Consider the following 70683-nt stretch of genomic DNA (forward strand, 5'->3'; position numbering starts at 1 on the left):
GTTACATAAAATTTCCAACACATAGTTGTTTTTATATCTCTACAAGAGTCAAGCTTTACCTTTTTGTTTTTTGAAAATAACCTTTTAATACCATCATCCAGCTTTGAGGTGAAGGAACCGCACCATGGACCCTGGAAGATGCTGGCCATGGCACCGAAGGCAGGGGCCCGACTTCAGCATGAGCTGCGGAAGGCAGGGGTTGCCTGCTGTGATGGCTAAACCCACGTGTCAACTTGGCCAGGTTGTGGTGTCCAGTTGTCCAGTCAAGCAAGATCGGGCCTGATGTTTTTTGTGGGGATATTCTGTGGACCTAAATCATTAGTAAATTGATTACATCTATGGATGATTACCACACAAACAGTGAGAGAAGCCTCACCCAATCAGCTGAAGGCCTTAAGAGAAGAAGTGATGATTTCAGCAGTCAGAGGGGAGAGTTTCCATCTCTACTTCAGCCAGCTGGCTTCTCCTGGGGAATTCATCAAAAACCTTCATTGGAGTTCTCAGCTTGCACTATGGAATTTGGACTAGCCATTCCCATAGCTGCATGAGTCAATTCCTATTAAAAATCTCATGTAATTTCGACTATACACACTCAAATATATATACACATGCACACACATACACACATATGTATCTCCTGTCAGTTCGGTTTCCCTAGAGACCCCTGACTAAATCACCACTGCTGTATTTCTGGTGCCTAGAGGAGCATCCAGCACATAGTAAATGTTGCAAAAATATCTGTTGCATAAATATGTGAGGCATCCAAATGAAAACCTTCTGCTTTGGCTGGGTAGATTGAGAAGAAAAAGAGAGAAGACAGTTGTTCTTTATGGGAACAAAAAAGTGATTTCTTTAAAGGAAGAGAAAAATTGAATTAATGGGGTAAATTTTTGCGTTAAATTTCGTGGGGCAACTGCAAATTTTGAGCCCCTTACATTGTTGGTAGCTGTATTGTTTGCATTTTCCTGTTATCTGGTATATATTGTATGATCTAGTCTAGACAGTAGAGTATAAATTAAGAAGAAATGGTGACTTCTCTCTTTAATTGATTGTGTGGCTTCGGGATAAACTTTGGGATAAAATTATTTCAAATAATTCTAAGCTAAGTATTAAAGGCATTCATAAACTATGTAAGGTGCAGAACTGCCCGTATGTTTGGTGCCTGGTAGATATATAAAGGGACAACACAAGGTAATCTCAGGCATATTGGAATGATAGGAACATATAAAAAGTAGAAAACACTTATTTAAGAAATCCATTAGCCCTTTATTCCATTCCTGAGAAGTGGAAGCTCTGAATTCCAAAGAAGCCTGAGCACAGACTTTTGTGGTCTACTAGCAAGAAGTATGCCTGTTAAGCAGAGGAGTAAACAGAGGTTTCTGGGATCCTGACCTCTTAGGGAATTTGTCACAGAGACCCACGTCCAAAAAGCATTAAACAAAATAATGAAAGGAATCTTCAATTGCAGTTTTCTTAAAATGCAGAGGCTTTCTCTGTATGACTATTTCTTATATGAAAACTCGTTAAAAAGCAAAAGCCTTTTCCTTTCTCTCATATTCTTCGACAGTTTTCCTTCTGAGACATCCACATAAGTCTGATAAGTTATGTGATGCTGCAGTAACAAGTCGCCCCCAAAACCTCAGTAGCTCAAACCCCAGAGGCTGACTGCTTAGTCACGTCATTGCAGGTAGGTACGGGTTCTGCTCTTGCAGTCACTCAGGAACCCAGGCTCACAGAGCGGCCACTGCCCAGGGCACTGAGGGCCACGGCCAGCAGTCAAAGGGGCCAGTGTGAAAGCACCACTCTCCACTCAACTCACCGGCTAGCCCTAGCCACTCCGCCCCGCTCACCACCTGGGGAAGGAAGCGCAAAGCATCATCGCCTGCAAGGAGGGAGAGTGGAGGAGATGTGGGAACATCACTGTGGTAGGATGAATACCAGCTCCCCCCAGATCCAGCCCTCATCCCTGGAACCTGTGAATGCTACCTTCCATGGGAAAAAGGGTCCTTGCAGATGTGACTGAGTTAGGGATCTTGAGATGAGGAGATGATCTGCATAATCTGGGAGGGCCCTAAATGCAGTCACAAGTGTCCTCATAAGAGGGAGGCAAAAGGAGATTTGGCTACGGAGGAGAAGGTGATGTGAAGATGGCACAGACAGAGATTTGAAGGTGCTAGGCTGCTGGCCTTGAAAGTGGAGAAAGAGCTACTGAACAAAAGGATGCCAGGAATTGCAGCTCTAGAACCTGGAAAAGGAACCAGATTCTCCTGAGTCTCAGGAGGCAGCAACACCTGCCCAGCTCACGTCCTGATTTTGGCCCAGTGAAGCTGATTTTGGACTTCTAACTGTAGGACAAGAAAAACCCAGTATAGCTTAAATATTAAGATATTGTACTGTACCTTCTTAATACTAGAAAAATTCAATGCGACTCTTGCTCACAAGCACACAGAGCAACAGATTTAACATTAATCAAATCTAATTCCACAAAAATGTGTAACTATGTACTTCCTCACTCATTTTCTTTACTTCAATCAGTCAGTCCTTTATCTGTACCTTCACATCAGTACTATCCTACCCATCCTTATCACCCCAAGATTGCCAGACCCCAGGTACCATGCATATTTTAAGATTAACTGAGAAAAGCAAAACCTAATTTTTTCTAGATCCTTTTAGAAATGATGACCATAATGATTAACTTTGTTTCAACCAGTATAAAAGCTATGAGAAAAACCTTAATGGGAAGGCAGATGTGAGGCACCCCAATCTCCTGTTCTTCTGCCGGTGTTAGTAAACCTGCTTTCTCTCATGACCATCCTGCTGTGGACTCCGATTCGTCTGCTCTGGGCAAGAATCCAGAGGGACCCTTGCAGGGTTTCCCTCATAACATCAAGGACTGTTAGAGAATGTGTGTTGTTTTAAGGCACTAGATCTGTCATAATGTGTTACAGTGACAGTTTAAGCATTAACAAGTCCCACAGCTGCTAAGTTCCAATCTGAATGTAAGAATCTGAAGTGGGTATGGTGGAAAGCAGACACCATGGATGACCTGTGTCTTTGTCTCCCTGTTTCTATAGTCATCGTCTCCTGTTCTCCTTTTCCTTCCTTTCCTCCTGGTGGGGTTTGCTGAAGTAGCACTCTGAACTTGTAGCCATACCCTTACACAGCCCTTTCCTGCAGGCCAAGTTGGTGGTTAGGTGGAGGGAAGTAGGCTGACTTCAAATCAACTTAGTCTGAGTACTATGAAGGTAAACTTGCTGGAAAAAAAAATCACTATACCTGGCAGTTAATGCAAATGTAAGGGGATTGTGAGAAGATGGAGTCAGTCCTTCCATCAAAACAAATTTTAAACAGGCAGGAACTGCCTGAAACAACTATTTTGAAGCTCTGGAGGCCAGAAGAAGCCCGTACAGCATCCAGTGGAGACTGGGAGGAAGAGACTGATAAATTATGGTAAAGAACAATAAGTTGTTCTCTCTGCACATAGGCTACTGGTGCCCATCCCCTGGCTAACTCACTGGTGACAGAAAGGGACATAAAAATCCTCTACCCCAAGATCAGGGGCGGGCAGGGTGGATCACTGATCACAGATTTTGATTAGCAAATTTGGATTGCTGGGGGATGGCTCTGAGGGCAGTCATCGTTTCAGACCACTTTGGACAAGGGCCATGGATGTGGAGACTTAAAGGCACTTTGTTTCCTTAGGGCTGCAGGGGACAGTAAGTTGCAGAGCTGCATCTTCTGGGCAGGCTTTGGGGAGCCACTGGAGAAGCTCTGGGTGCCCTTGGTGATCTCCTCCGCAGGGCACTTTGGAGCCAGTCTGCACCCCCTTCATGGATCCTGGCTCTGCTTCAGTTGGGGAAGACTGACTTGGAAAATTCCACTCCGGAATGTCCCTCCAGGAAAAAGCAGCATGAGACAATGAAAGGAGTGTTAAGAAACTAGAGAAACCTGCAATCTGGGGCAAAGGCTTGTTGGCTACCAACACCAGAGAGGGAGGCTGTCTCTTGGAAAATAGAAAAGGAGACATCAACCTCATATAAACAGGGGAACTCCAAAACAACTAACAAGCAAAAAAGCCCAGGACAAGACACAGACCACAAAAGACAAGGAAAACCCTGCATCCTATATTCAGCTTGGGCAGACCTTCCTGATAGGAGCGTCTGAAGTTCAAGAAAATTTCTATCACAAGTTGGTGATAAAATCAAGAATCAATCAATCAATCAATAAATCCCAGAGTTAACATTTTTATATTTAAATGTATGGTATAAAAAAAAAGTGTACAAGACAAAGAAACAGGAAATGAAGGCCCATCCAAAGGAAGAGAATAAAAATCCAGAAAAACAACAACAACAAAAAACAATGAAGACCAGAATGTGGACATACCATACAAAGACATGTAAATAAATGATGATAAAAATTCTCAAGGAGATGAAGGAAAATATAGGGAAAGAACTAAATGCTATCTGGAAAACAAGGAATGAGCAATATGAGAATCTTGATAAACAGAAATTTTTAAAAAGAACCACTAGAGTTGAAGACTACAAGAACTGAAATGAAAAATGCCCAGGAGGGTTTCAAAAACAGATTGGAATGGGCAAAAGAAAGAATCACTGAACTCAAAGACAAGATACTTAAAATGTGTCAGGCTGAGAAGCAGAAGGAAAAACATGCATAAAAAGTGAAAATAGCCTAGACATCTCTGGGACACAATTAAGTGTGTCAATATACACATTATGGGAGATCCAGAGGGAGAAGAAAGATATAAAGGGGCAGAAGGAATATTCAAAGAAATAATGACAGAGAACCTCTGAAACTTGGCAAAAGACATGCATATGCACATCCAAAATCCAAGAAAACAGCAAACAGGATAAACATGAAGAAGAATACACCTAGTCATATACTGATCACACTGTTGAATGCAAAGGACAAGGAAAGAGTTCTGAAAGCTGCAAGAGTAAAGCAATGTGCTATGTAGAAGGAGTCCCAATTAGACTGAGCACCAATTCTCATAAAAACCAAGGAGGTGAGATGGCAGTGGGTTGAAATACTTAAAGTACTGAAAGAAAATAGCTACCAATGAATAATTTTGTATCTGATGAGCCTTTCTTTAAAAAATGAGAGGGAGTAAGACATTCCCAGATAAACAAGATGAGGGAGCTCATTACTAGACCTGACCTACATGCAATGCTAAAGGGAGCTCTTCAGACTGAAAAAGGATGCTAGACAGTTGTTCTAAGTGGAATAAAGAAATAAAAATCTGTGGTAAAGGGAACCACTTGGGTAATTATATATATGCCATTATTATTGTAATGTATTGTTTGGTATATAACTCCACTTCTTCCTACAGGTGCTAAAATCCAAATACATAAAAAAGTAATGATAAAGCTATGCTTGTGGGCATACACTGTACAAAGATATAAGTGGTTATGAGTACCAAAAAAAGGTAAGGGGATGAAAGGGTATAAGAAAATTATATGTGAATGCTATTGAAGTTAGGTTGATATCAAACTGAATATGATTGTTATATATTTAATATGTTAAATTATATCTCCATATTAGCCACAAGGAAAACAGATGAAAAAATACTGTGATGGAAAAGAGAAAGCACTCAATATGGTATAACACAAAAAATCAAATAATAGAAAAGTAGACACTAAGAAGAATTGAGGCACAAAAAAGGTTTAAGATTTACAAAGGCTAAATAGCAAAATGACAGAAGAAAGTCCTGTATTATCAGTAGTGACTTTATTTTTTAATTTTTTTTGAAATTTAAAAATTTGAAAAAATTTATTCATTGTCTTTCATCACTGTGTGATCTGTTATCTTGTATGTACAGTGACAATTCTGATTCTGATACATTCTTTTTTTTTAATTAAATATTTACTTATTTATTTATAATTGTCTTTTTTAAAAAAGATACATAGATCACAAAAAAGTTACATTAAAAAATATAAGAGGGGAAGCAGATTTGGCCCAACGGATAGGGCGTCTGCCTACCACATCGGAGGTCCAAGGTTCAAACCCAGGGCTTCCTGACCTGTGTGATGAGCTGGCCTATGCACAGTGCTGATGTGCGTGAGGAGTGCTGTGCCACACAGGGGTGTCCCCCACATAGGGGAGCCCCATGCACAAGGATGAGCCCCATAAGGAGAGCTGCCCAGCACAAAAAAAGTGTGGCCTGCCCAGAAATGGTGCCACACACACACAGAGCTGATGCAGCAAGATGACACAACAAAAAGAGACACAGATTCTGGGTGCTGCTGACAAGAATACAGGTGGACACAGAAGAAAACACAGTGAATGGACACAGAGAGCAGACAACGGGGGGGGGGGGAGGGCAGGGAAGGAGAGAGAAATAAATAAAAAATAAATCTTAAAAAAAAAATCTATAAAAAATTTTTATATGAGGTTGCCATATACCCCCCACCCCCCTGACTCCTCCCACATCAACAACCTCTTTCATTATTGTAGCACATTCATTGCATTTGGTGAATATGTTTTGGAGCACTGCTGCACCACATGGATTATAGTTTATATTGCAGTTTACACTTTCCCCCAGTTCATTCAGTGGGTTATGGCAGGATATATAACATCCAGCATCTGTCCCTGCAATATCATTCAGGACAACATCAAGTCCCATAAATGTCCCCACATCACATCTCTTCTTCCCTCTCTCTGCCCTCAGCAACTACTGTGGTCACTGTCTCCACATCAATAATACAATTTCTTCCATTGCTAGAGTCACAATAGTTCTTTAGTAGAATACCAGTAACACTCTAATCCATATTTTATTCCTCCAGCCTGTGGACCCTGGGATGGTGATGTCCACTTCACCTCTAAATCAAGAGGGGGCTTAGATCCCACATGGCTGGTGGATGCAATTCTTCTGCTTGCAGCTGTAGGCACTCTCAGTTCCCTGGGGGGGGGGGGTGGTTGGCCATCTTCACCTCCATGTTAGCTGATCTGGGTAAGCCCAATGAACTGGAAAGTAGGAGTTGCAATTCTGCTGAGGCTCAGGGCCCAACTGGTACATGGCCCGACCAGAGATTCAAGTCTCCTGAGTATACACCAACCCCAGGGCCAACCATGGGTTCAGTAAAAGTGACAGAAAAGGCATGTGTAGAAAGGTCACATTTGAGTCCAACTTCATCACACTCAGGAGCACAAATTCCAAAGTAGGGCCCACTGACTAAGGCACTGAACTCCAGAGCCATCAGTCATTACCGTAGAACCTGTGTGTCTCTGCAGTCCTCAGGAGCACCAGTACCTGGGGTTGTGTCTACTTTGGCTGTCTCTGGGATCCTTCTGAGATGTGCATTAGGGCAGCCCCTCTGATGACCTCCCAACTCATCTTGAAGTATCTTAGCCATGTAAATTCATTTGTCTTTACCATTTACCCCTTTCATTCAAGGTCTTTTTCTAGTCACATCACCACCTGGCAATTGGTAATAATCCCTTAGTGCCCGGGAGGCTCATCCCCAGGAGTCATGTCCCACACTGGGGGGAAAGGTAATGCATTTACATGCTGAGCTTGGCTTAGAGAGTGGCTGCATTTGAGCAACATGGAGGCTCTCAGGAGGTAACTCTTAGGCACCCTGCAGCTCTAGGCCTAGTTGAAATTTCAGACACACAGGCTGATAAGCATAGTCACCACTATCAAGGGCTCATCATTGGACCATCCTTCTTCACTGGTTTTTGCCCTTGCACTTGGGGTCGGTAGTGGGCAAAACAATTAAACCAGCCCAGAAAAAAAAAAAATCTCATAAATGGGTTGAAATAAATCCTGTAACAAAGGCATGGGCTTTTCTTCCCCCTTTCTCGGAGCTTCCCCCTTTCTTGGAGCTGCAGTCATTCAGTGAGTACCTGCCAAGTGCCAGGCAACCCCAGGCACCTTGGACAAATCACTGAACAAAATGAGCATCCTGGTCTTGGGGGAGCTCATGTTCTTGCGGAGATAACATCCTTCTCCAGCTGTTTTCTCCCTCATCAGCATAACCCAAGCATTAAGAAGTACAGAACATTTGATGAAAATCGACTTGTGCTGTGCGACTTCCAGTTTGTAGTCTGCCGTCCTAGCAGTCATGGTTCTGGGCATGGCCTAGAGCACGTTCTCAGAGACAGCAGCCTGGGTCCACGTCACAGTCTCATTACTTTTTAGCTGCATGACCTTGGCCAAGTTCCTCATGGTTAAAACAAAAATAACCGCCCTAACTACCCCACTGGATTGCATAAGGACATGTGGAAAGTGTTACCGGATTTTGTCTAGGTTCTTGACTATGCTGCAGAAATGAATGTCAAGAGCAGGTCAGTTAGGCCAGTAATTTACACAGGCAGGGAGGGAAGAGAAATGGAAGAAAATAACAGATGAGGGGTTCCAGGTCGAGAGGAAGGGGCTGAAAAATGATAAAGAGGGTTGATTTACAGCCTACAATTCCCCATTATAGGTTGTAAATGCCCAGGTTTTACTTGTGAGGCCACATGGCAGAGGAAAAACGGTGAGAGCAGCGTGTAGAGGGCAGGAATGGCGTCCACAGGTGGGAGAGAGTGAGAGCGAGGGCTCAAGCCTGGTGTCTGCCTTTTTGAACTGTTAATCATCCCACCCCCTTGCTAATGGCAGGGGAGGAGCTCCAGCTGTTTACCATTTGATTGGTTATCTCTCCCATCAGTCACCCAGGAGGGCCCAATGATAAAGTCCTTGGGGAACATCTGGGGCTTCTCCTGGCTTCTGAAGGAATCTTGTTCTGAGTGGCAGAATCTTGTGTGTGTGTGTGGGGGTCTTCCAGCAGCTCCCTTGGGGTTCTTGATGTCCACGTGGAGTCTCTGCCAGGTTCCAGATCCATCTATTGATTCCCTATCTTAGTAGCCAGCTTCAGAAAGTACTTAGAACAGTGCTGGCACATAGAAGACACTAAAGTATTAGCTATTAACTATTTTAATCCAGCAAACCAGAGATTACAAGGGCAATGATAGGGAACAGTCACTTTTTAAACATGTTTTATCTGGCCCATTTATTCCTTTCATTCCTACTTAGTCCAAAAGTTCTCTGCTCTAGGCTGAATTTACATGATGTCCTGTTAGCTTTTTGAAAAACTACCGTATACATGATCTCCATGTATCCCATGTAAAACATCAGTTCGGCTTGGGGTTTGTATATGCACATGGTTAAGAGGCTTTTGATCTATTGAGATTTTTTTTTTAAGTTAAAATTAGATTTAGACTCATTTTCCCTAAAACTAAAACAGCAATTATCTTACAAAACTTTCACATCAACACCACCAGCACCAGCCCACATGCCCGATGTAACGGCTTAGTCCTAATGCCTGATGTGCAGGTAACATCTTCAGGCTCTAGCACCCATAGCTTTGTAGTTGTCAGTATTCATTAACTGTAGCTAATTCTCAACCGAGCTCTCACTGCATCTAGTGAAAAATATGGGCAATCATCTGAAATTGACGGCTCATCACCTTTGTTAAAGATGGGCCGCATTCTTGGTTCATAGTTTTAAGGGGCCAACGACCTCCAAAAGGCCAATGTTCACACACCCTTACAGAGGGGAAGTATTGAGACACATCAGCGTTAATAAGCACAGAGACGAATAACCTTAATCCACAGGTTCCGCCCTCTCGCAAGCGCCTCTAGACTTAGCCTCACCCTTGCGTGTGCTTTCTAGTGGGATGGTAGCCACTCCACCCTCCTGTCTACTCTATGTGGGTAATAAAGGACCTCTACTCTGCACTTCCTGTCTCAGAACTTTGATCTCTGAAAATGATGGTTACTCTGTAACTCCCCTTGGTTTGGGGTCCACCTTCAGTTTGTCCATCCCTTAATGTTTATTAATTAAGAAACCTCTGTCCAGCTCCCCCTAATTATTCATTAGCACCCTGGTGTTAATTGAATTTCTATAGGTTGGGAAGACATTCTTGGGCCAGAAGGCCACTGTGCACCGGTGCTTATGCAACCAGCAAAACTTTCTGCAACCCGGGTGTCTCAGGAACTGGCTTTACAGACTCATCAGGAGAAGAGAGCCCCTTTTGCCCGCATCAGACTCTCCAGTGGCAGGATGGGGGCATGGGCGGGTAAAGTCTGTGACCCGCCACTCCCCCACCCCCGGGGCAGCCACGCTAACACCCTCAGGCGTTTCCCTGGAGCGGCTAGACCTGCCCCTTTCCCTGGCCTGACACGCGGCCATGGCTGTCCTTGGTGGGAGTGACCGCTGGCCTCCCAAACACAGTGGTGGGGAATGACATGCCACCCTCGGGAGAAGTCACTTTCCCTCATTTTCAAAACCATCTCCTAGCGCAGGAGCTTCAGGCCCTTCCCCTCTGGGAGGAAGGGAGGGGCAAAGGGTGAGGGGGACAGCTCAGAGGCTGGACAACCCTGCCAAGGACACTGGCGCGGCAGAGCAGGGCGCTGCGACCCCCCGGGCCCTCGCGGGTATCCTCTCCTGTCCTGTGGCCCTCGGAAGAGCGGCCGGGCGGTTGGCAGCCCCCCGCCCTCTCCTGCCCCGGGGGCCGCCGGCGCACTCTGGGACCCTCCCGCGGCCCCTCGCAGGCCTGGGCCAGCCCGGCCACCTCAGCGGACCCCGGGCTGCGCAGGCGGGTGGACAGCGGAGTATCTTCAGCACCTTCTACCCCCACCTCCTGCAGGACCGGCACGGGGGGGCTGTAAGCCACAGCCTGGGGGCTCGGCACCTGCTAGCCCTCCACACCCTGCCCCACCTGCTGGGCCCACCCCTTTTTTTTTTTAAACTAAATTGCAATCTTTATTTTTTTTCTTCCCCCTCCTTGCTGTCTGTGTCCATTTGCTGTGTGATCTTTTGTATATATTTCTCTTTTTGTCTTCTCTTCTTTCTCCTCTAGGATTCACTGGGATTTGATCTTGGAGACCTCTGATGTGGAGAGAGGTTCCCTGTCACCTGCGCCACCTCAGTTCCTGGTCTCTGCTGCGCTTCCCCTTGACTCTCCCCTTCCTCTCTCTTCTGTTGTGTCATCATCTTGCTGCGTGACTCACTTGCACGGGCACTGGCTTGACGCGCAACCACTCCTGTGGGCACTCAGCTCGCCACATGGGCACTTGCGTGGGCACTGGATCACTGCGTGGGCACTGGATCACTACGTGGGCACTGGATCGCCACGTGGCCACTTGGCATACCATGTGGGCCCTCACCTGGGCACTTGGCTCACTGTGTGGGCCCTGGATCACCACGTGGGCATTCATGTGGGCACTTGGCTCACCACGTGGGCACTTGGTTGCCACCTGGGCACCTACATGGGCACTCGACTTGCCACACTTTCTCTTCTTCTTCACCAGGAGGCCCCAGGGATTGAACCGGGGTTCTCCCGTATAGTAGGCGGAGGCCTTATCACTTGAGCCACATCCACTTTTTTTCAGTGCCCTTTCTTGATAAAAACATAATAATACTAGGAATATAAGGAAATTTCCTCAACATGATAAAGGGTTTATATAAAAACCCACAGCTAGCATCCTACGTAACAGTGAAAGGTTGAAGGCTTTCCCTCTAAGACAAGGGTTTTTAAGTCTTTTTTTTTTTTTTTTTTTTTTTTAGCCCTATGAACTCCTTTGCCAGTCAGGTGAAAACCACAGACCCCATTTCAGAAAGTAGTGGCAGATAGATTTATGACACTCACCATTGGAGGTCAGAGAAATAAAGATAATAAGTTGATTTTTTTTTTCATTTCAAGCTCACAGACCCCCTGAAATCTTTCCACGGACCCCTTGGGGGTCAGTGGACCTGTGGTTAAAAGCCCCTGCTCTAAGATCATGAACAAGACAAGGATGCCCACTGTCAACTCTATTATTCAGGATTGTATGAAGTTCTTGCCACAGCAATTAGGCAAGAAAAAGAGATAAAATGCATCCAAATTGAAAAGGAAGAAGTAAAAATTTGCCTTTTCGCAGATGACATGATCCTATATACAGAAAATCCCGAAAGACCCACAACAAAGCTCCTATAGCTAATAAGTGAATTCTGCAAAGTTACTGGGTGCAAGATCAACACACAGAAATGTGTCATGTTTCTATGTACAAGCAATGAATTATTGCAAGAAGAAATCAAGAAAAAATTCCATTCACAATAGCAAATAAAAGCATATATCTAGGAATAAATCTAACCAAGAATGCACATAGAAACTTACAACATGTTACTAAAAGATTTCAAAGAAGACCTAAATAAATGGAAGGACACTCTGTGTTTATGAATTGAAAGGTTAAATATTAAAACGTCCATCCTATTCAAAGCAATTTATAGTCAATGCAATCCCAATAAAAATTCCAACAATCTTCTTTGCAGAAATGGAAAAACCAATGGTCAAATTTATATGGAAGGGTAATGGACCCCAAATAGCTAAAGCCATCTTGAATAAGAATAATGAAGTAGGAGGACTCATACTTTCCGATCTTAAGACTTATAATGATACAGTTGTGAGAACAGCATGTGACTGGCACAAGAATAGACATATAGACAAATGGAATTGAATTGAGAATTCAGAAGTCAATCCTCACATTTACGGTCAACTGATTTTTGACAAGGTGGCAAAGGCCACTCATTTAGGAAAGAATAGTCTCTTCAACAAATGGTGCTGGGAAAACTGGATCACTGTTTGCAAAAACAAAAACAAGTCAAAAACTGAAGGAAAAAAAAAAAAAGGAGGACCACAACCTCACAGCTTATACAAAAATTAACTCAAAATGGATCAAACACTTAAATTTAAGAGCCAGAACTATCCAACTCCTAAAAGAAAATGCAGGGAAATGTTTGACTCCAAAATAAGTCTGTTTTATACCATTAAATGAAAATGGCTCAAAACCATATACAAAGAGGATACACATGTACACGTACTGGACACTGATAACATTGGCTACCTCTGGGGAAAACTGTGAGGCTGGTGGACAGGACAGAGAGCAACTTCCTGTTCACTGTGTGTGGCGGCTTGCTCGGTCGGTAAAGGTGGGGTCTGGCTGCGGACGAGGGGTCGGTCCAGCTTAGGACGAGGGGTCGGTCCCACTTGGGACGAGGGGTCGGTCCGGCAGCAGACGAGGGGTCGGTCTCACAGGGGTTGCGTGGTTCGGCTGACGGGGTCGCCCGGAGAAGCAGGCGACGAACTGGGGACAAGGGAGGCCAGGCCCTTGTCGGGGGCTCTCAGGACTGGAGGGCGTACGGCAGAAGAACTACCGCGGAGACAAGGTAAACACACAAGTCCAACTTTATTGAGGGAGAGGCAACAGTTTTATAGGGGCTGGGGAAGGCTGATTGGTCGAAGCCACGCCCCGTTCTGATTGGTTGCCGGCGAAAGGTCAGTGGGAGGTACTGGACGGGGGAGGGGTGGTGGTTAGGGATTGGCTGTTGCTGTTGCTGGGGGAAGTGGCAGGGTTTAGGGATTGGTGGCTGCTGTTGCTGAGGTAGAGGGCAGACTTGAGTTTCCTGCCCACGCCTGGCTGTTGCTGCTGTCGGGGGGAGGGGAAAAGGTGGACTGGAATTTTCTGCCCTGCGCCTGCGCAGGGAAAAAGAAGGTATCGTGTGGCACTATCCGGGAGGAGGGGCGGCCGCGGAAGCATGGCTGCCGAGAAGGGGAGACCCGAGGGCACTCTGCGCCCATGCCGAGCTTCCTTCAGGGGTGGCGGTGGGCCCGACCAACCACCCTATTATGGGGGCAGCGGTTTGGAATAGGCCTACCGTGGCCGCTCCCCTGCCAGGTCAGCAAACCACACTTCAGCCCGAGGGGTGACCGCAACTGTGCACTTTTTTTTTTTTTTAGATACCGGGCCCAGGGATTGAACCTGGGACCTCACATGTGTGAAGCCGGTGCTCAACCCTGAGCCACATCGGCTCCCACATTGAATTTCTCATTTGTTGACTTGTTCTTTGTTTTGTTTTGTTGACTTTTTTTTTTTTTTTTTTTTTTTTTAGGAAGCAGGCATTCAACTGCTTGAGCCACATCCCTTTCCTGTGTACCTTTTTTTTTTCTTTTAAAATTTATTCCCACCCCCCTTGCTGGTTGTGCTCACTGTCTGTTGTGTCCATTTGCTATGCGTTCTTCTGCATCTGCTGGTCTCCCGTTGTTGCATCATCTTGCTGGGCCAGTTTTCTGCAGAGCAGGCCACCAGCTCTCCATGGCACAGTCCAGCTCACCTTCACCAGGAGGCCCCAGGAATCATACCAAGGGCCTCCCATATGGTAGACGGGAGTGCAATCACTTGAGCCATAGCTGCTTCCCATGTGTACCTTATTATTTTTTCCCACTGTTTCTTTTTTCTCTTTCTTTTTCCTTCCTTCCTTCCTCCCTCTTTCCCTCTCCTTTTCTATGTGTCATTCAAACCTATTTCAAAAAACTAAATAAAGACAAGTTGATGGATAAGGTGGCTCCAGTGGGGCACTCCAGGAGATGCCTGGGTTCCTGAGGATGCTGCAGGGGGCATGTGCCCTGCGGATGCAATTCCATCCATGCATGGGCCAGAATCAATACCTTTCATGGCTAACATAATTTAGTTTTTCCCGGTTGACCGAATCCCTGGCAGGTACAAAATGGTGGCTGTGCACCTCCCTGGTGGAGGCCACCATCCCACCAGTAAGTGACACAGTGCTCTGCTGCCTGTTTCCTCTCAGCCCGGATCACCCGGAACCATCAGGGAAGTGAGGCACCCAGGGGCCTCCCTCTCCCCACGAGCAATAGGGCTAGACTGTGGACTCTGCACACACCCCCATCCTTCATTCTGGCCCTGAACTTTCCCAAGGATATAAGAGTCCATGAAAGAGGGAAGAATGAACCCTATGTGGTGGTAATTCTCAGTGTTGGCACATCTAGAAAATAACCCAGTCTTTTTGAAGGATTATTGACATGGCAAAGTAGATTAATCACACCTTTGTGAGACCCTGGAAGTAGTCTGGCATCCAAAATGAAGTACAGTGTGCTTTTCTTTATTTAGTACTTTCTCATTGTAGTCGGTTGAATGGTGGTCCCCCAAAAGATAGGCCCATGTGCTAATTCTCAGACCCTGTGAATGTTTCCTTACTTGGAAAAAGGGTCTTTGCAGTCATAACTAAGGCTCTTGAGAGGAAGAGATCATCTTGGATTATCTGGGTGGGCTTCAAAGTCAATGACAAGTGTCCTTACAAGGGAAAGGCAGAGGGAGATTTGAGACAGAAGACACAGCCAAGAAGATGAAACAAGGCACACCTGGGGCCACCAGAGGCTGGAAGAGGCAGGAGCAGAATCTCTCCAGTCTTCAGAGGAAGCACAGCCCCGCTGCCTTCTTGATTTCACACGTGGCCTCCAGAACTGTAAGAATACATTTTGTTGATTTAAGCCATCCAGTTTGTGTCGCAGCCACAGGAAACATACTCATCTGTATTTATAGTTTTTCTCTTCTTTCCCTCTCCCGTATTAACCATTTTGTCTCATGTTTTATTAGATCAAAGTTTGGTCCTAGGGTCACTGAAGATTTGCGTCTGAGCTTCGCTTACAAGCAGAGTGACTTCCTTTGGGTGAGTCAGGACTTCTTCTGTGCCTCATCTGTATGATGGAGAAAATCGTACCCATGTCTGAGAGCTTTCAAGAAGATTAAATGTGATAATATATCTGCAAAGCATTTAGCATGGTCCTGGTATTATTAATTAAATATGCAGATGAAAAGTGTCACAGGAACATGATGCTCACATTGCTCCAAGGATCAGCAGAGTCTTTGGCCCCAATCACTGCCAGTGGGATTTCAGAATGGCCACAAGAGTCAGTGGGCGTCACTGGCAGATGTGAGGAATAGAAGGGTTCAAAGAGGGCAGGGATGAAGACGTGAATGTGGATGGAGACAAGAGGGACAGGGAGGAATGAGAAAATAAGAGAGACCCAGCCAGTGGAGCTTTGTAGGACACCAGTCACTGGTGACGTTGTGAGCCATGCACCGTGATTCTATGGGGAATGGACAAGTCTCTGACTCCAGGGACTGTCGTTCTTTGAGACACTCAAGTGAACAGAGCAAGATAATGACAGAAGAGGGTTCAAGGTGCTGCTACTAGATTTTGTCTAGGTTTTTGACTATGCTACAGAAACAAATTTCAAGAGGCATTAGGCCAGTTAGGCCAGTAATTTATTAAAGTAGGAAGGGAAGAGAAATGGGAGAAAATAACAGCTCAGGGGTCTGAGGTAGAGAGGAAGGGGCTGAAAAGTGATAAAGCGGGCTGATTTACAGACTACAATTCCCCATCATAGATGATAATTGCCCAGGTTTTACTAGCATGGCCATTGTGGCAGAGGAAAAACAGCAAGAGCAGGGTGCAGAAGGCAGGGACAGGGGTCCAAAGGCAAGAGAGCACAAGTTCAGGCCTTTGCCTACTTTTGAACCATTTATTATTCCACCCCTTTGCTAAAGGCAGGGGAGGAGTTCCAGCTGTTTACTGTTTTGATGGATTACCCCACCCCTCAGTCCCATAAGGGCCAATGATAAAGTCGCTGGGGAATACCCGGGGCTTCTCCTGGCTTCAGGAGGAAGTCTTCTTCTGAGTGGCAGGATCTTGGGGTCTTCCAGCAGCTGTCTCGGGGCTATTGGTGTCCACGTGGACTTCTTGCCAGGTTCCAGATCCATCTATTGATTGCCCAGCTTACTAGCCGGCTTCATTTCCCCTCCTCAGAGAATTCACACCTTTATTCTTAAAGGGCTGCTGAAGGGAGATGATCTTTCTTCTGTAGCTTCTTCCTGCTTGTTAGGGGCAGTAGGCCCTACCTTACAAGGTGTAAAACCCTCCTGCTATTCTATCTCGGCTGGAGGAGATGGATCTGGCATCCTGGGTGAAGCTGGATGAAGTCCCCATATGGCTAACAAGATGTTGATTCCGGAAGAAATACACTTGATTAGAATCTTAAGGATATATGATTCCACTAAGAAGATATCAGACCAAAAAAGTAGAAAAGGCCAGGTGCTGCAAAGTCTGAAATTTCCCAAAGTTGGTGGGAAACAGTGTTCTTCCTTCACTTATTTCATAGTATTTGCTAACTCTAGGGAGAGACTGCAATGGGCAATGGGTTTCTGTATAAATTGCCAATCACAGTTCCTATGGTAGAGGAGAGGAATGGGAGGAGTCATTGCCCTTTTTAGTTAAGCTACAGGAGATGAAAACAGACAAGGTTTTTAAAAGGGGTGTCTGGTTTGTCCTCCCTGTAGCAATAAGCATTTGGGCTACAGTTGGAACAGCTGACTTTGACACAGACATTACTTAGCTTTTGCTCTCAAAGAGGTATTTCAGGTCATCCAATGACTGGAATTCATGCATCCTGTCAGGTGCTTCTGGTAAGCTGGTACTTTTTTGGGTACCAACTGGCTTCACTCAGGATTAGTGCACCAAGCTGGCAATTCCTTTAACTTTGATAGCTATAGGAGTGATTAAAACTACAGGATAAGGTCCCTTCCATTTAGGCTCTAATTGAGAGTCAGGCCTATTTTTTTGCCAAGTTTTGATTAGAACCTGGTTTCCAGGTCCTGAGTGACAAAGGGTTACCCATGGACTATCTCAAAGGGGATACGCTTAGGTGGGTCCTAGTCACCTCATTTGCCATGTCCCTTCTGGTGGGAAATGCTTAGCCCTGGTAGGATGGCATGTGGATCTGCAAGTCTTCCCCAGGTATGAGTGGGGCAGGTTCAGGAATAAGGGCTAGGAGGGAGATATGGGCTAAGAATGTCTTCCATCTGCTGTGGGGTGAAGATGGAGAGGTCACCCCCATTAATTTGGTGGCTTTTTAAGTTGAAAGGGCTGTTATCCCCACTGTTCTTAGGCATGGTGGCTATTCTTTTATCTTACAGATATGTTCATTAACTACTTAGAAAATGAAGTTTACCAGGACTTTTAACATGTTTAATATTTCTCTGTACATGGTCTAGAATAGAAAGAAGATATCACCATAATCATCAGACATATATCTAGAATAGGATATAGATATAGTACTTAATACTAATTAATGCACTACTCAATGCATACATTTCTCTTTGAGCTGCAACAGACTCAAGTTCCAAGTTTGCAATACCTTACATGTTATCTGTCCATGAGAGTAGGCCATAATGCCAATTGCGTTTAAGTTCCACTCACAGTACTCTGGTAATCATTGCATCACTTGGTATGCCCTTCACACAGCCATCAAGTTGCAGCACCATTAACCTTAGAGAAGCTAGGAAGGTAGCTTCCAGTATTTCACTGGCCTGGTGCATAGCACCCCTTGGCACTATGAAACAGTGCCAGTCTGGAGGCAATATCCATTGCACATTTGGCTATATCAAGCCATTGTTGGCTGCTGCAGGAGTTTGACACTGCAATATAGTCTCCACTGAGTTCAGGAGCACAACCAGAAATGTAGTAGATATCTTTATTGTTTTAGGGGTCAGTGACCAACCTAGCCAATAACTCAGATGGAGGCAACCTGCAGTGTATTGAAGGCCTGGTTTGAATGCACAAGATAGTTTGACAATGCTAAAGTCTATCTCTTGAACAACTTTGAAAAGTTTCTCTACTTTTTTTTTAGCAGTTGAATTAATTCCACTTGTGATTTATACATTAAATCCACTAGCAAGACAGTATTGACAGTTAAAGACTCATTTTTAGGTAACCTTTCACTGTTATCCAATTTGTAACAGGTGAACACAGAATCTGATTTCCTAGGTGCAAGCAAACTGACAAAGTTAAACACAGATTTCAAAGTTGAACACAAAGTTAAGCACAGATTAAAACATAAGAATTTTATATCTTTAGCATTTCTAGGAACTCTTTATTTTAATTGATAGCACATGAGATTTCTTATTTTTCAGGAGAGGTTTAGTAACCGGTTTGGATCTTGATCTCTATTCACACCTTTTATACACACAACTGAGGTTAAACTAATGGAAGTTTGAGGTTTACTTCCTCCTTTCCTTAAGGAGACATGGCATAAGGCTTCTGGGCCTCAGATCTACCTGTCCTCTTTTCTTACACTGGTTTAGCTGAAATTCAGGGTTTCATACAGAGGGTGCTCTCGGCTCTCCTGGGGCCACGTAGACCAGCAGTAGCAGGGTTTCCTGATTCTTGAGAAGACACTCCTGTGGGGGTTTGCTGCTATGTAGAGGCTGCACCCGTTATTCTGGGAGGAATGAAGAAGCCCTTTTTAGCCGACCGATCTGGCACCCCAGAGTCCTCGTCTGACTAGAATGTTCACCACCCGCATAACCTGGAGCTGATGCTCTGTTCTCAGGGTCCCAAGAATTTTAAACTTCAGAGCCTGGCCTGCAGGCGTCCCTGTGGGTGGCCCAGGTCCTGGAGCACGTGTGATAATTCCAGAGATCAGACCGATGAGCCAAGCCAAGTTGGTGGAGAGGTTCTGAGCAGTTACCCAAAATCGAAGCACCTGAGAAGCCTCAGGGGCTATTTGGCTGCCCTCTGAATGGAAGGGCCCTCTGAATGGGGGCCACTCAGGGCTCACTGCTCTGGTTCTCGGCACCCCTGACATTTCAGGGTCCAAGACTGACTGCACAGTTATTCAAACAGAAGTTCCTGAGTTAAATATCAGGGAAATTTTGGCTGCTTTCTTATTCCTGCCACCCCACGGAATCACAGAGTCCCTGCCGCCAGGCATTTCTGGGGCCATTCTGGACTTGGGAGACAGGCCAAGTAGATCTTGGGGTTGAATAGATTTCAACCTGGAGTTGCCAAGCCGACTATTGCTCCTCCTTGGAGAAGGGGCAAAAACTTCTTCCTCCTATCCTTCCAGAGGTCTTAGACGCAGTCCTGGTTTTCTGACTTTACTGTCTAGGAGTTTCCCAGTTAGACCAGCCATCAAAAGGCCATTAAATGACTTGAGATCAATTGTTCTAGCTTAGAGGCCTTGGGGCCCTGAGGCGATCACTTCCTCGCTAGCACAGGCATTTTCAGTTTTACAGTTTTTAAGACATTCCAAAGCATTTTAACACAAACATGTAATAAGAGATTCAGTAGCAAGAAGCAGGAAGGTAAAAACATGGGTAAAGGTTAATGTTGCAAGAGCGTCCTGGCCTTGGGGAAGGGAACTCCCACGGCATCCATCTTTGGCTCTTCCTGCTGCCTTTCCACTGCATCACTTCATTCCCTCCCCCCAGCTGTGGTCAGATAGAAAGGCTGCTTTGCAAAGGTATGGACCCGCTGGGAGGGACAAGCACCCAGCTCTCACCATTGCTGTGCTGCTGCTAAGGGGAGAAGGCAGGAGAAGGCAATGGAAGGGCAGGCCCAATGGCTACTGAAAGGGCTGGAAAAAGAAGCTTCCTAGCACCCAGCAGTCTGCTGGGGAATCTGTCTTGGCAGGGCTGTGATTTGAGTCACTGCCCTATGCCCCAAGCCGACCTGGCTGGGGTCAGATCTAACAAGCCTGGGCACACAGCGGAGACATCGAGAATTCCTGTGCCCCAGCCTCTTCCCTCCCAGGATTACATCCTATGGGGTTCGTAGGTGAACCCGTTTAAAATGGAGAACCAACGGAAGGCATTAAAAAGGCTGTAGGCCATGGTTCCCTTCACAAATAACTTCCTAGCTGTGGCTCACCAAATATGTTACCAGATTTTGTCTAGGTTCTTGACTATGCTGCAGAAATGAATTTCAAGAGCAGGTTGGGTCAGTTAGGCCAGTAATTTATTAAAGTAGGGAGGGAAGAAAAATGGGAGAAAATAACAGATCAGGGGTCCCAGGTAGAGAAGAAGGGGCTGCAAAATGATAAAGCGGGCTGATTCACAGACTATAATTCCCCATTATAGATTATAAATGCAAGGTTTTACTTGTGTGGCCATGATTGCGGAGGAAAAACAGGGAGAGCGGGATGTAGAAGGCAGGAACAGGGGTCCCAAGGCGAGAGAGCACAGGTTCAGGACTTGTACCTGCTTTTTGAACCATTATTCTACCCCTTTGCTATTGGTAGGGGAGAGTTCCAGCTGTTTACTGTTTGATTGATACCCCACCCATCAATTCTGTGAGGCCCAATGATAAAGTCCTTGGGGAGTATCTTGGCCTCTCCTGGCTTCTGGAGGAAGTCTTCTTCTGAGTGGCAGGACCTTGGGGAGGGTCTTCCAGCAGCCGTCTTGGAGCTATTGACGTCCACGTGGACTTCTTGCCAGGTTCCAGATCCATCTGTTGATTCCCTATCTTACTAGGCTGCTTCAGTTCTTGGGAGACAGAAGAGCAACCATCTCAACTAGGAGTAGGATTCCGTGGAGTAACGTAGCAAGAAACTGAGTGGAGCAGATGAACCCTGGAACTTATTATAGAAAGGTAGATGGTGTGTGCAAAGACAGGGAAATAAAAGCATGTGTGTAAAGACTGGAGTTCTGTATGGCTGAAGGCGGAGCATGGGGTTAAGGCATGAAATTGATTCGTTATTGGGTCATGCCTTAGGCATTTGTTGAGTGCCATCTACATGCCAGACTGTGTTCAAAGGGAATGAACGATGCTGTAGAGAAAAAAGCAAAGCCCCTCTCCTTAAAAATACCTTTTACAAAGGAGGATAGATGACGAACAAGTACAAAACCAAATAACCGAGCAGGAAAAGTTCTATGATGGGTGAAGTGACAGAGGCTGGGTGGGGACTCTCATTTGTATGGGGTGGTCAGGAAGATCTCTCTGAGGAGGTAGCATTTTGGTCTGAAGGACAGACAGAAGCTGCCAGTGCAGATGGGGAGTGGGCGGGTACACAGAGGGGTTCAGGTGGTGGCCAGCCGCAGGCAAAGGCCCTGAGGCGAGCGGGGTAAAGCAGAGCCTGGCCACTTACGCTTGCTCTACCAACCTTTTGGTAGTGGGTGTTGAGGATCCAGGGAGCCTGAGTCGTGGGAAAGTCTGCCCCCAAGAATTTGCAGAAAGGCCACAAGTTTGCCTAAGGCTGTACTTCCACAGTGCAGAGACCCACATAAATGGAGGCTCGCTATTAATCAAGCTAATTGCAGAATTCTGCCTAAAACCTAGATTCAAGCATCACCTCAAAGACCTTTTCCTTCTGCAGACCAACATCGACGACCCAGGGCGGGCGGCAGAGTAAAGAAAACCCAAGTGATGAGGGCGGCAGCAACGGGGGGCTTTGCACACCCGAGAGGAAGGCGCGGAGAAGAAGGAGAGGTCGGATTCCAACATGGGCGAGGGGTACAAACGCAGAGTCACACGCTTTTACGGACCTCCCAGTGGTGGGTGTGGATGGGGAAAGGTCAATTTCCTCACCCATAAACGAGGACAGTTAGAATCTCTGTCCCCTACTATTCCGTAAGCATCTTAAAGGTAGAGAAGACAAGGGGAAAAGAAAGCTGTTAAATTCACTCAGCCCGCTAGTGTCCAAGGACCGCAGGTGCACCTGTACGCACGGGGGCGGGGTCAGCCTCCCTCAGGACCGAGCCCGCCATCCAACAAGGCCAAAGGCAGCACAGCGCCTGGGGTAGAGGACTGGACACGTGATCCCGGCCCGCGGGTGGGAGGAAGGACTCCAGCGGGCGCCAGGGCCGTGGGAGCACGAGCCTACAAGGAGGTCTTTCTTGTCCACGACCAAGTCCTCCCGCGGGGAAAACGACCGTGCCCGCTCCGACGCGCCCTTCTCCGGCGCGAGGACGGACAGAACTGACACCCGGCTTCTCCCACGACGGCGTGAACGCAGCGACTCCAGGCAGGAGCCCCTAGCGCCCCCCGCGGGACCCGGGGCCTCGGCGCCCCTCTCGGAGCCCGTCGCCGGCGAGCTGCGTCGGGCCGCGGAGCACCATGGGGCGGGTAGTTCAGGGGCCAGCGCGGCCTCGGGCCGCGGGGGCCGCGGAACTCCATTTCCCGGGAGCCCCCGCGGCGGTGATGCGGCCCGTGCGCATGGGCGGGCCGGGCTCCGGGGCGACGGGGGCGGGAGCGCGCGCGAGGCGGGAGCGCGGCGTCGGGATGCAGCGCCCCGGGCCCTTCAGCACCCTCTACGGGCGGGTCCTGGCCCCGCTGCCCGGGCGGGCCGGGGGCGCGGCCTCGGGCGGAGGCGGCGGCAGCTGGGGCGCCCCGGGCTCCCACGTACAGCCGCCCGGACGCGCGCACTCCGAGCCCCACAGCGGCGCGGGCGGTGCGGGCCTTTGCGGCGGGGGTGGCGGTCGTGCCTGCCCGGCCCCCTCCACGATGTCCAAGGCCGAGGAGGCCAAGAGGCTGGCGGGCCGCGCGGCCGTGGAGAACCACGTGAGGGTGAGCGACGAGGGGCGCTCCTGGTGCCCGCTCTGGGCACGGCCGCCGTGGCCCAGGTTTCTGGCGGGGGTGGGGGGGGGGGGTGGTACGTGGGCGGGGAGGGGGTGCTTTTACCCGGGTGCAGGCTCCCTTTATTCTCCGCCCCTTAAAGGCGGTGTGCATGTAGAATGGATTGGGGGCGAGCCCCTCAAAAGTTGAGCTATCCCCATACCCCGCGTCCGGGTCGAGTAACAGTTTGTAAAGTGGAGCCTGGTGGTGCCTGATCTTTGGGGCCAGTGCTAGAAGGGACTTGCCGTGTTGCCTCCTTATCAGCAAGTGGCATACGGTCGAGTTTTGGGGCAGGGGGCATAGGTGAGAGCTGGGTGGCACAGTGCTTTGAAATTTCGCTCCTGGGAGTTTCTTAGCTTGGCGCGCGCGCGCCCAGGAGAGTCCAGGGTGGGAAACCTGGCCCCCAGGGAGAACCCAGGGTGGGGAACCGGGCGCCCAGGCAGAGCCCAGGGAGAGCCCAGGGTGGGAACCCGGCGCCCAGGCGTTAAACGTCGCTGAGGTTTGGCGGATGCTGTTCTTCCAGGCGGGGCTGTTAGGCGGGGAGGTCGTGGCCCCAGTTGTTTGTTTAGCGGCGGGTGTGGTGGTGTTGGTGGAGCCCGACTGGATTTATCGCTGGTCAAGTTAATTATAGCACTTTGACGGCGGCCAAGTGGAGTATCTTTGTCCAGTAGTGGAGTTTCCTTGGCCATGTTGGCGGTTTGTCTCCCTTTTCTATTTAGAAAGTGTTATTAGATTACCTTGTCCTCTTCTAAGGATAGTTCTTTACATTTGTCAACGCTTTGCTGTATGAAGGGATTTTGCGTAAATGAAGTTTGAGCCTCACGGCAGCCTGGTTAAGTGGGAAGAGCCACTTGTGGCTCAGTGTCTAAAGAGTGGCCGAAGGGCCCTGAGAACCCAAACGGAGTGACTCCTGTTCCAACGCTTCTACCTGTTCCTTTGCCATTCTGCTGTAGGTTGTTGCAAACCTGTTTAGTGATAGGATTTTCTGTGGGTATTCACAGAGATAGTGTAAAACTTGCAATCTGGCCCTATGTTTGGCTTCAGCACCTCAGATGAAAAACTGAAATTTCAAAAGTATTTTGATGTCTAGAATAGCTAGTGGATGGATAAATGACATCTGTTGGAACAGACAAGCCCCAAGTCTTAAGTTTTCCCAATAACCTGTTGATGTAATATTTGGTGGCATGTTTCCCAGATCTGTGTCTTATAGTTACGTATTTGGTTAAATAAAAAAAACCTGCAAGCCGTCCCTCAGACTAGAGCCCCAAACCCTTGGCAGCCACATCAGTTCATGGGGCATCTCACCCTGCCTCAGTTGCACCCACTTTCCCTGGCAAACTTCTTTCCTGAGATACCAGCATTACTTGAGTTTTACTATTTTCTGCTCTTAAATGTCGATCTATTCATTTTATTCACTCAGCAGGTGTTATTGCATGCCTATATGTGTCAAGCAGTTGTTGAGTGGCCAGAAATGTGAGTGAAGGAAGGAGGAGAAAAATCCCTGTAATTTGCAAACAGACTAATTCATGTCCACTAATTTACTGAGCAGTCATGTGCCTTTGTCAAGGTTGAGCTGCCCCCTCTGTTGCCGGATTTCTTACGTTCTTGGCTGTTACATAAAAGAATTTAAGAACATGCCAGTTCAGTTAGGCCAGTAGTTTATTAAGGAACCGAGAGAAGAGAATAGAAACGGGAGAATATAATAGATTATGGGTCCCACAGTATACCTGTAGGCTGGTCCAAGCAGAAACCCAGAGAGAGCTCTTGCAGTTGCTTTTGCAACCATTAATTACTCCTCCCCTGTTAGTGTTTGGGGGAGGGGGTCCCAGCCTTGCTGTTTTGATTGGTGACTGTACCCATCAATTCCCCTGGAGGGGGAGAGGCCCAATGGTAAGGCCCCTTGAGGCTATCCGGGCTTTTCCTTGATCCGGGATGAAGATTCCAGAGAGGTTCTTCCAGCAGCTTTTGGGTGGTGGGGGTCCTTCCCTCATGCGGGTTTCACTAGGTGTGTGTTTCACGGCTGTGGTTTCCTGCCAGGTCCGAGGTTCGTCTTCTCATTCCCTAAACTAGCCTGCCTCACCTTGGGGGCTGCCCTCAACCCCGGTGCAAGGCGGTGTCACGCTGAGCACTGGGTGCCTTGGAGTTGTTGAAGACTTGTCTAAGTTGACTGAGGTAGGATGTGTGCTGCACTGCGTTGCCTCCTTTGGAAGGGTTCTCAGAGCTGTCTCTTTCCTTTGGCCTGCCACCTCTCCAGGTTTGGGTTCTGTCGTGGCCAGAGGATTGCAGTTGCCCTTATCTTGTCCGCTCTGCCAACCGCCCAAGCGGTGTCCTCCCAAGTGTGTGTTGTCATCTTCAGAAGGTCTCATCTGCTGGTGGCACAGTGGTCCCCAAGTGGCCCCCTCCTTACTTCCATGTAACACATCTGGAGCGTCGCCTGTGTGCCAGGTTCAGAGCGTGGTGGAGGAAATAGGAAACACCGGTTGAGCCCACGGTCGTCTTATTCTTATGCTGTGTCCCCTTACTCCTCCTGAGTAGTATTGTGTGTTTCAGTGTCACTGTGCTAGGCCTAGAATGTCCATTCCTGTCCTCTGTCCTTTCCTGTTAAAATCCTGTTTGTCCTTCAAGGTATGGTTCAAAGGCCATCCCTCTCATATTTCTTTATCCTCCTAAGGGTAGAAAGGTTTTTCTCCTCTGCAGTTCTATGCACTTTATACCTCTATGTGTCTTATGTTCCAGGCAGCTGTGTGTTTGTCTCCCAGCCCTCTAAAGAGTACACTCCTGGAGGGTACCTGTTTTCCCTCATTAAATAAATGAGGGTATTAGAAAACAGGTTTCATCCTGCTCACAGGAGAAGTCAAAGAACCATAAATTTATATGCAATGCATGAATGTTAAAATGAATTTGTAAGAACCTACCTATCTATAGGGTAATCATCAATTGCATCTCACAGAAATAATTAATGTGCATTTCTGTGGATAAGGATTATTTTCAATGTTAAGTATTTCCTACAGGTTAAGGTCTATCCTTAGAGAGTGGTTAAATAGATTAACCAAAGACAAAGGCACTCACCCGGGTTGGATCAGATAATGATACTGGAGCCTCCCTCATTCCACTGAAAGGGTATCGGTTAATCTCCTGCTCACTTCAGAGTCTTAAATTTTTGCCGATAGTTTTGAGTTTATCCCAATAAGTGGTTTTAAGGGGTTGTGAGACGTGACTTATACTAACATTTTGTAAGCTGCTTAGTATGTGCTTGATAAACAGTAGCTCCTCCTTTGGTGTTGAGCTGTTTTGCCATAAACTGGTGGGAAGTAGTCCCCAGGAAGTTGCTTAGAAACTAAACCCAACGCCACTTCCTGATTGCCGGTGCCCCGACCCCCTCTGGCTGTTAGTGGCCTCACAGACCCGCTGAGCCGTCCTCCGCCCCTGGCCTGCTGACGTGGTGCCTTCCGCTCTCTGTTGATGCCTGCTTGGTGTTGTGAGACCTTTCTCCTTCCCTTTCTGCTCAGGAAGTGCCCTAGCTCTGTTACACATCCTTGCTGTTAAAGACGAAGCCCATTTCTCGTGTCCCTAACTGAGCCTTTGCCTTCTTTCCATGTTCTCCGGGGGGGGGGGGTTCCTGCAAAATAGGCTCCCCTTGGCGTCCTCTGGGTAGTTGCTGGGGTGCCTTGCTGTTCTGAGGTTACTTCTGTCAACCCGAGATAACAAACTGAGCTGCAGGACGATAAAGGCATTTATTTGGCTTTTGGGTCTTAGGATTGCTATTCAGCGAGCACAGTTTCATGTAGCAACCCAAACTGTGTCCCCGTTTGGCATTTCCAGGCTAGGCTTTTTTTTTTTTTTTTTTTAAATTAAAAAGAATTGTGGTTACATGCATACATCAATATATATCACGGAATTTGTCATTTTAACCGTTTTTGAAGTTTACAGTTCAGTGCTACCATCACCACCATCCATTACCGAAGCACCCGTCACCCAGAAGAGAAGCGTGGCGCTCATCACACAGCCCCGCTCCTTCTTCCTGGCCCCGGTGCCTTCTCCATCGCTGCGATCTGTTTATTCTAGACATTCCATACAAATGCAGTCGTACAGTGTCTGTCCTTCTGTGATTGGCGTACTTGACAGCATATCTCCCCACTGTTCACCCATGCTGCAGCCTGTATCAGGACCCACTTCCTCCCGTGACTTACTGAGTGATACCCCACTGCGATACCCCACTGCATGGGCAGGGCTCACCTCTTTTCTTCCACCATCAGATGCTGAACCCCTAGGCTGCCTCCACCTTTTGACTGTTTTGTAAATAATGCTGCCTTGAAGACTGGTAGAAGAGCGTCTCAGCCGCTGCTCTCAGTCTTCTTGGGTGCACACCCGGGAGTGGAACCCCTGGGTCATGCTGTAGGTAACTCCCTGTAACCATCTGAGGTACCAGGGAACGGCCTGCACAGCCCTGGCACCATCTTAATTCATTCCCACCTGCAGCGCACCAGGGTCAGGCAAGGGTTTTTAAAGGAGAAGCTTACACAGGTTGTGGTTAGTGCATATTTGGGGTACTCCCGATTGCCTTTCAGATTAGTTAACCGGGTTCTTTATCTTATGATTTGTTTATGTCCTGATGTCCTTAAAGTTTCGGGAGCATAGTTGCTTGACGCTTTGCATACTGTGGCAGTTTGTGACACCAGCTGAGATTTGCACAAGATGCAGCTCCAGAATTACTTACAGACTCCACTTGAAATCTCTTAGCGGTAGAAACTCTTATTTTGTTTTATTTCTTTTAACACTTTAGACCCTCCCATCCCCCTTCTGACTTTGAGAGACCTCTAGATAGCAGGCCTGATGTGTCTGACGTTCCCTGGGATGCCACCCCGTGAAGGCGGTCATTCCCCTGGGCTCAGTGGTTAAGCTCGTCCGGTGAGGCTTCAAAACCAGAAGCGCCAGTGTTCTGCTGTTAGGACTCCCCCAGGCGCAGGGTCTTTTTTCCTGTCCTTTCTGATTCTCTGCCTGGAGTTGGCCAGAAACCCTTCTGCATTTGTCTGCAGGCCATTTCTGTTAGGCAAACACCTTGTATGCTGCAAGATGTAATGCCAATAATTTTGTCTGGTGGGAAGTGGGGAGGAGGAGGTGACGTTGGCAGTGTCCGAGATGGAGAGGAGGGCTCTGGTGATAAGTTGCCCCCGGGCACCAGGATTAAGTGCAGCGTTGAGGCTCAACATTTAACGTTTCTGCAAAATGGGCACGGTACCTTCCTTGCACCTGCGTGGATGAATTGCTGACCACAGCATGATTTCACAGGTCTAGGAGGTAGGCTGAAGAGGAAGTAAAATGTGGCATTAATGGTGTTAACTGTTGGTTTCTTCTCTTTTTGGCAGAATAACCAAGTGCTGGGAATTGGAAGTGGTTCTACAATTGTCCATGCTGTGCAACGAATAGGTGCGTGCCCTGTTTGTCTACTGGCTGCTTTATGTGGGGTGATGGGGCCGGGAGGTGGAGTGGGGCAAAGGTTTGGCGCCTGCCCAGCTTGGCTCCAGCCGTGGGGCGTACGGGTGAGGGGCCGCCTCTGTGAGGCCAGTTGAGTGTTTCTACTTCTCTGGAAAGAGGCATTCCTGGGCCTCTTCAGCCACCTTGAGGGAAGCCGTTGCTTTGTGGCCTGCTCAGCTGGAGGGGAGAGCTGGTTTAGGGGGAGGGCTCCTTGGAATCTTAATCATCTTGGTGTCACACGCCTCCCTGGTTCTCTGTGGTCCCAGGGACCTTGAGCTGGGCCCGCTGAAACCTGCAGGTTCTTCCAGCCATCTCAGCTGACCAATTGAGGACAGAGTGAGCAGTTTGCCCTGTCCATGACCCCGGGGTGAATATGAGTCTCCTGGTATGGGTTGCTGGTTCTTTCAGGTGTGGACTTCGTTCTGATTGGGGTGTCTCTGAGCTTGCGAAAGGCTCAGGAATTATCAGCTCCAGTGGCTGCTCAACAGGTTTTACTGCCCCGCTTTTGTTTGTAAGAACAAAGACCAGAGGAGAGCCTTACCTCAATGCTTACCTCATCTTCTAGATACCAAGGGGCCAAGTCCCAAGAACTCTTTGTCCTTCAGGGGCCTTTGCCATGCTGGCATGATGGCTTCTGGAAGCTTCTTATTGGCCAGGAAGGGGCTTTAGTCGTATATACCTTTCACCTTAGCATGTGGAGGCTTTTAGGTCGTAGAATTAACTGTGGATTTCTTGATAGTGGTACCTAAACCTAACCAAGAGGCAGACCAACAAAAGACTGGAGCTAGACTGCTTGGGATCGATCGTAGCCCAGCTCTGCCACTTACTAGGTGTAACTAGCAAGTTACTTCACCTTTCCTTTCCTCAGTTTCCTCATCTGTTAAATGGGGACAGTAATCATAATTCACCTTTTGGATTGTTAGGATTAAAAGAGTTCATAGGTACACAGTTCTTAGAATGTTGCCAGGATGTAATACTAGCAGGCACTTCCGATGCTCTTTCTGAGGTTAGTATTAAACTCCATAGGCGTTTTGGTGTCCCTGTCTTGGGAGAGAAGGGCAGTCACCAGCTTTTCACCAAGGGTGGGACACAATGAAAGGCGGCTGTCAGTGGGAGACAGCCTTTCCCTCCCTGTTGGATTCAAACAGACCTTACATGTGATCGTCAAAATAAAGTGAGAAGAGGGAAAACCCACCAACACGGCTTTTGTCTCCACAGCTGAAAGAGTCAAGCAGGAGAACCTGAACCTCGTCTGCATCCCCACGTCCTTCCAGGTATGTCCTGCTCTCCATACGGCATCTGGGCGCACCTGGTGCTCAACTTGCTGGCCCCCTGCGGACGTGGACGTGTGGCTTTGGGTTGTTCTAGATGAGAGAGCCAGGAGCAGGCGAGGAGTTTATTGACCGAGGATTGCTCATGGAAAGTTTGGTTTTAGATTCATAAGTTTGTTCCTTCAGTGACTTTTTTTAGGGTATCTTGCTTTAGGCACCTGGGAGTATTTAGAGATGACCATGTGGCATCTATCTTTAGGAATACTGTCCCCATTTGTAGATGAAAGAACCGAGGCTAAAAAGAACTCAGTGGTTTGTTAGTAATGCAGGTACAGTGTTTTGAATCCATGTCTCAAGCTCTTTCACCATAAAAGGGTAGAGGCTGGTGGGGAAAAACAGTGGGTTCCGTTAAATGTAGGGAAAGAGGAGGGGAGAGTAGACTTGGGGAAGTGGAAGGAAAAGAGTCGTCCTCCCTGCCCGCACCTGGCCGTTGCGGGGAGAGCCACATGCACAGTTTTTCATGGGGTCAGTCAAGATGATGTTATGAACCAGGAAAGCAGGCTCACCTTGCAGGTGGGTGGTGCTCTTGGGGCTCTCTGGGGTCAGTTTTGGACAGCCAAGCCTTCTTAGGACACTGTCCCCGTCCCGGAGGCCGGTCCCATTCCTCTGCTGAGCGCTGGCCTGTGCCAGCTCTGCTGAGTGGAGGAGGCAGTTAGGGAGCCCCGAGGGGCCTCCTGAGTCGGCGTGTGGAGGTCTAGCCTTTGGAGCGGGGAGTGAGGCAGGGGTTCCAGTGGAAGGACAGGAGGTTAGGCCAGTGCGAGTGGTCGGAGCTCCTGGATGCTAAGCCTCGTGGGCACTGAGCAAGGGGGGCAGCCGCGCGGCTGAAGGCAGGGCGTAGTTCCTGCTCCTTGCCACAGGAAAGGAGTGGTTTTTGCATCGCCTCTTTTGCATGTTCGATCCTGCTCTCCTGAAAGACTAAATCAGAGTGACTTGTAAGTTTCCTGAGTCTTTTGGAAAGTCAAGTGTGTAATCTTTCCAAGTGACTTGATCATCCAGTATTTTTATTTCTTATTTAATAAATCATTTGATATTGATATTTATTTTTAATCAAAATTACACATGACTTAAATAATTTGTCTTTTATTAAAAAAAGCACCGCCCCCCGCCTGTTTCTTGCTCTTTAGAGGGAAATACCTTTTTTTAAAAAATTCTTTTTATTGAAGTATATCATTCATACATGAACATGCATGAACAGTAAGTGTATCGTAAAGATTACGAACTTAAAAAATAACCATACATATCATCATACAGGGGTCTCATACATTACCCCTCCACCAACACTTTGCATTGTTGTGAAATATTGTTACTAACCATGCAAGATCATCTTCAAAATGTTACTACTAACTGTAGTCCCTGTCTTATATTTGGTGTATTTTTCTAGAGGGAAAACTTTAACTCTTTTAGCTGATTGGATATTTGCTCTGATCCTCACTATCTCACAGTTAAGTGCTTTTCTTGCTATTTCTTATATTTTCCCATTTTAAGCAATAATTCTGACTCTGAACTAAGGAAAGTGAGTGGTTATCTTCTGTCTCTTTGGTCATAGCTCACACACTCCCTTCTCCCAGTCTTCCCAATGCAGTTGCATTTTGGTTAGGTCTTTACTTAGAGCTTACAGAATTGTGGCTGTGCTTTTTGCAGCAAAACCACGTGGTATTCTATAGTTACTCTTCCTTACACGCCTAGGATTTTGTTTTCTCCAAAGGTAAACAAGTGTAGCCTTGGTTTTTTCTTTGCTTGGTTGTCTGTGTACTCCTTACTATTTCCTTTAAACATTGACCCAGTTGGACATAATCACTTCTTTCCAGTCCTGCCAGTCAGTTTCATCATCTTGGGGCCATCTTTCTGGGTGGGTGGACTTAGTTATGCGGTAGGCTGTGGCATCCAGCTGTCCTATCCAGCTGTCCTCCTGGTGTCTCCCTTCACAGCTTGGAGATTTCCATCTTCTCTCTCTGCTTTTGGATCCTATTGTTTTGTGAGCCTGTTCCTTCTTGCCCCCACCCTTTTGTTTTGTTTCCTTCTTCTGGTGAAGCACATTCTCTAGGTTGCTTCCCAAGTGCATGGGATGCAAATTTGTTGACACTTTGGTTATCAGAAAATGTCTTTGTTCCATCTTTCCTCACAGTCTGTCATTTGGCTAGGTAGAGACTTCTTAAATCATTCTTTTAGAATTTTGAAGGCATTTCTCTGCTGTGTTCTGGTTTTCAGTTTTGCTGTTGAGAAGATGTCATTCTGACTCATGATCCTTTGTAGGAAAACTATTTTTTCTTTCTCAATCCTTATTCCCTTATATTTTCTTTGTCTCCAGTGTTCTGAAATTTCTCCGTGAGGCGTCTTGATGTGGGTCTGTTTTCATCCACTGCTTAGCTATTTGATAAAACCTTTCATTCTGCAAATGCACATTTTTTAAATTCTGGGGATTAAAAATTGTTATTTCTTGGATTTTTCTCTTCCCTATTTTCTCTGGCCTTTCTTTCTGGACCCTTATTTGGCTTTGGTGCTTGTAGACTGGCTTGTTTTGTCCTTTTACTCTACTTTCTGGTATATCCTTGGCTTTGTCTTTTTCTAACCTTTTTATTGAGCTTTTTTCTCTCTCTCATATGTTTAGTTTCTAAGAGGTTTTTTCCTCTGAAAGATTTATTATTTTTTTAATTAAATTTTTAGGAGGTACTGGGGAATAAACCCAGGACCTCGTACATGGGAACCAGGTGCTCAACCACTGAGCTGCACCCACTCCCCAATGAGAGTTGTTTTTTTCATTCGTTTGCTTTTAGGAAGTACCAGCTGTCAAATCTGGGACCTTGTATTAAGGGAAGCAGGCTCTCAACCACTGAGCTACGTTTGCTCCCCTGTGAGAGTTGGTTTTCTCGTTTATTTTTAGGAGGTACCAGGGATCTAGCCCAGGACCTGGTACATGGCAAGCAGGCACTCAACCACTGAGCTACATTCACTCTCCTGAAAGTTGTTTTTTTTCTTTTAGTCGCTGGCCTTCACTTTCTGCAGTAGAAACAGGAAGGCACCAAGTAACGCAAGTGGGACCCAGCGCCCACGAGCAAGTGTAGCCACAAATTCAGCCCCAGTAATCAAGCGGGACTCTGGGGGTCAGTGCCCTGGGGAAGGGAGCTCTGCCGAGGAGCACGCCCACAAGGCCGGAGCAGCCCCACTCCTGCCCCAGGCTTAGCGGGAGGCGGGGCCCAGCGCTGCATGGCCCGCACCGCCAGGGAGAGGGGATCGAACGGTCGTGATGGAGTGCGGAGGAGGCGAGGGGCGCCGCGCGGCAGTCCATCGGCCGGCCCGGACGCAGCGCGGTGGTCTCCTTCTGGACCGCTGCTGGGGGGGCAGGTGATCCCCGCCTCCGCGAGGCGGGACAGGAGCACCGAGGTGAAGTTGTGCCGAAGTTGTGCAGCGCGCCTCGGCCCACTAGCCTCGGGCGGCGGCTCCACCCAGCTTGGGCAGCCCGGTGCGCCCACGGCGCACCGCACACCGCGGGGCTCCTGAGCCTGCGCCCTCGGGCTGCCTCCGTGGCCGCTGCTCTGCCGCCATGAGAATTTTTTAAATGGCTCCTTGTTCTTGTTTCTGTGGGTTCAATTTTGAAAATTTATTTTCTTACGCCTCTGAGGATATTAATGGTAGACTATATGAGGAAAGCTTAAAAAACAAAACAAAACAAAGAACACACCAAAAATCGGATTTCCTCAAAGTTGCTTTTCTTCAGGTTACTAGTGGTATAATTTACACATGGTAAAATTCACCATTTTAAGTGTTCAGTTTTGACTTTCGACAAAAATGTAGTAACAAACAGCAGTCAGAATAATGCTGGATTATTGTGATTTTTTAAAAAAAGTTATATTCATGCTTTCCTTTTTCTGGCATTCCTTAGCTGTCTGCTTTTTTTTTTTATAAGATTTATTTTGTTTTTATTTCTCCCCTTCACCTCCAGGTTGCTTGTACTCGCTGTGTCTGTTGTGTGCTTGTCACCTTTTTCTTTTTTAGGAGGCACTGAGAACTAAATCCACGAGGTGCCCACTTGCGTAAGCCACCTCCACTCCCTGCTTGTTGTGTGTCTCATTGTGTTTCCTCATTGTGTCTCTTCATTGCATCATCTCATCGTGTCATCTTGTTGCATCAGCTCACTGCACCAGCCCATCGCATCAGCCTGCTATCTTGCTCATCTTCTTTAGGGGGCACCGGGAACCAAACCTTGGGACCTCCAGTGTGGTAGGCTGGCGCCCAAATGCTTGAGCCACATCTGCTTCCCTGCCTGCTCATGTTGAAGCTCATCCTCAGGATGAAGTGTTGTCATTACTCTGGCATTGTCTGCAAAGCCATTCCCTTGGGCAACTCTTGGTGTCAGATCTTTTGTCTTCCCTCCGGTTGGTCGGAGTTCCAGAGGAGACCGCCAAGTTCCCCTCTTGGGAGGGGTGCGCCTGCCTGCCCGTAGCTGACAGCCAGGTGGGTCAAGAGGGCTAGAAAGTATCTCACAATATTCTGGATGTAAACCACATCGGATGCCTTCTCTTTCTGTCTGGATATATTTTTAATATATTGTGCTTACCACAGGATTAAAATTTAACATCCTAAATATGTAATAATCATATTTAGTTTGTAATAATCATATTTAATCACCTTGACTTCAATAACATACATATATACTTTTCCCATACCCCTCTAATCCCCCCACCTTTTTAAATACTTGTTAGCACTTATATCTTTGCACATTGCATGTTTAAAACCATAGATTTTTCATTACTTTTTATGCATTTGTATTTTAGCACCTGTGGGAGATAAGAAGTGGAGTTACATACCAAACAATACATTGCAATAATACTGGCATATATAGTTACCCAAATGATTCCCCTCAGCACAGGTCTTTATTTCTTTATGTTTCTTTGAACCCCTGTCTAGTGTTCTTTCCTTTCAGTCTGAAGAACTCCCTTCAGCATCGCTTGTAGAGCAGGCGTAGTGTAATAAACTCCCTCAGCTTTTGTTTATCTGAGAATGTCTAAATCTCTCCCTTGTTTTTGAAAGAAAGTCTTACCAGATGAAAACAACTTGGTTGACAGTTGTTTTCAGCACTTTTAAGAATTTCAACCCAGAATTTCAACCCACTGCCTCTTGCCTCTGGTTTCTGATGAGAAATCCACACTCACTCTTTCTGAGACTCCCTTGTACGTAACATACTGCTTTTCGCCTGCAGTTCTCAGAACTCTCTCCTTGACCTTGGCATTCAGTAGTGTGATCAGTGTGTGACAGGGTATATTTTTCTTCATTTTTATCTTGTTTGGTGTTCTCTGGGTTTCTTGGGTCTACATATTTATGCCTTTTGTGAAGTTTGTGAAGTTATCTGTCATTATTTCCTTGACTGTTCTTTCTGTCCCTTTCTCTCTTTTCTTCTGGGACCCCCATAATATGATATTGGTATGCTTTTTAGTGTCCCAGAGGTGTTTTAGGCTATTTTTACTTTTTAAATTTTTTTCTTTCTGCTTATCTTGACTCATTTCAAGTGTCTTGACTTTGAATTCACTGATTCTTTCTTCGGCCAGCTCTAATCTGTTCTTGAAACACCTTTGGGATTTCAGTTATTGTGGTCCTCAACTCCAATAGTTCTGTTTGGCCCCCCCCCTTTTTTTAAGATTATTTGTCTCTCCGTCCCCCCGCCCCCGTTGTTTGTGCTCACTGCCTGCTCTCTGTGTCTCTTTGTTGTGTACTGTGTCTGCTCGTCTGTGTTGGGCGCCCCACATCTGTCCCCTGGTTCCTTTTTAAAATACCTATCTCTTTACTAAAATTCACGCATTGCTCATTCATTGTTTTCGTGATACCCTTTTGTTCTTTGTCTGTATTTTCTTTCATCTTCTTGAGCATTTTTGAGATCATTTTTTAAAAGTCTTTGTTCTTTATATTCACATTCTGGTCTTCATTGATTTCTGGATTTTTATCCTCTTCCTTTGATGGGCCATCATTTCTTGTCTCTTTGTCTTGTACTCTTGGTTGCACAATGGACATTTTATTATTTTAAAATGTTAGTTCTGGGATTTATGCCTGGGATGTCTGTGTCTTGGTTTGGGACCAGCTGGTGATAAGACAGATTTGCTTGGCGTCAGCCCTCCATCGGAAGGCCTGCCCCGGGCGCGTGTTCTGTGCGGGGTCCTCCCTGTCCTTTCTTGGCCTCTCTCTTGTCCTGGGAGGCCCCTGATTGCAGGGGTTTGGATGCCTTCTGCCTCCCGGGAAGTAGACCTCCCTTTCCCTGGTATTAGCCTCAGACTCTCTGCCTCTATAATTCTTAAGTGCCTTTCCTTGACTCAAGCTGCTTTTGCCTGGAGGACAAATTTGGGAGGGGGCAAGCTGGAGAAGAGTTTCTCAAGGCCGACTTCCCGAGTCAAAACATGGCCCGGGACCCACAAAGGGGGCGCAGGCTGGTCCAACGTGCCCCCGGGAGGGGATGTGGAAGGGCGCCAGAAGCTTCTCCCGCCCTCCCCACAGCCGAGCCCTCGTGCTCTGCCCAGCAAGTGCAGCCCTTCAGCTTCCTGTCCCTGTAACCCTGAGAAAGTGTAGCTGCTCTAAGACCCCTCCACTGCCTTTGACCAGGAGGCATGGGTTGGAGCCAGGCTGGCCCTGTATCCCTGCCCCCCAGTGATCTGAATTTGCTAATCAAAAGCTGGGATCAGGGGAGCAGCTGTAGCTCAAGTCGCTGGGTGCCTGCTTTGCATGTGCGAGGTCCTAGGTTCAATCCCCCATACCTTCTAAAACAAGTGCCATGATCAGTGATCATCCATGTCCACCTGTGTTCTTGGGGAAGTGGCAAAGAGGATTTTTGTGTCCCTTTCTGTCACCAGTGAGCTAGCCAGGGGCTGGACCCCACAGCAGCCTGCCCCGAGAATGGGGGACTAGTGCTGTTAGCTGCTGCACAGGCAGAGCAGTGTACTATTCTTTACTGTATTTTATCAGCTCTTCCTCCTGCTCTTCTCTGCATACTCTACAGTGTTCCACCGGCTTCCAGAATTTCAGAAGTTTCAGACAGTTCCTGCCTGTTGAGTAGCTGTTCTGGTGGAGGGCTGAGTGCTGGAGCGTCTTCCTCTGCCACTGTCCCTAATTCTGTGTTTTTAAGAGTGTGTCCTAACCCACCTGGTTGGTTGACAGCAGGGTACCCAGATTGGAAAATGGGGGCCAGTTCCAGCTACTGAGGCGGATGAGGAGTCATTTGGAGTTCACAGGCCTTGGGCACAGTTCTCTTTCCTCAGATGCAAACTCAGTTTGTGCTAAGTGTAGCCAGATGCAGCCTCCTTAAATGATCAAAAGGTAATTGGAATATCTTGCACCAGTTTTTAAACAAGTAAACCTACATGTATTTAAATGATTTTTGTAGGTTTCCACTGTAAAGTTGGAGGCTTTTAGAGGAGGAAAAGAAAACACTTGAATGTCAGATCTGGTCTAAGCCAAGAACAAGAAGGAAGATGTGAAGCTTCGTAGCAGTAATTCATTCAGCGCCCGCTTACGGAGCGCGTACTAAGTAAGAGCCAGCTCCAGGCTGGATGCGGTGGTGACTCCTGTACCACCACGCCCGAGGGGCTCGTACCCTATAAAACTGGACGCATCTGAAGGCAGGAAGCAATGGGGGACGTTAGACCAGCCTGAGGGGCATGGATCGAGCCCCAGTGGGAGGCGTCGCCGAGGTCCTGGCTCTCTAGGTTCCAGGCCGTAGCTGGACGTCTCCTTCCCAGCCACCGGCTGCCGAAGCGCATCAGAGTGGACGATGAGCCGAGCCTTGTACCTTTTGTGAAAAGCAGTGGCCACGGAAGTCGGTGCTGACGCTCTGGGTGAAGCGTGGAAGGGCTATGTTGTCCGAATCAGTGGTGGAAGTTACAAGGCTACCCATGAAGCAGGGCGTCTTGACCCATGGCCGTGTGCGCCTCTTCCTGAGCAAGGGACAGTCGTGCTGTAGGCCAAGGAGGACTGCAGAGAGAGCGCACATCTGCGCGGCGTTGCGTGGTGGATGCCAACCTGAGGGTTTTCAATGTGGTTATTGTGAAAAGAGGAGAGAAGGATGTTCCTGGACTAACCGATACTACTGCGCTTCGTCGCCTGGGCCCAAAGAGCTAGCAGAATCCACAAACTTTTCAGTCCCTCTAAAGAAAATGACGTCCGCCAGTATGTTGTGAGAAAACCCTGAACAAAGAAGGTGAGAAACCCGGGACCAAAGCACCCAAGGTTCAGCGTCTTGTTACTCCCCGGGTCCTGCAACATAAATGTCGGCGTATTGCCCTGAAGAAACAGTGTGCCAAGAGAAAGAAGGAGGAGGCTCCAGAATATGCTAAACTTTTGGCCAATAGAATGAAGGAGGCCGAAGAAAAACGCCAAGAACAGATTGCCAAGAGAGGGAAGCTGTCCTCTCTGAGAGCTTCCACCTCAAAGTCTGAGTCCAGTCAAGAATAAGACTTCCTAAGAGTAACAAATAAATAAGACATTAAATCTAAAAAAAAAACCAACAACCAGACGCATCTTGGATGAACATAATACTGAGCAAAAGCTGGTTCCTTCCTCCCAATGTGTCTTTAAAGCCAATTCCTGAGACACCAGCGTTTCAGAGAGAGAGTGAGCTTTATTGGTTGTGTATGCAATGGAGCACAATGACCTCATGGCCCAATGCTGTCCCCTGATTTGCAGAAATTCTAATATTTTATAACATCGGTATGCCAGTGAATAATTGGGTGGAGTTGAACCCATGTTCCTTCATTAATAAACATGAAGGGCTGAACAGGACTGATGAGGGTGGGGTCGCATCTGCAGTCAGTCACCAAGATTTGGGATCCCTGAACCCAGGTCAGTTACGGGTCTTTCCATATGGATATTAAGCAGGTGGGTGGAGTGGTTACCCTCCCCATAGTAAGCATACACAAGGGCGAGTCAGTCTAGAATTACCATCCCAATAGTAAGCATACACAAGGGCGAGGCTAAGTCTAGAGGAACCATAAACGGGTGGGGCCACTCCAGCCAGCTTCGGTAATTCAGGTAGTAACTTTTTGCTGTTTCATAATATAAGGACATCTGTGTAATGATTTAGTATTAATAGTTATTTAACTCTTGGATACAACTACTGTCCTGCTGAACTCTCTCTCACCACGGCCACCACCAGCCCCCAGCCCCAGTACCTGGCCCCGGCAGCACCTGGCCTGGGAGAAGCCTGGCAGGTACGTGATGTGTGCTCTGCAGCTTGGGGGCGGGGGCAGGGACAATGACAGCTGTGATCCCAGCCCCTGCAGCCCCTGCAAGCCCTGCACTCCTGTCTGCACCCTCATCTCCGCAGACGGACGGTAAGCAGTGACGTGGGGGAGAGATCCACGCTCCCCTAAGGGTCCTGTATCATCACTCACCGCGTGGGGCTCAGTAAGCCCGTCGGTCTCTGAGGGTGCACAGGGGGCCAGGGTCCAGCGACCTCACGGTCCTACTGCGTGGGTGCCTCTGAGCTTGCTCGCATCAGCAGGAGCCCCAACTCTCCCTTCTCCCACCTTTGACTGGTCTCTCCCACCTCTACCCCTCGCCCAGTGCCAACGGGGCTCCTCCCCGCCGGTCTCCATCTGTCTAAATACTTCTTATATTCTGCCCTTGATATGAAATGTATGGTATGGAAATATACATGCTTACTAACTGTAGATTCAGAAGGTTTTGCTAAGAACCAGAGGGGATTCAAGGGTGACTCAGAGCCCTCGACCTTGGGGAAGTTGAATTTGGGCAGGAGAGAAGGCAAGGTCCCAGAGCGAGTGGGGTACCAGAAACCTGACCATGTGATCAGACCCTCCGCCCTTCCTAGCCACGGCCCCAGTCCTGTTAGGGACTGTGGCAGTAACAGTCCTTTTGTTTCTCATAAATTTCACAATGATACCCGAAAACTTTACGTTTTACCTTCTACCGTAGCGGAAGCAGAGAGGGTTCAGTGAGCGCGTACCGAAGGCCAGGGCGCAGGTATTCTCTGAGAAGGAGGTTTATTACCACCGGCCAGGCCTGGGGGACTCCTGTCCAGAAAGCCGAGCCCCGAGTAGGGCCTCTAGCTTATTTTTATACAAGAGACACATGGGGTGGGGCCAGGAGAGGTTTTTGGCACCAAAAAGCCTCTTTATTATTTTTTTAGTAGGGTTTAAGGGTTTGTTTGAATACCAGCTAAGCTTGAATTAGCATATCACCCACATTCCAAGTAAGCTTGAATTAACATATCACCTACATTCTGTCTGGATGTAAGTTTTTTTAAGTTTTTTTCTTTTTTTTTAATATACTTGATACCATATATATATATTTTTTAGATTTATTTTTCTCTCCCCTTCCCCTCTGTTGTCTGCTTTGTGTCCATTTGCTGTGTGTTCTTCTGTGTCCACTTGCACCCTTGGCTGCACCGGGAATCTGTGTCTCTCTTTGGTGCATCATCTTGCTGTATCAGCTCTCTGTGTGTGTAGCACTATTCCTGGGCAGGCTGTGCTTTTTTCACATGGGGCCGCTCTCCTTATGGGGCACACTCCTTGCGTGTGGGGCTCTCCTATGTGGGGATACCCCTGTGTGGCAGGGCACCCCTTGCTCACATCAGCACTGGGCATGGGCCAGCTCATCACACAGGTCAGGAGGCCCGGGGTTTGAACCCTGGACTCTCCATATGGTAGGCTCTATCAGTTGAGCCACGTCCGCTTCCCTGGATGTAAGTTTGAATACACATTCAGTCTACATCCTTAATGAATATTCAAAGCCTGTAGGGTCTGTATCGCTTCATTGGCTTTCTAGAAACTAGGGACACTTGGATACAGATTTAGGTAAGTTTGAATTCATGCGCAGGCCAAATTACCACCACCTATTGGAGGTGGGACTGGAGGCCAGTGAACAGTACATAGACACTGTTTTGGGGTGAGACCGCCACAAGTACAGGGTGAAGAAGTAGAGGCCATGTGCCTTTTAGAGGAAGGAGAGCCCACCTCTTGGCGGGGGCTCAGGAACCGCCTCCTGGGGGTGACATTCATGTGGGCGGGGGGCTTGGCTTTTGGGAGAGGGCCAGGCATCTGAGAGCGGAGGGAAGACCTTGACCTCAGAGAACTTGAAAATCAGCAGCATCTCCACTTACAGAGGCGTCGTTTCCCCTCGCAGCAGCCGCTCCCCTGCTGTCCTTTTTCTTCTCCCATCCCCTGTTGCTCTCCCAGTTCTCTTCCTGGTCCCTAGGTGGGGCAGGAAGGTAGGAGAGCTTGTCTGGCCCTGGCTGTGCCCCTCCTCACCACTGTGAGAACCCCTGGCGTCCACTGCTTCCTAAAAACAGAGGTTTCCCCAGGTGCCTCCTCTTAGATGGAACAAGCAGCTAGCGATTATTTATCTGGCTCTTGGCTCTGTGTGGCTAATGCTGTTGGGCTATGTGAGAATGGAAGCGTGCTGGCTCACGCCCAGCCACGCTCTAGTTGGGCAAGTAGGGCTTCCTTGCCTGGAACGTAAGAAATGCTCTCAAATTAAAACAACGTATTTGCCCAGGGGTTATTTCATAGGAATTCTGTTGAACAGGTTCCTCACATCCGGCTTTTATATAACATACATTTACATAATTCAGTACTGTTTCTAAAGTGTGTAAAATTAATAGGAAATCATCATGTGTCACAACTTTATTTGCCATGCTAGAATCTCACACCAAGCTATACACGATTCTTACCATTTTTCTCACACCATCTGTATTAGATGTCTGTTGCTGCGGAACAAATTGCCCCAAAACGCAGCAGCTTATAACAACAGACGTTTATTATCTCGCCTGACTTCTGCATCTGAGGAATCGGAGTGGTTTAGCTGGGTGGCCCTGGCCTCGGGCCTGTGACGGGGTTGCGGTGAAAAGCTTGGCCAGGGCTGCCGTCGTCTTCAAGACTTGACCCAGGACTCGAGTGGGGTCCAAGGCTCCACTTCGCAACCAGGCGCACAGCGGGCCTCGGCGCCGCACGGGCTGCTCACCCAGCGCCACGTGGGCCGCTCCCGGGGCTGTGTCCTCAGGGCTGGGCAGCTGGTTTCCCCGAGCGTGCAAGGTGTGTGCGAGAGGGAGGGGAGGGCGGGCGGGCGCACATGTGCAGTGGGCTCTCCCCGGGATCCGCCTTCTTCATGAAACGCTTCTCAGAAGCATCCTGCCACCCTGGCCGCGCGCCCCGTGCCGCTGGCACAGACCAGCCCTGGGACAGCTGCCTGCCAGCCCTGCCCCCGTGCTTTCGCAGCCCTGGGGTCTGGGGTTAGGATGGTTTCTTCCATACACTGTAGGAATCTAGGAACTGCGACGTACCCCAGCATTGCCATTCTTATTGTTGCTTTCCACCTTCACTGGGCACTTCTCTTTAATAATCAGAACCTTGCATTTTTTTTTTTAGCTTGCTGTTTTTAGTCATCATTTTACTTTAGCTTTTCATTATGGATAATTTCAAACTTAAAAAGGGATAAATAACAATGGAAGAAATTGTGTCATTGATGCAGAGACAGTGGCTGTGGGAGTTGCTGAAGGCAGGGAGAGGGAAGAAGAGATGTGATGTGGGGGAATTTTTGGGACTTAGAGTTGTCATGAATGATACTGCAGGGACAGATGCTGGACATTATGTGTCTTGCCATAACCCACTGAATGGACTGGCCGAGAGTGTAAACTGCAATGTAAACTAAAATCCATGCTGTGTAGCCAAGCTCCAAAATGTACTCATCAAATGCAGTGAAGGTACCACACTTCTTGTGTGGGAGGAGTGGGGTGTGTGGGGAGTGGGGTATATGAGAACCTCTTATATTTTTTAATGTAACATTTTTTGTGATTTATGTATCTTTAAGAAACAAAAGAACAAGGTAAGGAACTTCCATGTACTCATCACCCAGTTTCAACAGCTGTCAGTTCAGGGTCAATCTTGTTTTCATCTGTACCCCATTTCCTTCCACCCACATTATTTTGAAATATATCTCAGGTGTAATATTTCATTGTAAATGTTCTATTATGTTTCTCTGGAAAATAGGGGGTCTTTTAAACATCACAACAGTAATATTCAATAACATCACATATCTAGGATTCAAATTTTGTTTTCTTATCCTTTTAAAATATTTTTTTACAGTTTTTTGAATCCTGATTCAAATAAGGCCCATCCATTGCAATTTCAGGGCCTCTGTATTTTATTGTTAGGGTGGTAGGATTTCGGCCTGGAAATATTGGCCCAGTCGTTTCATCCATGCCTACCTTTTTATAGATAAGAAAACTTGCCAACGGTCAGTGTAGCTGGTTCATTTGAGATCAGAACCTACACCCTCTGGTTCTTAAGCTCTGGTGCTTTTTGCTGTAAGCAGAAATATTTTAACAGCCTGCCTCTGGAGGAAGCGTTTCATCCTAGGGCCCCTCTGCACACCATGAGCAGTGAGGGGGCCCCCGTGGTTGGAGGGGGCGCTCCCGGCTCTCGGCGCCTTTGCCTGGCTCTCCCGGTTTTGAACTTAAGTGGGAGGCATTTCTAGGAAATGGTGCTGGCTTTTCCGCAGACATCCTGAATCTTTCCTCAGTGTCTTACCCTTGGTCCAAACTTTTGTTCACTTTTATCCTTACTTTTTGGGGAGAGGATTTGCCAAGTTCCTCACTTAGCCATTCCAGAAGTCTCACTGTAGAACTCTGGAGGGTATATAGCCTTTTGCTTATTTTTCCTTAACAGTATAGCCTGGAAATCACTCCATGTCAATTCACAGAAATCTTCCTCAGTCTTTGTCATTTTTGTTTTTTCCCTGCTGTTGGACTTTCTGATATTTTGTGGGTTTGGTTCCTGTTTAGGACAGTTTTAAACACTTTGCCAGATGCTTTAGGATTCAGCGGTGTCGTCCTAACGCCGGCTGCTGGCGAGGGGCTCCCGGCAGGGTCTCTGCTAGGCAGGTCTGCCATCTGTCCTCCAGCTCCCCAGGGGCGCTCGCAGCCGGTTTTGCTGTTCACGGTGCGGGCTTGGGCCTGGGGCTTGGGCCTGGGGCTCGGGCCTGGGGCTCGGGCCTGGGGCTCGGGCCTGGGGCTTGGGCCTGGGGCTCAGGCCTGGGGGTGCCTCCCAAGTGAACGGCTGGCTTTCCTGTCCCCCAGGCGCGCCAGCTCATCCTGCAGCACGGCCTGACCCTCAGCGACCTGGACCGACACCCCGAGGTGAGCGGCGCCCGAGCCTGTCTTCCCTGCCACCCGCGCGTGTCCCGTGCGTGTCCCGTGGGGTGTGGGAAGAGTTGGTCCCTCGTCCCAGCCAGGGCCCCGAGAGCCGCTGGCTGATGTCCGCGTGGAGAGGCGGCTCGTCCTGGACCTTCCCCCGCTGGGCCCTGCGCCTCTGCTCACCGCTTGAGCGTGGCGAAGGGTGGGGTGAGTTCCGGGCTGGAGCCAGGACTCCCGAGGCCCTGTCCTGCGGTAGTGGGGAGCTGGCTTGCCGAGCGCACCCCTGGAGGTGAGCCGTCACCGCCAGGGCAGCCTGGGCTGTGTGGTCAAGAGGTAAACGCGGGCGGCCCAGGGCTGACGGGGTGGCGAGGGCGAGCGGCGTCCTGAGCCCTGACGGCGTCCTCTCGAGCCCAGGGCTGGCCCTGTGCTGAACAGTGGAACGTCCACTTGTTTGGAGGTGGTGCCATCGTCATCCCATTTGTCCAGGTGCGGGGCAGGCCCAGGTGAGAAGTACCTGCCCAGGGCCAGGCAGTTTGTACCTGCAGAGCTGGGCCTTGAACTTTGGCTCTGGGGTGCAGCTGGTTAGGGCCTTGTCAGCTGCGTGGGGGGCGGGACCCTGCAGGTGGGTGTGCAGGCAGTGCGGGGTGCGCAGACACAACCGAGCGACAGGACAGAGTGCGCCCAGGAGCCGGGGGGCGGGGCGGGAGCTGGCCACAGCCGCTGGACATCCGGGCCGGGGTTGGGACTCGACGGTCGTCCAGCAGAGTTAGTTACCCACGTCACCAAGGAAACGGGCCTCGGGCCAGCGAGAACCGTGGGAACGGCCAGTGGGCAGCACTGGGGCCCGGGCCCCATCACTGTCCCGCAGCCGTGAGGAGGGGGCTGGGCTGAAGGGGGCCTGGAGCCAGGCGGGAAAGGCCCCCCTCCAGCCGCTGGGTGCCGTCCCGGCCCGGTGGGGTCAGTGCAGTGGGGAGGAGCCGCAGGCGGGCCCCGGATAGAGGGCAGAGGCTGTCAGAGGGCAAGCGCGGCCTGGAGCGTCGCAGACACCTGCTGCTGCTTTAAAGACCTGCCCGTGAGGTACCCGCACTGCCCGGGCGGACGTCCATGGTGACGGGAACCACATAACTACTGATTTTGATATTTGAAAGACGGGTGAACCTGTTCCCCCCTTGCTGCGCTTGGCCTGGCAGTGGCGCTTCCTCACCGGGGGAGCCCGGGTGCCAGCTGCACTGGGGCAGGCAGGTACTTCCCAGGCCGGGAGCGTGTCCCGTGTGCACCAGCTTCTAAGAACCCCTCACCAGGCCCGCTCGGAACTGCCTGTGTTTCCTAGTCAGGGTTTCTCAGGCTCTTTCACGTCCTCGCCCCGCCCCTGTGGAATTGTAGTGGCACGGATGTACAGCAGACCTGCTTCCCTGCTGCGCCCCACTGCGAAAGCTCCCGCGAGGTCCACCTCCAGAGCCCGTCATGGCCCCGGGGGGCCGTCACCCTGTTAGGATATGTGGGCTGAGTAAGGTCAGCCGTCCACAGAGAGGCCCCTCGGCGAGGCAGGGAGTTGTGTGGGCAGGAGCTTGGCCTCAGGCCCGGCCCTTGTCCCCTGTGACCCCGGCGGAGCCGCCTCTCCTCTCGCAGCCTCAGTTTCCCGGTCGTTAAGCGGGGGTGACGCGAGCCGCCCAGCCGGCTGCTCGGGATCGGTGGGCCACGGCCAGGGCCTCCGGGAGTTTAAATGCCCTTCCTTCCCCAACCCAGATCGACCTGGCCATCGACGGTGCCGACGAGGTAGACGCCGACCTCAACCTCATCAAGGGTGGCGGGTGAGTGCTGCAGGGACTCCAGAGCACGGGGCGCTCGGGGTGAGCGGATTGCCGCGGGACGGACGTGCACTCGTGTCCCTGCGGGGACCCTGACGGCGCCTGGCCTGGTGGCCGGCCTGGCCCTAGCGGCCACCCCCTACGTGAGAGCGTCCTCCCGACGGGTTCTTTCTAATTCCACAGTCTCGTTCATTCAGGGACAGAAGGGTCTTGTTGGAAGCTGCTGTGGTCTCTCAGGCCTTCTAGGGGCAGAGCCGAGGGCTCTGCTGCTGACTTGGTGCCGCGAGGCGTGTAGAGGAACCCCTTCCACTCAGGCAGGGCTGCCATGCATCGTGCACATTGGGAGCAGGCCGCGCTGACAGGCAGTAGGGAGTGGTGGGGAGTGGGGTGCACTGCCCTCCCTGTCTGTTCTAGTTGATTCAGACTCCAAAACTGCAGGCCAGACCAGCCTGCCATGGGGCCGGATCAGGCCCGTGGGCGCCAGTGTGTGCCTCTGCTTTGAAACTGCTCTTACTCTGTCTGCAGTTAGGAGGACGTTCATTCGTTTGGAAAGCCTTTGTAGAGTTTTTTTCAGTGTTGGATTTGGGGGTGTAGGGAATCCTAAATTGAGAAACCAGGAGCCTGAATCAGGCCATTGAGTGATTCAGTTTTTTTAAAGTCACACTTTAATTTTTACAAGACATTTTCCTATAAGTTCTTTTCCTCCTGAGTGTAGATACGAGGTCGTTTAGAGCTGGGCCTGTACCCGGATCTCCTGACTCAGGATCCTGGCTCACAGCCTCGTTCCCTGAGTGCCTCGTCACTGACGGGAGGTTGTCCAAGTCTCTCCTGCTCCCGCTGACTCCAGCAGTGGAAGAAATTGTATCACTGGTGTGGAGACAGTGGCCACGGGAGCTGCTGAGGCAGGGAGAGGGAAGAAGAGCTGTGATGTGGGGCATTTTCGGGACTCGGAGTTGTCCTGCATGGTATTGCAGGACAGAGGCAGGACATAGTTTATCCTGCCATAACCCACCGCAGACTCTGCCTTTCGTGTCTCGCGCAGGTGCCGTCTCCTAAGACAGTTCTTCCTCTTGGGGCAGCATGGTTGGGTTATGCTGCCGTGTGGGAACTGCGGCCTGGTTTCCAGGTTGCCCAGACACAGGCTAATGTTCTGTATAGTCCATTTAATTAGAAGTGGCGTGACGGGGCTGGAGGTGTCTCTTAGTTAAAAGTTAAATTTCCCCCTGGGTGACAGGATTGAGCAGATTTGGGTCTCCTCCAGCCGACCTTAGCTCCCAGTCAAGTCTTTTTCCTAATCCTGTGTTCATTCGCTGCTTCCCGTCCTTAGAGGCTGCCTGACCCAGGAGAAGATCGTGGCAGGCTACGCCAGCCGCTTCATCGTGATCGCCGATTTCAGGTAAGCGTCTGGTGGTGGGCACTGCCCGCCGAGGGGCTCCTGTGGACCCCAGGCCGCGTGACCACCTCAGAGAGGAAGAGGAGAAGCGGAGGGGCAGGTTGGCCTTGTGTGACCCTGAAGGCTGACGGGCGGCACCTTGGGCGTTGTATCGAGGCAGGTTTATATTCTGCTCCCGCGCTGATACACGCCGAGCCGGGGTCTCCGACTCCTGTGTCGCTCGTCTCATCCTGCCGGGCGCAGGGCACCCCGCTCACGGACAGGGACGCGCACCCTGCTTCCTCCGGGGTCAGGACGTGCCGCCCGGGCCTTGAGCTGTGGGCAGTCCAGCCAGGGCCTCAGATTCCCCACCAGAGAGTCTGGGAGTGGACAGTCGTGTGCGCATGTCTGTTAAAATCCATGTGGATTCGGGTTTACTTATTAGGAAATGCTGTAGCTGGAGGATGAGCATAATACCCACAAATGCCAGCCAGGTCAGATCTCAGCATTTAGGTCCCGTTCACGTCAGTATCTCTTTCGCTTAGCAGTAAAACAGCAGCGCATGTGAAGTCCCTGGTGTACTTCTCCCTGGTTGACTCCCTTGCCCTCATGCCGTAGAGTTATCCCCGTTCCTGAATTTGGTGTTTTCCTGTTCCGTGGAGCATATTTATTTTCGTTTTACTTTTTGACCCTTTCTTTACAGGAAGGACTCGAAGAACCTGGGGGACCAGTGGCATAAAGGGATCCCTATCGAGGTCATTCCAATGGCCTACGTCCCCGTGAGCCGCGCTGTGACCCAGAAGTTTGGGGGTGCAGTTGAGCTGCGCCTGGCCATCAACAAGGCGGTAAGTCACCGGGGAGGTTTCTAGAGGGCGCACCAGGTCTCCGGGCGGTGTCCCTTGGGGCCGCGGAACCGAGGCGGGCCGGGTGGCTTTGGGGCCACGTAATGGAGGCGGGGCGGGTGGCTTTAGGGGCACGTAACCGAGGCGGGGCGGGTGGCTTTGGGGCCGCGGAACCGAGGCGGGCTGGGTGGCTTTGGGGCCACGTAATGGAGGCGGGGCGGGTGGCTTTGGGGCCACGTAATGGAGGCGGGGCGGGTGGCTTTGGGGCCGTGGAACCGAGGTGGGGCGGGTGGCTTTGGGGCCACGTAATGGAGGTGGGGCGGGTGGCTTTGGGGCCACGTAATGGAGGCGGGGCGGGTGGCTTTAGGGGCACGGAACCGAGGTGGGGCGGGTGGCTTTTTCTTTTTTAATCTATTTGTCTGTGTTTAGAGAGCTGGCCTTACCAGCTTCCTTGTTCACCCTCATGTGTATAGACCCCTCCTTCTCTCTCTGTCCTGGGGTGTGAGCTGACCTTGTTCGTGGGGTCTCCAGGGGCCTGGGGCCGCCCTGTGCAGCACCCGCTGAGCACAGGCTTTGGGAAGCTGCTTGGGGCGGGGTTTGTCAGGTTCTCTGGTGTAGTTTTCCCTCTCTTCCCTCATTCTGTGGTTAAAACGACAAGAGTAGAATTTCTCGGGGGTGTGACCCCCTCCCCAAGAGTGTGCTCCAGTCATTTAGTCCTTAGATGTTTCCCTTTAGCTTCTAAAGTGCTTTTTTGGGTACAATTAAATAAACCATTCGGCACAGTAATAATCCAAAATTATAGAAATAGTTAATATAAAAAGCTTAGAAAATACAAAGAAGGGAAAAAACTGTGATTCTACCATGATACATTTTAATTTTAATTTGTTTTAGTTCTAATATTTGTGTAACTTTAAAAAAAACAAACCACAGCCCTGATCCTGGTGGTGGTGATAATGGCTCACTTGGAAGCTCGAAGGCAAGGAGGAGATGGTTGGGAGTTCCCTCTCGAGAAGCAAGAACCCCAGCATGCTGCCTTCGGGCCCTCGGGGTTTTTAAAAGTTTATTTTATTTCTGTTAGGTCCCGAGGGTAGAACCTGGGGCCTCGGATGTGGAAGCAGGCCTCCATCGAGCTACGCCCGCTCCTCGAGGGGTTTTACCTGAGCTCCCTCTCCTCCAGTCTGCAGGGGTCGGGCCTCCTGGCCTCTGTCCCTGGTGTTTCATCAGTATTTGTGTTCCTCAACACACAGTCTGCTTTCCCAGTGTCCAGAGCTGTTAAGGAATTCGGGATTAGTTAGCTAAAACTGCCCCCGGCCTGGACTTTTTGCAGCCAGTTCAAGTTTGAACATGTCTGTCCTGTTCACTTAAAGTATCTTTTCTCCTAAGTAGTAACACAGCCAGCACATTTGCAGCCCCCCTGTCCATATCACTGCTCCCTGGCTTTTCGATGGGCGAATTAACATCCTTTGGCATTTGATGGGCCTGGCGCCGTCCGCCCTGTGGCTGAAGGTTTCTGCTGGAACCATGGCTGCAGCCTTACGTGAGCCGTCCTGGAGTGGCCGCTTGCACGGGTGGCACCTGGCACTGCTGCCGCCGCCCCGTGCCGAGCCTCACTGTCGGAGAAGAGCCTGGCCCTCGAGGCGCCAGGGCTGAGATGCTCGTCTCCCTGCGGCTCGGATCTGCTTCACCCCTGCCCTCGGCAGGCCCAGGGCAGGGGTGCTGGCTGGCGCGGGGCTGATGGGGTGCCCGTCCTGGGTCTCGCCTGCACCCCCCTGCCCTCCTGCTGCCCGCCCGTGTCAACCTCCTCGCTCAGTGTGGAAATTACCTCCTAGGGCCCTGTGGTGACGGATAACGGGAACTTCATACTGGACTGGAAGTTTGACCAGGTGCACAAGTGGGGCGAAGTGAACACGGCGATCAAGATGATCCCAGGTACCGTGAGTGCCCTTGGCCGGGCGTTTCGTTCTGCCAGGCTGCCAACGTGCAGTATACCAGGAACGGGTTGTCCTTTACACTGGGGCTTTCTCAGGTGGTGGGCTGACTGTTTTGGGGCTGAGAAAGATGTCCGGGTCGAGACACCGTGTGGCACCTTTCTCCTAAAGACTGGCACGCGGTGTCGTCTGCTCGCCTCTCCTTCTCTTCCAGGGCCCGTCGCTTTCGGCTTCTGGCTTCCTCGGGCTCTCTCTCGGCTCCCCTGGCTTTCTGTGCTTCTGTGGGTCTCTCTCTGCCTCTCCCTGTACTCATCCCGTTTACAAAGGTCTCCACTAAGAGGATTCAGAGCCACCCTGGGTTGTGTTCTCCTGAGGCGACCTAATCAGAAGGTCCCACCTCCAGCAGCCATGGGAATGGATCAGCCGTGAGGATGTGAATTTCTGGGGTCCCTAAAAGCCTCACACGACCACACCTGGTAGAGAAAGCCCCCCTCTTCGTAACCTTCCCTTGCCTCTGGCCACAGAAGGGCACGTTGGAATTGGGCTTTGTAAGACTTGGTTGGAAAAAAGAACTTCCTTTATTCCATGTCTGTGATTTGTGACTTAACGGAGCTCAAACTCCGGGCCTTTTCGCTTCTCCTTTCCCCCCAGGATGCTTACCCCTTGGCGGCTCTGTCGTGCGTTGGCGGCTCCTCTTAGCTGGCTAGGCCTGGAGCTGAGGGCGAGTTGGGCTTGTCTGAACTAGGCACCATCTCTGAGTGTCCAGCTCTCCTCCCCGGAGCTCGACTGCAGCCTCTTTGATTTTTGTGGGGACAAATAACGCCATTCCTCTACCGCCACTGGACACGTGTTGGGGGCCGTGTGCCGTGCCGCCTCCCGTGGGGAATGCTGATTCATAGTACTGGAACCTGCCCTCAAGGAGCTGGCGTCAGCCTGGGGAGGCGGTGTGTGCTGCGTAGAGGCCATGCCTACAAGTACGATGGCGTACCCCAGAAGCCCGGAGTGCACAAAGAGTGGGTTTTGGGGAGTTCAGGAAAGATTCACGGAGGGGAGGTGGCTTTGGACCCATGCCTTGGCCCAGAGCAGTCTTGGTATAATCCAGGCACTGTGCTGAGTGCTTGGAAAAGATCTCATTTGATTCCCCACTTTCACGGGGTCGGCTCAGGAGGGCGAAGCGTTGTGCTCCGGGCCCACAGCTCCTGCGTGGCAGTGCTAAGAGGGGCCCCGTGGCATCTGCCTCCAGATCGTGGTTTTTAATCTGGGTTTAGCCCGTGGTTTTCGAGTGCCAGGCCAGGGAGGGGTTGTGTGACTTGAGCCTCTGGAGGTGGGGGGCTCTAGCACAGCCTGTGTCCGTGCGCACTGGAGCGGGAGCCAGGACCTGGGACCCGAGGTGAAGGCTGGGTGGGCGGCGCAGACATGAGTTACGAGGCTGTAGCTAGTCCTGCCCGCAGGAGGTGCTGAACGGGTACGAGGGATGGAAAGGAGGAGGCAGACTCAGAGCCACCAGTCCCTTATGATGGCAGAGGTGAGTCCGAGAGGGATACTTGGTGTTGTAGAGTGTTCTTTGGCCAGAACTGGCTCACGAGGCAGACGAGGTCATGTTAGCAGAGCGCAGTAGCTAAGAGCAGTTCTGGAGCAGCTGTCTGGCCATTGCAGTGTGACCTTTGAGTAGTTAGTTAATATCGCAGAACCTCAGTTTCTTCCTCAGAGGGCCGCTGGGAGGATTGAACGAGTTAAAACAGTACCCAACTTGTAAAGAAGTGTTGGTTGCGTGAATAAAGCCCCAGGAAGGAAAGACACTGTCTTCACCGTTAATTTAGTATTCTAGATTCTAAGTTACCCAAGTTGGATGGGAATGAAAATGGTGTGACTAGATGCCCTGTTTAAGAGGCTCATTCCTCCAATTCTGCTTTAGCCTGCTATGTTAGTCTTCTGTTGACAATCCCTTGGCAATTCAAAGGTTGAATTATGTTGCTTCTTTCGCTTAGTGTTTGTTATTTAAATGGAAGAACCAAAGAGCCAAGAAGGCAGAGGAAGAGAAGGAAGAGTAGAGGTCACTGTTAGTAAAATGGGGGGATTTTCCCCGATGACAGTGCCCACAAGCTGAGGGGCGGGGGCCGGGGGGAGGCTCACCAGTGTCGGCCTTGCCTCTGGAAGCGGGTTTCTTGCGTAGCTCCGTTCCTCCTGCACAGCCCTTTCTTGGCTTAAGGCATTGAGATGTCCTTGGCAAGGAAATTTTGCCCGTACTTGACTTTCCACCTAAGGAAATAGAAGCTATATCCTAAAAGGGGTTTTATTAGGAACTTAAAGCGAGGAAATGAAAAAAGCCTGCTGCCAGGACTGTCCCAGTGGTTTATTTTCTCTTCCCGTTCTCCTTTTTCTCTTGATTTGGTCCCTTAGACTCGCTGCGAGCCAAGATGAAGGGAGGAGGAGGTAGGGCACGCATCCAGTCCCTGTCGCCCCTTGCCCGCCTGCTGCACACTCACGCTCGTGCGCGGACACTGAGGACGGCTGGGCAGGTGCGCGGCCGGCCGCCGCCTCGGTGTTTCCCTGGGCTGCACCCAGAGCGCAGCATCCTGTGCAGGGCCCCGGGCTCACCTGTCGCCTCTTCTGCTCTTTCCTCCACGTTTTGGGGAAGGAGTCAGGGGGAAGGGGAGGCGGTCAGCTCCAGCATCTCAGTAACCCGGGGGAGGCTGCTCCAGGGTGAGACCCGAGGGTGCTGCCCATTCGTTCTGCTTCCCCTTTAAGCCTTTGCAAACCTTGTTTGACTCTTGGATCAGGTGGAAGGTGTTCCTTGGGTCATAGGGTTTTTTACGAGATGGGTCTCGAGTGCCTGAGCTCAGTTGTGTACGTAGGCAGTTCAGTGCCAGGGACCTTGTATCCAGGGCTTTTCTCTCTACCTGATGGCGTTCCGTCCACAGTTGAAGAATCACCTTCCCTCCCTCCCTCCCGTCTGTCCATCCGTCCATCCGTCCATCCGTCCATCATCTCTCTGGGGCTGTCTTTGGAAGTTTTAATTTTATTTTTCCACGTGAATTTATGTAGTTCAAAACTGCAAAAAAGTAGACGTGAAAAGCTACCCCCCACCCCCCCTCCCCTGCCTTTTCTAGAGGCAGTCACTGTTACCAAAACTGTGTCCTCCTTGAGATGGTCTTTATAAATTTATGTCAACCCCCACCGTCCTCCCCCCACAGCCCTGCCTCTGGCTATGATCGCACATATGGAAGCTGCCCTTCTTTCTCCTGGGGCTGCATATGCCCCGTGCCCATTGACTGCCTGTTCAAAAAAGATTTGAAAGACCTCTATAATTGTAAAAAGATAAAGCCCCGCCACGCTCCTTTTGCCTCGTTTATCAAGACCCCTGTAATTCCTCACTAATTCTTCGCATTACAGATCCCTGGCACCCCAGATGGGTAGCCGGAGTCTACTCTACCAATGGCCTTTGAGCCAATACCCCACTAGCACCCTCAACATATACAGAGAATTCTCCCTATACAATGTCTCTCGTAGTCTCCCAAGCGTTAATCAAGAAATTCTAAACGCAGAAAAATCTTTAAACGCAGCCCTTAATCACAAGCCCCTCCAAATTGTTCTCCCCTCCTGGATTCAACTCCTTGAATCTACTCTCTTTCCTCAATCAATCTAACATTGTGTCCAGCCCCTCTCACTGCTTCCTCTGTGCAGCTTTCAATCGCCCACTGCTTGCTGCTATACCCATACTTGTTAACAACTCACATACCTCAAACCATAGTAGTTCTCACTGTAAAAATCCTATACCTAATATCCCTCTAGCAAACATCAACTTCGTCAATTTCACTTGCATTTTTATCAACAACTCTCTCTCATTCATCAACCATTCGTTTCCCTGCACCCACAACGTATCAGTTTCTTCTACATTCTCTGCACCTACCGGCCTCCACCTATGGTGTAATCGCACCCTACTCACCTGCCTCAATAGCAGTTATCCGCAGCCTTGTCTACTAGGAGCCCTAACCCCTCAACTCACACTGTATAGTGAAGGTGAAATAAAAACACTGCTCGCACCAATACAAAAAAAGCCGCCTTCCTCCCCGTATTAGTAGGGATTAGCCTTGCAGCTTCAGTCGCTGCAGCCGCCACAGCAAGCGGCGCCCTCAGTCATGCTCTCATCAGTTCACAATACTTTAAACAACAGCATCAAATCAGTATAGAATCCACTGCACAGTCCCTTGACTCTGCAGCAGCAACTAACCTCCCTCGCCCAGTAACCTTACAAAACCGCAGAGCCTTAGATTTACTCACAGCTGAAAAAGGAGGCACATGCCTATTCCTCCAAGAAGAATGCTGTTACCATATTAATGAATCTGGAGTCGTAAAACAGAATGTAAAGAAACTTAATGAGCTATGTAAAAACTTATATACCAATCAAAACAGTGCCAATTCTTTTCTTGGATGGTTTTCCTCTCCCATTACAGCGTGGCTCACCCCCCTACTTAGTCCTCTTATACTAATCGTTATTTTCTTCACTATAGCACCTTGTCTCTTAAAATGGTTGCAGAGGCGAATAGAAAACATTTCTGCCTCCACAATTTACTCCATGCAACTCCGCCAGTACCAACCGCTTGCGCAAGAAGAAACCGAAGCCACCACTGCCATGTAGCCGTGTAGCTAGCGCACAGCCACCTTCCCTCCAGCCACAAAGCTCAGTTGGCAGCCAGAGACGGGTAAGACCTCCAGAGGGAGGCAACCTAAGACAGGCGCAGCTGCGTGGCATAAATGACTCGTAACTGGTAGCCAAGGATGGGTAAGATTCTCAAGGGAGAACAGCCTAAGACAGGCGCAGTTATTGCAGTCTTGAAATAAAACAAAAACGGAGATATTGTTGGTGAGCTTGCTGGCAAACAACATGTAGCCAGAATGGCCGCTATGCATACACAATGGCTATCACAAAAGGCACCTCCCTTCTTCCTAGCCAGCTTCCCACCAGAGAAGCCCGCGCGTGCCAACTTGAAAACTACCTCATCCCATCAAGTAGCTGCTTCATATTATCCCGATCCCCTTAGCCTGTCTATAATTGACACGTCACCTCAAGCCCCCACCCCTGCCTATATAAGCTGTACCACTTCCCCAGTAAACCAGACCTGCGCCACGAGCCTGCGTCTCCGGGGTGGTTACTGTGTGTTTAACCTGGCTGTGTGGTACCGGGGCCCCGTCGTCACTCAACCGGTTCGAGAAGTTCGCCTCACCGAGGCGAAAGCCGTCTAGCTAACGGCCCCAGGGGAACAGCGACACAGCCCACTCCTTTTTACACAGGTGGTAGCATATGACACACATATGCTTCTTGCGCTCTCACATCTTGGGTATTTTGATACATTAGTACACAAGGGAGCTTCCTCATTCTTTTTTCTTTCATTTTTTATATCACTGAATGACTGTAGTATAATTTATTTAACCAGATACCCACCAGTGACTATTTATGTTTCCACTCCTTTGCTAGAAGGGAGTTAACTGCTGGATCAAAGGATAACTGCATCTGTAATTTTGCTAGGTGGTGCTAAATTGGGCTCCATCGGTCATCCTGTTCTCCCCTTCTCCCAGAAATGTGGGCAGGTGCTTGGTTTCTCTGCATCCCGGGCCCTTGCCCACTGCACTTTTTCTCTGATAGTTTTTTTTCTTTTCTCTGGTAACTGTTTCTCTGGTAGTTGAACAGGGCTGTCGTCTTGTGTGTGATATGTGTGTATAAGGTGAGTGTAGTTGTAATTCGTTCCCATTGTTCAGTAGTATTCTGTCATTTGTACGTGTGTGAGAAAAGAATCCATCTACTCTTGGGCATTTGGACATTGGCAGTTTCCAGCTCTCAGGAAAGGTTCTTACACCTGTCTCTGCATGACTGTATGTGCCCTAAGCACGTGCACGTGTGCCTAGTGTAATTGCTGTGTCATTAGGTGAGACTGTAGAGCTTCAGAAGATGGTCTCATAGACAGTTCTCCAAGTGGATATACCATTTACACCCCACCGTTGGCGTGGAGGGGCTTGACATCCTAGCCAGATTCATTGAGTTCATTCTGGTGGGTGTCTGGTGGTACCCTTCATTATAGTTTGCTTTCCCTTCTGAGTAATGAATTTGAGCACCTTTTAATCTATTTATTGGCCATTTTGGATAGCCGCTGTGTAAAGTACCTTTTTAAGTCTTTGCCCACCCCTTTGATGGGTTAGTCTTTCTTTTTTCTTATTCCTCTGAGCAGTCGTTTCTATGTTCTTTTTTTTAAAGATTTATTAATTTCTCTCCCTTTCCTGACCCCGCCCCCCCCCATATCTGCTCCCTGTGTCCATTCGCTGTGTATTCTTCTGTGTCTGCTTGGATTCTTGTCAGCAGCACTGACAAGAATCTCTTTTGCTTGTGTCATCTTGCTGCGTCAGCTCTCCGTGTGCGTGGCGCCTCTCCTGGGCAGGCTGCTCTTTTCTCACATGGGGGTGCTCTCCTTGTGGGGTGCATTCCTCATGCATGGGACGTCCCCATGCAGGGGACACCCTTGCGTGGCAGGGCACTCCTTGCACACATCAGCACTGCATGGGCCAGCTCCACACGGGTCAAGGAGGCCCGGGGTTTGAACCATGGACCTCCCATGTGGTAGGTGGACGCTCTGTCAGTTGAGCCAGTGTCCGCTTCCCTGTTTCTATGAGAGCCTTTGTTGGGTATTGCACATTTCTTCTCCCACTCTGAGGAAACCTCTCAGGTCTGACGGTGTGTCTGACTGCCTGGGCGTGGGGGCTGCTTGGAGTCGGGGCCTCTTGTCACCTGCTTCTTAACGGGTGGAAGGAGCCGGCCCCTGGAGGCGCCGACAGATGGCCCGTCCAGGCAGAAGCCCCGGCACGCGCAGGGCTGAGAGGCAGGGAGGAGCCTGGCCTGTTTGGGTAGAGTCAGCCAGGGTGGGAGGGGAGGAAGGGGTTGCAGGAAGAGGGGAAGAGGGGAGGCCTCAGAGGACGCTCTTGCCTGGTGCTGCTTCCCGTCACTGCGTCCTGCTTCTCTGCTGGCCTTGGGGAGCTGAGGCTTAACGCTCTCTCTGCCCTTCGTCCTGCAGGCGTGGTGGACACGGGCCTGTTCATCAACATGGCCGAGAAGGTCTACTTCGGGATGCAGGACGGCTCGGTGAGCACGAGGGAGAGGCCCTTCCGCTGACTCGCCGCGGGCGGCCGCGCACCTGCTGCGCCCAGCTCTCAGCCGCGGCGGACGAGCCTCTCCGTGAGCCTGTGCCTTAATGTGTCCGTGCCCGCGTGGAAGCTGGCGGGTGGGGGGCTAAATCCAGTCTTCTGAAGTATTGTTGTTAAATGTCTTTTTAAAAGAGAAATACATAAACATATATATTTTTACTATTAAAAATACTCTTTTTTTTATTAATAAAGTAGAACTTGATTTCATGTTTTATATGAAACATTTACCAAAAAAAGCAGGAGGGACTGTCTTTAAAACCTGCTGTTGAAGCTTCTGAATATTGGGTTTGCTGAGAAATAAAAATCAAACTTTTCTTTTAAGCTGGTAAAATGAAGGACTCAACCAGCAGTGACTTCCTGATGCCTTACTGGAAACTTTGGAGTTTGTTTACTTTTCTGCCACTCTCTGTTTTTAGTTTCTGTTGTGATCCTGCACAAGACTTGGTTAAATTATCAGGTCAGGTTTACAAAACTCAGCCGGTGGAGCACGTGGAGAGTAAACTCTCAGACAGAAGACGTGGCTCTACTTTGTGCTAAGATCAAGGCGTTAATTCTGACCACTGTTCGAAGCAGTTAGCCAGAAACTGTTGCCAATACTGCCGAAGCACTGCTATGAAATGTGAAGTATTTTTTATAAAAATGATTTTCTTTTTGTTGTTAATATTTTCTTTTGTTTCTTATTACTTGGGTGGTTCAGCATCAGAAGTTGTCACATCCTTGTATTGTTTGAAGGTTAAAATAAAAGAGTTTGGTGCCATTTTGACTCTCTTGTCTTCATTTTAGACTTTGTAATAGTTTTACAGTAAAACGGGAATCAATTTTAGTCACCAAGTTTACAAAGAGTAGTTAAATATCTCCTTTATCTCTGGGAGAGTTTTACATCAGTTTTCCAAGGAAATATTTATTTCTTAGACCTTTGTCAAAAAAGTTTCAATTTTCTTGAGTAGTGGATGACTGATTACATAGCTGAACCAGAATTAAAACTTATTTGCCAAGTTTCATGTTAGTCAAATCTCTTTTAGACTTGGAAGCTGATAAGCAGAAAAAATGAGTAATCTTAGTTTCCTCTTTATTCTCCCCAATCGTAAATCTTTAGTTTTCCCAATAAGCAGAGAACTGTCCAGAAAACAGCCTCATAGACAAGAGGAAGGAAAGGCCGTGACCAGTGCAGGGATAATTCTAGCCTGGACGGTAGCAAATGCACGCTGTCCTAAAAGGTGCTGCGGACAGAGCCTGGACTTCCCCGTGCCGACTCGGCACGTGACTCGCAGTCATTTCTCTACCAAACTCGGTGGTGTCTAAATTCTGTTAAATCAAGGTACAGAATAAAAGTTAATCAGGACAGCATTAAAGAAGCTTTTTGCTCCTCCTCTTTCTTCAAGAGGCTCTTTGAAATAATTGTCCTTATGAGGGCTTTATTTTTCAAGACTGTTTTGGTCTGGAGAAGGCACAGATAATTTTTGCACCAGATGAGCACTAGAGCTTAGCTGAGAAAACTTGATAAAATTAATTTTTGAAGTGATACTTCAAAGCTCTTGTGGCATGAGTTTTTAGTGATATAACTGTTCCCGGATTTTGTCTAGGTTCTTGATTATGCAGCAGAAATGAATTTCAACAGTGCATCGGGTCAGTGAGGCCAGTAATTTAGTCAGGCAGGGAGGGACGAGAAATGGGAGAAAATAACATCAGGGGTCCCAGGTAGAGAGGAAGGGGTTGAAAAGTGATAAAGCAGGCTGATTCACAGGCTACAATTTCCCATTATAGATAGTAAATCCCCAGGGTTACTTGTGTGGCCACATGGCAGAGGAAGAATGGTCAGAGTGATGCGCAGAGGGCGGGAATGGGTCCACAGGTGAGAGCACAGGAGAGCACTCAGGCCCCGTGCTTGCCTTTTTGAACTGTTAACTATCCCACCCCTTTGCTAATGGCAGGAGAGGAGTTTACCATTTACCATGTACTGGTAAACAGTTTGCTATTTACTGTTTTGTTTGATTATCTTTCCCATCCATCTCCCAGGAGCGCCCAATGGTAAAGTCCTTGGGGAATATCCTGGCTTCTTCTGGCTTCTGGAGGAGGTCTTCTGAGTGGCAGGATCTTGGGGAGGGTCTTCCAGCAGCTGTCTCGGGGCTGTTGACATCCATGTGGACTTCTTGCCAGGTCCCAGATCCACCTATTGATTCCCTATCTTACTAGCTGGCTTCATTTCCCCCTTCAGAGTTTACACCTTTATTCTTAAAGGGGTGCTGAAGGGAGATGATCTTTCTTCTGTAGCTACTTCCTACTGGTTAGGGGCAGTAGGTCCTACCTGACAAAGTGTAAAACCCTCCTGCTAGTCTATCTCGGCTGGAGGAGATCCTGGGTGAAGCTGGGTGAAGTCCCCATATGGCTAACAAGATGTTGATTCTGGAGGAAATAGACTTGATTGGAATTTGGAAAATGTATGGTCTCACTAAGAGGACACTGCACCATAGAAGTAGAAAAGGCCAGATGCCTGCAAAGGCTGCATTTTCCAAGAGTTGGTGGGAAAACAGTATTCTTCCTTGAGTTATTTTATGCTGTTGGTTAACTAGAGAGAAATTGTAATAGACAAGGGGGTTAGGTATAAATTGCCAATCCCAGTTCCTATGGTAGGAGAGAGGAATGGGAAGAGGCATTGCCTTTTTAGTTAAAGGAGATGGAAACAGACAAGGTTTCTTAAAGGAATGTCTAGTTTGACTTCCCCCTAGCAATAGACATTTGGGCTAGAGTTAGAGGGAACAGCTGACTTTGACATAGATACTATTAGCTTTTTTCCTTGAAGAGGTAATTCAGGCCGTCCATTGACTGGTATTCGTACATCCTGTCGGGTGCTTCTGGTGAGCTGGCACTTTCTTGGGCAGCTGGCTTCACTCAGGATTAGTGCACCAAGCTGGAAATTCTTTTAACTTTAATAGCTGTGGGAATGATCAGAACTACAGAGTAAAGTTCTTTACATTTTGGCTCTAATTGAGAACGAGGCTCGTTTTCTTGCCAAGTTTTTATCTGAACCTGGTTGCCAGGTCCTGGGTGAGGAAAGACTGTTTATGGAGTATCTCAAATGGGCTAAGCGGAAGTGGCCACCTCGTTTACTATTTCCCTTTGGTGGGACGTCATTTAGCCTTGGTAGGGTGGCATGTGGATCTGCCAATCCTTTCCTAGTGTGCGTGGGACAGGTTCTAGAACAAGGGCTAGGAGGGACACCTGGGTTAAGCACGTTCATAAACTACTTAGAAAATGAAGTTTACCAGGACTTTTAACATGTGTAATGTTTTTCTGCATATGGTCTAGAATAGAAAGAAGATATCACCATAATCATCAGGCATATATCTAGAATAGCATATAGGTACAGTACCTAATACTAATTAATGTACTACCCAATGCACAAATTTCTCTTTGAGCTGCAATTAATAGATTTAAGTTCCAGGTTTGCAATACCATACATGTTATCGTTCCATGGGAGTAGGCCATAATGTTTCAGTTGTGTTTAAGTTCCGCTCAGTACTCTGGTGATCATTGCTCCACTTGGTATGTTCTTCACAGAAGCTGCAGTATCGTTGACCCTAGAGAGAAGCTAGGAAAGTAGGTTCCAGTATTCCACCAGCCTGGTGCTTAGCACCCTTCAGCACTGTGAAATGCCAGTCTGGAGGCGATATCCACTGTACATTTGGCTGTACTGAGCCACCGTTGGCTGCTGCAGGAGTTTGAAACTGCAATGTAGTCTCCGTTGACTTCAGGAGCACAACCAGAGATGTAGTGTATACTTTTATTCTTTTAATAAAACGAAGATAATTTGAGTTATCTAGTCAATAACTCAAATGGAGAGGCAATCCGCAGTGTATTGAAGGCCTAGTTTGAATGCACAAGAGAGTCTGACAATGCTGAAGTCTATCTATTGGTTTTTATACACCTTTTAAATACTTCGAATGCAATGTATAGCAGTAGAAGAAAAAACTACTTCCATTTAAAAAAAAAAAACAAAAAACTGAAGATTCCCAGTGGAATCAAGGTAACTTTTCATTACTACCACTTGCATATGCACATTGAGGTAACTTCCAGACAGTTTTTACTGCTATGAAGTTACTTTTTGCCATTAATATCAATTTAGGTTTCCAGTTAATAATGGCTTCTTAGAACTAGCCATTTAAATGCTTCAGTTTAGAAGATGCTTTTACAAACTCTTTATAATTAACCACAAACCACATAGGCTGGTTGCTTTACTTTAAGAAAATCTTATTAAATTACAGTTAGCACCGATGAAATTTACTTTATCCATTTAAGAGGGCAGATCTACATTTTCTTCTTTAGCTTAATTTCATTAAACATGAACTTACAACTTTTATCATTTTAGAGATTTAATACATATAATGTTAATTTATTTACTTGGTATTCTATAAACAGAGATAACACCCAAGCTAAATAAATTGAAATTTATACTTTATGCAAATAATGTTCTTTTTCTTTCCTTTACAGGAGGCTAAACCCTTTTTTAATAAAATTCTAAAACTGAATAATTTTAAAAGCATACTGACTGCTAGGTTCTCAAATATATTAAAATTGTTTAATTTGTTTGAATCATTACTTAGAAAAGGATATATTGATAGCTTTCAAGGACTTTTACTTACTGAAATTTGGTGGTAGAATTATTAAGTACTATTATTTTAAGGCTGTTAAAAGGTTCAACTTGGGGAATTATAAGACAAACTGATTTTTAATTCTTTCTGCTTAGAAGAGTTTTAATCTGTTACACCTAGTCCCTCCCTCAGAGCTGTTGCAAAGAGAAGGCCCTGGGGGCTGGTTACGTCATAGAGCTCAGGAAAAAAATTTCTCCTTTCTCAATAGTCTCTATATTTAGATTTCTATGTGATGTTTCTGTCCTTAGCCTAATTTGGGCTCTAGGAATATTCATCACATATATAATTGCATATTAAATTTTTAACAATAGAGGTCTTTTAAGAATTTTTATTTGTTAATTTGATGTTATCATCCCAATGTATGAAGATATACACTGAGCAAATAGGCAGACTTGAATAATTTGACACAGAAACCCAACTTAAAGTTACTTGAAACTTTCATTCTTTTACAAAATAGGTTTAACTGTGAAATAACATTTAAAAGATTTTTTTTGAAGGCTCCTTTTAATTACTCTAATTTGCACTGTGACCCTGCAATTTTGCACAAGAATTTCATTCCTTAATTATTGACTCATAACCAAAATGTCCCCAATCCTTTAATACAATTTTCCTTTGCTTCAGAACTTATTTTTTTACTTTGACTTTAGCAGACCTTGGATGAGCAAGACTATGCATACTCACTGAGGCTATCGAAGCCTCAGGGAAACTGGTTTCTCTCATGAATTGTCACTTCTGGGAATCCTGCAGTCAAGGCAGGAGGCCTCCTTCACTTCCCAGTCCTCAGAGATGGCAGGACTCTGGCGGCCGCTGGACTGGAAGAGTGGACGTTCAACCCCGAGGGCCAAGAGTTCCACCAGGCAGCGATTGGGTCCACACATGGAGCCACGAGAGAAAGCAGGGTCACTAATACAGTAGGGCAGGGACAGGGACGTTTCAAGCTTGCTTTCCCCTGAGCCATAGGGGCAGAAGCTGCTATGAAATACCCATAAGCAAAGGCAAGCGGTGAGGCTAGGCTTGAAGTGACCATAAACAGAGGTAAGATCAGTTTAGAATTTACACTTACAATAGTAGATTTAGGCTAAATCCCCAATTATAATTTATTATCTTTCTGTTTCATTACATAAAGGCATCTTTAAATGATCTTAACTCTCAGTTGGTTTGTGAAGTTTCTCTGCTTTTTTTAGCAGTTGAATTAATTCCACTTGTGATTTATACATTAAATCCACTAGCAAGACAGTATTGACATTAAAGACTCATATTCAGGTTACCTTTTACTGTTATCCATCTTGTAACAGGTGAGCCCCAAATCTGATGTCCTAGGCACAAGCAAACTGACAAAGTTAAACACAGATTTCAAAGTTGGACACAAAGTTAAGCACAGATTAAAACAGAAGAGAGAATTTTATACCTTTGGCATTTTTAGGAACTCTTTGATGTAAATTGATGGCACATGAGGTTTCTTATTTTTTTAGGAGAGGTTTAGTAACTGGGCTGGATCTTGATCTCTATTTACACCTTTTATAGGCACAACTGAGTTTAAACTGAGAAGTTTGAGGTGTATTTCCTCATTTCTCTAAGGAGCCACAACACGAGGTTTCTGGGCCTTGATAGGTTCTCTTCTTACACTGGTTTAACTGGGATTCAGGGTCCTAGACAGAGGGTGCTCTTGGCTGTACTGTGGCCATGTGGACAGCAGGAGGCAGAATGTCCTGATTCCTGAGAAGAGACTCCTGTGGGAAGTTTCCTGCTATGCTAGAGGCTGCGCCCATTATTCTAAGAAGATGAAGAAGCACCTTTTAGTTGACCGATCTTGTGTCCCAGAGTCCTAGTCTGACTAAAACGTTCACCATTCCACATAATTTGGAGCTGCAGCTCTGTCCCAGCATCCTGAGGATCTCAGTTTTCAGAGCCTGCCTGTCCCACAAGCATCCTTGTGGGCGACCTATGCCTTGGGGATATCTGATTCCAGATAGCAGATCAAAGTGCCCAAGCCAAATTGGTGGGAGACTGAGCAGTGGCCCCAAATCAAAGCACCTGAGATGTCTGTCTCGGGATACTTGGCTGCTCTCTGAATGGAGGGCCCAAGGAATGGGGGCCATTCAGTTTACAGCTCAGGTTCTCAGCACCCCTACGTTCCAGGCTCCGAGACCGACTGCACTGTTACCCAAACAGAAGTTCCCAAGTTAAATCTCAGGAAATGTTTGGCTGCTCTCCAAACCGAAGCACCCAAGCCTTCAAAAGTCTTGGGGGTCATTCAGGGTTGCTTCTCTGATTCCTGCCACCCTGGAATCAGAAACCCTGCTGCCGGGCATTTCTGGGGCTGCCTGGACTTGGGAGACAGATCAAATAGATCAGATGCTCTCCCAGCCTCCTTGGAGAAGGGGCAGGAAGCTTCTTCCTCCTATCCTTCCAGAGGTCTTAGATGGAGTTCTAGTTTTATGACTTTACTGTCTGATGGTTTCCCAGTTAGACCAGCCATCAAAAGGCCATTACGTGATTAGAGATTAATTATTCTAGTTAACAGGCCTTGGGGCTCTAAGGCAATAGCTTCCTTGCTAGCAAAGGCATTTTCCCAGTTTCACAGTTTTTAAGACATTCCAATGCATTCTAACACAAACCTGTAAAGAGAAAATTCAGTAGCAAGAGGTAGGGAGGTAAAACATGGGTAAAGGTTAATTATGCAAGAGTGTCCTGGCCTGTGACCACCCTGGGGAAAGGAACTCCACAGCGTCCACCTTGGCTCTGCCTGCCCCTTCCCACTTCGTCCCCCTGGTAGCTGGGTGTGGTTGGAAAGGAAAGCAGCTTGCAAAGGCGTGGACCCGCTGGGAGGGGCAAGCCCCTGGGACTCTCTGCCATAGCCGTGCTGCCTCTGAGGGGAGAGGGCTGGAGAAGGCAGCAGCGGGCAGGCCCAAGGGCAAAGACCCTGGCTGCTAAAAGGGCCTGAAAAATAAGCTTCGCAGGGCCGGCGCCCTGCTGGGGCCCCTCTGTCTCGGCAGGGCTGTGGTTTGAGCCACTGCCCTATGTCCCAGCCATCCTGGCTGGGGTCAGATCTTACAAGCCAGGGCATGTGGTGTGGATGCAGAGAATTCCTGTGCCCCAGCCTCTTCCCTCCCGGAATTACATCCCGTGGGGCCTCAAAGGTGAACCCGTTTAAAATGGAGAACCCAAGGAAGGCATTAAACAGGCTGTGGGCCAATAAGCTCCTGGACTGGCTCGCCAAATATTAATGTTACTAGATTTTGTCTAGGTTCTTCACTGATTTCAAGAGCACGTCGGGTAAGTTAGGTGAGTAATTTAGTCAGGCAAGGAGGGACAGAAATGGGAGAAAATAACAGATCAGGGGTCCCAGGTAGAGAGGAAGGGGTTGAAAAGTGATAAAGTGGGCTGCTTTACAGGCTACAATTTCCCATTATAAATCCCCAGGTTTACTTGCGTGGCCACATGGAAGAGGAAAAATGGCGAAAACGGTGCACAGAGGGCAGGAACAGGGGTCCACAGGCGAGAGAGCACACGAGAGAGCGCTCAGGCCTGGTTCCTGCCTTTTTGAACTGTTACCTATCCCACTCCTTTGCTAATGGCAGGGGAGGAGCTCCAGCTGTTTGCTGTTTTGATTATCTCTCTATCCATCTCCCAGGAGCACCCAATGATAAAGTACCTGGGGAATATCCTGGCTTCTCCTGGCTTCTGAAGGAGTCTTCTTCTGAGTGACAGAATCTTGGGGAAGGTCCTCCAGCAGCTGTCTCGGGGCTATTGACGTCCACGTGGACTTCTGGCCAGGTCCCAGATCCACCTATTGATTCCCTATCTTACTAGCCGGCTTCATAACTACTTGCTGTGGATTGAGCATTGTGTGTATTAAATTTAGAGAAAAAGATAGTCAAAAGAGTTAAGGTTGGTTTCTGAGAAACACCTGCATACTCTATATTATGTGCTAATTTTCAGTGGGTCTCAGACATTCACAGCTGTGGCCAAACTGCAATTCCTTTGTTAATGTGAAGTTTTTCTTCTCATAAGCTGCAGAAAAGACAAGACCTACTGCTTTAGGCACACATCAGATTCTTCTAGGGGTAAATTTTGATTAAAAATTTGAAAAAATTGTTTATATTAAGTGTGGTTTTGCTGGAGAAAACAATTTACAGATACATGTGGTAAGTCTGGGGTGACACTCAAGTTTGGTGTTTGGATGAGCTTTATAGCCAAGTTAAAACTGCCACACTTTCTGGGAGGCATCAGAGGAGGGAAATTACTTGGATTTGAGTAAATATTCCATTTTGGTTTCAACTAGAGCTTTATCCTTTGATACTCTTCATTGATCAGACTTTTCATGAAGTCCTGTGCCAATCCTTGCCGGGCACTAGTGGGAAGGAGAGGGTGGGACACAAAGATGAGTAACTGTTCTGGATGCTAGAGCCTGGTGAGCAGGATGTCACGCGGACAGAGAAACTGCAAAGCGGAGGAGTGAAGTGCATGGACTGTGGAAGGGTTGTGAACGAGCACAGTTGAGAAAAGGTGGGAGATGAGGTGGAAAAGTTGTTTTTCAGAGTTCTCTCATGACAACTTCGTTCATGTTGTTATTTACTATCTACCTATGTTCATGCATGAATGATATACTTCAATAAGTTTTTTTTGATGGAAAAAAAAATTAAGGGATCTAAAGTGAATCTAATGCAATCAAAGGGACCACACTCACAGGAATGGCTTAGTTCAAAAACAATCTCTTTTGGGGATTCACCAAATTCAAACTCATGGATGGTGTGTGCAGTACTGGAATGTAAGAGTGGGAGAAACTTCTTTGAAATATTGGGCTTTTACCTTAAAACTTCAGACAAATTTTCCACTATATCCCATAAAAGTTTGCATTGAAACATTGTGCCAGTTTATGGTGGGGAAACAGGCCTGAAGAGGCCAAGTTGCTTGTTCCTGGTCACGAAGCTGGTTAGTGGCCCTGCCAGCTTGGAGCCCCTGCTTTTCAGGAACTTTGTGATCTCAGGGAGGATATGCTCATATTGGCCTTAACAAGTGCCAGAAATGCCATGCTGTGACTTTTTTATGGGAAAGCACCAGTGGATCTTTACAGTAATCTTTTCAAGAGGCTTGCAACTTTTAATTTGAGCAGGGGGGCTTGGCTTAACATGCTATATTTAATTTCCTATTTTCAACAGTTTCAACGTTTTTCTCTGAAGATGGTAAGGAAGGAAAAGGAGCGGATTATCACTTTTTTGAACACTTACTGTGTGCCAGGCAGAGTTTTGGGCCTTTTGCCTGTGTCCTCACAGCAGTTTTATGGTATTAGTTCTTTTAATTTGCAGACTGAGGAACTGAGGCTCAGTGTCAGTACCGTCACGGGAAGCAGACTGTGCTTCCCTGGCTCTAGACCTTGCTCCCACTTCACGCTGGTGGTAGCCTGAATGGTTTGTGTTTCATAATTGTTGTCCATCATCTGTAACTTCAGCCACAAATAATTAAAAGTACTGAAGTATGTGGATGATTTATGTGTGTGTGTATACTGGCTCCTGGTTAATCCTAGAATATAAATTTCTGTATTCTGAGGAGCTTCCTTTAGAGTGAGGAAGGAGTAGAACGCTGCACATAGGCTGTGGGGAAAGTCTCCTTCAGAGGTCACCCTTGGCTGTCTCTGGAATGAAGCTTGACAAAAACATTGATTTTTCTGCTGCCTCGCCTGTGCCTGTTTCCGTCCCGCCCTCCTTTCCCCCTGTGGTATAGGCACAGTGGCAACCATAGGAGTTGATAGCCGGGGAAAGGGTGTTTGTGGCTAAGGAGTGTTCATTCCCTTAGCTGAGAACCGTTCAGGAAGACACGCACAGGTGGACCGAGGTGGGTTTACTCACCTGCCGAGTGAGGGAGTCACCGCCAGGGGGCGCTGTGGCGCCGAGGCGGAGGGTGCGAGGACTGGACCAGGGATGCAGGGCTCTGCTCTGGTTTGGTGCCACCAGGAGCAGGTGATCCTGTGGTCTGGTCCCTCCATACTTAGGCAAGACGAGTGGAAGGAGCTGGAACGCGTCACGCCGCAGCAGTCTCTCATTAGCCAAGGCGGGGGCATGTTGGCCTTTCTGGGCGTGGGACCTGGGCGCTGTTCTGCTGTGTTCAGACAAGGGTGCAGAGCGGTAACTGGGCTGGCGTTCGGTGAGCTTCTGTCCAGCAGATCCCCGCGACCGGCCGTGAGCTCCAGCCCACAGCGGCTCCGAGGCCTCGTCGCTGGAGCCGGGCCGCTCCCACCGCCACGGGAGCTCGTTTTAGGGCGTGCGGCCACAGGTAGCGAGCCCTTGCTGGGTGCCGCGTGGTGGGCCCTGCGTGGTGGGCCCTGGGGGGCATCGGGCTTCGCTGGCGTCTGGGGAGTTCCTTAGGTGCCTGCTTTGCTCACTTCCCGTCACGCCTGGCCGCGGGGGCTGCCGTGTTTAGCACCGCATCAGCCTTCACTCTCCACTGACCCGGGAGTCAGCGATGCTCCAGACATGGCTTCAGGGCCTTTCCTTTCTTGGTAACTGGGCTGTTTTTGAGGGCAGCAGGGCACTCCAGTGTAGTCCAGCCTTCGGACAGCCCCACCAAACAGCGTCCACCACGGGCTTGGAGAGGAGGGGAGGGTGCGGCGTTGACCGTGGCCGAGCGTGGAAGCCGCCTGCAGGCAAGGAGAGGTCTTCCTGGACAGGCAGCCCCGGTATGCTGTGCGCAATGCGTTCTGCTGACGGACAGAGAAGATGAAGTCATTGTTGGAATTCCGTTTTGTCAGGTCGGATCCCTGAGAACCCCTTGTTCTGCTGGAAGGTGGAGAGGAAGCGGGTCCTTCTCCGGGAATGAAGCCCTGGCCGGCCACATCTCCCCGTGCCTTCGTCCTGTGGAAATGAGAACGCTGAAGCTCTCCCTGATCACAAGCTACGTTGAGAGGGAGTTCCCAGGCTTGGGGGTATCATGCCCCGAGTTGTAGTGAGAAGAGTTGTGCTCGTCCTCCTTTCATCTGAGAAGCTGTTCTAGTGGAGTGTTAGACCAGTCACTGGCCCGCTTAAGAGCTCTGAAGTGTCCAGAGCTCTGGTCTCTTGAGTTCAGCTGCGCTTGGCCCGTGTACAACATTGTACAGGCCCGTGTAATGTTGTCTCTTGTTTCTTTGTGAACCTGTGAGAAGCCTTCACAAGTTGAGAGCCCGCAGGGAGCTGGCGCCCAGGGCAATGAAAGTATGGCGAAGAACGGTGCTGTCCAACAGAAATATGAGCCACGTGTATGATAAGTTTTTATTTTTTATTTTTCCCTCTCCCTCCCCACTCCCTGCTGTGTTTTACTGTCTGTGTCCATTCACTGTGTGATCTTTTGTGCCTATTTCTTTTTGTCTTCTCTTCTTGTTTTTATCCTCTGGGATTCACCAGGATTTGATCCTGGGGATCTCTGATGGCGAGAGAGGTTCCCTGTCACCTGCGCCGCCTCAGTTGCTGATTTCTGTTGTGCCTCGCCTTGACTCTCCCCTTCGTCTCTCTTGTCTCTCTTTTGTTGCGCCATCATCTTGATGTATGATTCACTTGCACATGCACGAGTGCCGCGTGGGCACTAGCTAGCTGCGCGGGCACTCAGCTTGCCATGCAGGCACGCCTTTACCAGGAGGCCCCAGGGGTCCTCCCATATGGTGGGCAGAAGCCCAATCACTTGAGCCACGTCTGCTTCCCAGTATGGTATGTTTTTAAATGTTCTTGTAGTCATGCTAAAAAGGCAAAAGGAGAATTAACTTTAATACAATATTTTATTTCACCCGACACATCTAAAATATTACTATTTCAACAGATAACCCATATTTTACATTCTTTCTTTGTGCTGATTCTTTGCAGTATGGTGTGTATTTTACTTCCGCAAATCTGTTTGGACTAGCCACATTTCCAGTGCTCCGTGGCCACGTGTGGCAAGTGGCTGCCATGTAGGAGCTCACAGATGTAGAATTCAGGGGAATGCAGGCATTGCCCTCTTCTGGCTTAAGCCTCCTCCGACTTCTTGGAGCCGGCCTGGGGCTCTTGTGTGACCTTTTGATTATTTCGTAGGGTCCCCAGAGGGTTGAGCCCAATTGAGGAGGTATCCCAGGGGACGCCACTCCCATGCCCCAGTTTGAACTTACTTTATCTGTGCTTCAAGCAGATGACCCTCTTCCAGCCTGTTAAGTGACCTTAACTCCCAGAAAGAGAACGCCTTTCTCTCAGCTTCTAACTTAAACGATTATTTAAGTTTACTGTTGTTTTAGCCAAAGGGGTGCTGACACAAAGTACCAGAAATCTGTTGGCTTTTAAAAAGGGTATTTATTTGGGGTAAAAGCTTACAGTTACAGGACCCAGAGAGTCCAACTCATGGTTGGTTTCTCACCACAGTCAGTTGCCACGTGCTGAAGCAAGATGGCGGCCGATCTCTGTGAGGGTTCAGCCTTCCTCTCTCTCAGCTACAGGCTGGTACAGGCTTGTCTCTCTTCCCGGGGCCACAGGATTAAAGTTCTCTCCTCTTCTGTGTCATGACAAAGTTCTCTCCTCTGGCATCTATGGAGCACTCTTTTCCCGTGTGTCTTCTTCTGTGTGTCTTCCTGAGTGTCTGTTTATATGGCCCACCATATAATTGTGGGGCGGGGACTTGATCAGAGTCACAGCCTACTGATGCGATTGAATCAAAGCTCTAATCTTAATGTGGTTTAATCCGACGTCTCAGCTGAATCTAATACAATCAGAGGGTATTATGCCTAGAGGGACAGACCAGTTTAG

At 48.7% G+C, this 70683-nt stretch overlaps 1 protein-coding gene and 1 pseudogene across 1 annotated transcript; both read left to right on the top strand.

Annotated features, from left to right (window-relative positions):
- Positions 1–22861: 22861 nt before the first annotated feature.
- Positions 22862–58053, top strand: RPIA (ribose 5-phosphate isomerase A). Its single transcript, XM_058279057.2, has 9 exons — positions 22862–23176; positions 28591–28651; positions 29918–29973; positions 44099–44158; positions 45902–45966; positions 47291–47359; positions 48039–48180; positions 50007–50106; positions 57167–58053. Exons 1-9 carry the CDS (start codon positions 22892–22894, stop codon positions 57262–57264), a joined length of 936 nt encoding a protein of 311 aa, XP_058135040.1. The 5' UTR covers positions 22862–22891; the 3' UTR covers positions 57265–58053.
- On the top strand, positions 30294–38516 carry LOC139436804 (small ribosomal subunit protein eS6-like; annotated as a pseudogene).
- Positions 58054–70683: the final 12630 nt, after the last annotated feature.

The sequence above is a fragment of the Dasypus novemcinctus genome, chromosome 17, assembly GCF_030445035.2.
Source record: "Dasypus novemcinctus isolate mDasNov1 chromosome 17, mDasNov1.1.hap2, whole genome shotgun sequence".
Taxonomy (NCBI): Eukaryota; Metazoa; Chordata; class Mammalia; order Cingulata; family Dasypodidae; genus Dasypus; species Dasypus novemcinctus.

Bases quoted from the DNA above. Each gene is read 5' to 3' on its own strand.
- RPIA (XM_058279057.2), top strand. From the start codon at position 22,892: ATGCAGCGCCCCGGGCCCTTCAGCACCCTCTACGGGCGGGTCCTGGCC. The intron at 23,177-28,590 runs GTGAGCGACGAG...TCTTTTTGGCAG, and splicing joins CCGTGGAGAACCACGTGAGG to AATAACCAAGTGCTGGGAAT. The intron at 28,652-29,917 runs GTGCGTGCCCTG...TTGTCTCCACAG, and splicing joins CCATGCTGTGCAACGAATAG to CTGAAAGAGTCAAGCAGGAG.